The sequence below is a fragment of the Malus sylvestris genome, chromosome 6, assembly GCF_916048215.2.
Source record: "Malus sylvestris chromosome 6, drMalSylv7.2, whole genome shotgun sequence".
Taxonomy (NCBI): Eukaryota; Viridiplantae; Streptophyta; class Magnoliopsida; order Rosales; family Rosaceae; genus Malus; species Malus sylvestris.
In genome coordinates, this window is record NC_062265.1 from 6716546 (window position 1) to 6788634 (window position 72089).

General features: G+C 38.8%; 3 protein-coding genes and 1 non-coding gene across 4 annotated transcripts; 1 reads left to right on the forward strand and 3 right to left on the reverse strand.

The window, feature by feature from the left end:
• The first annotated feature begins 12481 nt into the window (after positions 1-12481).
• On the forward strand, positions 12482-14742 carry LOC126625782 (ras-related protein RABD2c). The gene is made up of 8 exons (XM_050294853.1): positions 12482-12724; positions 13061-13133; positions 13253-13300; positions 13382-13429; positions 13636-13707; positions 13804-13959; positions 14080-14183; positions 14366-14742. Exons 1-8 carry the CDS (start codon positions 12711-12713, stop codon positions 14457-14459), a joined length of 609 nt encoding a protein of 202 aa, XP_050150810.1. The 5' UTR covers positions 12482-12710; the 3' UTR covers positions 14460-14742.
• Positions 14743-14946: 204 nt separating this feature from the next.
• Positions 14947-17618, reverse strand: LOC126625780 (pentatricopeptide repeat-containing protein At4g16835, mitochondrial). The gene has a single exon (XM_050294851.1). It carries the CDS (start codon positions 17376-17378, stop codon positions 15351-15353), a length of 2028 nt encoding a protein of 675 aa, XP_050150808.1. The 5' UTR covers positions 17379-17618; the 3' UTR covers positions 14947-15350.
• TRNAE-CUC (transfer RNA glutamic acid (anticodon CUC)) lies at positions 17515-17587 on the reverse strand. Its single transcript has one exon. It is a non-coding gene; the product is annotated as a tRNA-Glu (tRNA).
• A 1245-nt stretch (positions 17619-18863) lies between the features above and the next one.
• On the reverse strand, positions 18864-21894 carry LOC126625781 (RGG repeats nuclear RNA binding protein A-like). The gene is made up of 7 exons (XM_050294852.1): positions 21480-21894; positions 20367-20688; positions 20204-20269; positions 19951-20086; positions 19669-19827; positions 19535-19591; positions 18864-19271 (listed from the first exon to the last, which is right to left on the reverse strand). The coding sequence occupies exons 1-7, from the start codon at positions 21652-21654 to the stop codon at positions 19089-19091; spliced, it is 1098 nt and encodes a 365-aa protein (XP_050150809.1). The 5' UTR covers positions 21655-21894; the 3' UTR covers positions 18864-19088.
• Positions 21895-72089: the final 50195 nt, after the last annotated feature.

The window sequence follows — 72089 nt, forward strand, 5'->3', positions numbered from 1 at the left end:
CTTTGTTTACCATTGCCATTCTTCTTGTTAGATATGGAAAGCATAGTCATGCTCTCATTGTTGATGGTTGAATTGGAAGCAATCTGACGTTGTCTTTCTTCCTATAAAATAAGGCTATATGCCTTTTGGGTAGTTGGCAAGGGCGACATGAGTAGTATATGCCCTCGAATCGTCTCATAGGACTCATGGAGCCCCATGAGAAACTACACTAAATGTCGCTACTCCTCTCTAGCCAAGATGGATTTCAATGCACCACAAGAACAAGCCTCTAAAGCATTGACGGAGGACAACTCGTCCCACTAGCCCTTCAATTTGGAGTAGTATGCAGATACAAACATTTGATCTTGCGTGAGTGTGGCAATATCTCTCTTGATTTGAAAGGTCCTAGGCATGTTGCTCTACGCAAATATTTCCTCCAAATCAACCCAAATTTTGGCTGCAACGTTTATGAATAAGACTCTATCTGAGAGATCTCTCTTCAATGTGTTTACAATCTAAGATAAGACCATATCGTTGCAACATTTCCACCAAGTGAACTCGATAGGTTTGGCTGTTGGGGATGGTTGTTTGATCGAGCCATCAATGAAGCCCATTTTGTTTTGGCACTTAAAGTGATTTGCATTGAACAACTCCAAGTTCCATAATTTTCAGTGGTTAATTTTGTCGTGACCAAGGCCAGACCAGGATGGTCAGAGTGGTGAATGTAGAATGGATGATCGAGGTAGGAAGAATCCATATTTGAAGTTGGATTCTAGCCCCCTTTTATTTTGGTGTCGGTGTCGCTGCTCGGCACCGTGTCTTCTCTGTTGTTGCCCATGCTGTTGCCAGCCATGATTGAACACTTTAATAGTGTTTTGATGAAGGCCTTGGATGGGCTTTGATACCATGAGAAATTTGGTGTGAATTGTAGTATATTGGATAATTTACAGAATAGTACAAATGTCCTTATAAGGAAGACTCAGTAATGAGAATACAATGTCAAATATCCTAGAAATCTACTATTAACCAAATATGGTCCCTAAACTATAGCTATTCAATCTTTGATAGAGATAATCACAATATCAATTACAATGAATAACATCAAACCAAATAACAAACTATCTCGACAAGAGTAGGCTGCGAGGCCCACCGTTGACAACACACCCTCTCAATGCCCAGACCAGCAGCTTCATGTGCTACTTTGTTTACTTATCTATGAATCCAATTCCACCAAACTTTGGAATCCCTTTCAATAACCATGTTTCGTAGACCATGTCTTTAGCTAATACTAGTCCTGCAAGTGTAAGTGCAGCCTTTGCCTTAGTTTCCTCGACAAACAATCTTGAATGACACAGCCAAGCCAACCTTGAACGATGATTTTTATGCGCCATCTATATTTATTTTAGGGTAAATATCAGTTTACTACCCTCAAGTTTCGTGGTTTTCAACATTTGGTACATGAAGTTTTTTTCGTCCCTGAGTCATACCTAAAATGTTAATTTTGGGATAGTCTCATACATTCGTTAGTCTGCCTATTAAATCAACGTTAACTGATGACGTGGTGCCCATGTGGATATAACTGGGCACCACATGTCAATATGGGCCCACGTGAATATTAAAAAATAAAAATAATTAAAATTTTAAATTTTAAAAAATTAAATTTTTTTAAAAGAAAAAAGAAGAAAGTTCTGGCCTTTCACCCCTCCCGACCCCCTCCCTCATTCTCTCCCTCTTATCATCCCTACACCCATCCTCCCCGTATACCCACCCATTCCGCTCTTTATCCCACACTCACCCACCCACATTCATACTAACCTTCTTCCCACCCTGATGGTGAAGTGCTCCTGCATCACACCTCTTGGTCTTGGGTTTGAGGATGTGTCGTCTTGGGTTCGAAGGTTTGTGTGCTTCTACTGCTCTACTGTTACCTTTCTCTAGAAAAACAACCTTTTTCTAGGAAACAAAAAAGAAATGAGTTTTCTCGCGGGAAGACTAGCCAGGAAAGAGGGAGCCTATTTTCTCTAGGAATCAAAACAGGAAGTGGGCCGTCTCGTATCCCAAAAGAAAAAGCATCATTGCCGTCCAAAGCTTCCTCCACCACGACAGAGCATGAATTACAAGCTGATATGCTTCCAGAAGTCCTGAGGCACTCTCTGCCCTCGAAGATCTTCCACCAATCTTCCGAAACGACGCCGTCTTCGGACATGACCTCCAAATGGGTTCTTGAATCCAATTCCAAGAACGGCCATTTCTTGTCCGCCGAGGCTCTTAACCCTATGAGGGTTTACTTGTTGCTGCCCCAGGTCATTTTTGGCCCCAAAAGGTTTGCCCTTTTTGTTTTAAGTTCTCAATTGTTCAATTTTTCTTTTGTTTTCTAGGAAAATATGGGAAATTGAAGATTCTTGGACTTGTTTGGTGGATTTGGCTTCATGGGGTTGTTACAAAATGCTCAAAATTTGTTTAATTTTGTTATGACCTTGCAAAATTTGGAAGCTTTATTGTGCATATTCATCGAAGCTTGTTTTTTGAAGGTTTGTGTGCTTCTGCTGCTTTACTGTTTCCTGGAGAAAATAGGCTCAAACAAGAGCTTATGCCAAATCAGATTTTTCGATCCGGGTTCGCATTCTGAGTGGTTGCCATGAAGAGAGAATGAATTGAGGGTTGGGTGGCGGGAGGGATGGAATTTTGGGGGTTTTAGGGAAAGGGCTAGGTTCTTGGGATGGGGAATTGGCTTGGTGGTGGGCGTAGGTATCAAGGAAGGGGAAGGGTAAGTGCAGATGAGAATGAGGGAGAAAGAGGAAGAAGGAGGGGAATGGGTGGGTGTACGAGGAGGATGGGTGCAGGGAAGGGAAGGGATGGAGAATGAGGGAGGGGTCAGGAGGGGTGAATGCCCATATTTTTTTTTAATTTTTTAATTTTTTTAATATTCATGTGGGCCCATATTGACACGTGGCGCCTAGTTATTGTGCACGTGGACGTCATGTCATCAGTTAACGGCTGATTTAATAGTCAGACTAACGGATGTATGAGACTTTCCCAAAATTAACACTTTAGGTATGACTTTAGGATGAAAAAAACTTCATGTACCAAATGTTGAAAACCACGAAATTTAAAGGTAGTAAACTGAGATTTACCCTTTATTTTAACAAAAGAGTAGGACATTTGCCTTCGTGTATTTATTACATCGGGTCCTTAAAAAAAGCATTGCACATTTCCTTCCCTATCTCTCAACAAATAACACCCACCATGTTAATTAGTACAGGTTGGATATGTACAGTTAAAACTGAAATGAACTCGAACCTTTATATGATGTAATTTGAGAGTTCTCATAGCTTTTATTGAAGTTAAGACACTAATTATTGTTTCATGAAAAACAATCATTAAAATGATTAAGCCACTAAACGCATTTTTAATGGTGTCATGCAACTATTGTGTTAAAGCCTTCATTAAAAAGCAGAAAAAAATGGTAGCATGGTATTTAGACTTTGGCTAGTTAGAGCTTTGGTTATTTGAATTAAACATGTGTGTTTCGAATAAAAATGGGATGAAAGTTTAAAAAACAAATATGAGATAGAAATTCTACGGTGTGATTAATATCGCGTTTTTTTTTTTTTTTTGTAGTTTTTTAAGTTATTGTCATCAATTTTAAAATGCTTTCTAGGGTTTCCTAGGTTTTCTCTCTAGGGTTCTCTAGGAAAGCGACGGCAGGGTGATTACGACGGACAGAGCCGAAGTGTGTTTTTCTTGGGGATCAGCGTTCTCTGAGGGTGTGGTCAGTCCACGATTTGGGTTTGAATGTGGAGTTTTTTCCTTTAGTTAGGGGGATAAATGTTGGGGATTGATTAAACGAGGTTTGCAGTTTGTGCAGAGGAGAATGGAAGATATGATGGAAAAGTTTGCTGCCAGGCTGACACTTACTACTGAAGAGCAGAAAGTGGTAGTGATCGATGACCGGGAAGGTTTATCTCTCAAAACATCCAAAGTGTTCCTAGTTGGGAAGCTTTTGTCCTATAAGCCTGTTGTGAAGGATAGGTTTAAACGACACATGATGCACCTGTGGCGTCCAAAAGCTAGGGTATCAGTGGTAGAATTGGATAAACGTGGCCCCTGGCTGTACGATGGGGCATTGCTGCTTTTGGCAGAGGTTGATACGTTGGCTAACCTACAAAGATTCCGCTCTATGCCCAAGAGATTTGGTTAAGGGTTTGCCTCTTGCATATATGACGCGTCATGTGGGTCAATTTATCAGAAATCAGATAGGTAAGCACATTCTCACGGATCAAAGTAGAAAGAGAGAAATTGAGGGCATGTTGTTGCGCATACGGGTGGAGTTGGATATCACGCAACCTTTTCGCATGAGTATGCTACTTTCTAGTAAGGGTTCTTTGGTGAGTCTTGACCTACGTTATGAGAAGCTTCCAATCACATGTTTCTTGTGCGGGATTGTTGGTCATATAGAAGATCAATGTGAGAAGTTTATAGTGAAGAATGATGATGATTTCACGAAACCCTATGGTCGATGGTTCCAGAACAATGTTCTTGACACCAATTACCATCGACCACAGGGTACTCATTTTGGACTGGAGTTTTCACAGGGGTGGTCGATGAAGGTTCCTCTGGACTTGGATGAGGAGGAGTGTAACATCTCTTCGGTGGTTAGACCCCTAGGGATGAAGATGCATGGGCTGGGGGTGACTAATGGGGATGGAACGGGATAGTATAAACAATAATGGCAGTTTTCATATGCCTGATTTGAATGAAGGTGTTAACTCGGAAGCGATGTTAATTGACGATTTAGCTATTGTCCCTTTTTAGGAACCTCCAGTTGATTTAACGTTAACGGTGGTTAACCAAAAAGACAAATCAGATGCCTCGTATGATTTGAGGCTTTTTGGGTTTGATTTGAATGTCCCACATGCCGATGATTACGAGGTTTTGAATACTACAGGTTTGAAGTTTACTGGTGGGACAAGTGAAACATCCATTGGGGATAAGGTGGGTTGGAGTGGACCTGTGCTCAATAATAATAAGATTGACTTGCAGCTGGTACCGGTTCATTAGGGGTTGGCTCCACATGGCAGTCAAATTGTGGAAGATTCTTGTGCTCCGAGGTTTGGCAAGTTCGACATGGGGTCTGACCCGTTCAACCTTATACCAATCATTGAATAGATGCAGGCAAAGAGGATGAGGAAATCAAAATGAGTTAGGAGAATGAGAGGTACTGCTCAACGGGGTCCCATTTTTCCACCTCATAAGTACACAGGTATGAGATTACCTGAGCTAGGGAAAGGTGTCGAACATGAAGGAGATGATATTTTGGCACTTTTTGGTGGTCGTAGAAGGATTATGGTTAATGAGTTTGATTCAAGTTTATCGGCGGAGGTTGATAGTGGTCTTCTTCGTCGGTTTTAATGAGTTGCTTGAGTTGGAACTGTCGGGGGCTTAGGAACCTCTATGCAGTTCATGTGCTTCAATGCTTGATTATACATAAAGATCTCACTGTGGTGTTTCTATGTGAGACGAAGAGCAATGTTCGTCACATGGAACGCCTACAGATGAAGTTGAATTTTGATAAAAGTTTCACAGTTGCTAGTGATGGAAATTTAAGAGGATTATGTGTGTTATGGAAGGAAAAGATTGATTTAAGATTGCGTTCTTATTCGAAGCACCATGTTGATTTTGACGTGAAGGAGCCTGGGGATAGTAGCTATTGGAGACTGATCGGGTTCTATGGTTATCCGACGATTAGTGATCGGTCTAAGTCTTGGCAGTTATTGGATTCACTCTGTGGTGAAGAGGCTCTTCCTTGGATGTGTATTGGCAATTTTAATGAAATTCTGCAAGCCCACGAACAGGAGAAGGGTAATATACGGAGTGAGAATCAAATGAAGAGTTTTAGGAACATTGTGGAGGCTTGTCGATTTAAAGACTTGGGTTATTCAGGGAACATCTACATGTGTCTTACGACACTAAGGGGTGGTATCAAAGTGCGTCTTGATCGTGCTCTGGGTAATCAAGCTTGGATTGATCTTTTTCCGAGTTTCAGGATGCAACATCTAAATAAAACCTCATCTGATCATGTCCCAATCCTGCTTACTTGGAATGTGAGGCGTATCAGGCGTGGGAAGAAACAATTTTGTTATGATGAGGCCTGGAATATGCAAGAAGGGTGTGATAAGGTGGTACAGCAAGGTTAGGAATTTAGTGTAGAGGGTTCACCTATTTTTCATGTAACTAAAAAGATCAAAGCAATGAGAATGTTGTTGAATAATTGGGCTCGAAGTAATATACGATTGGGCCCGCAAGAAATTAAGGAAATCGAGGATAATCTCATAAATTTATTAGGACAACCGTTTACCATTGAGTCTATTGAGCAAAAGAAAGATTTAGTTCGATGGTTAAATCACCTACTTGACCAGGAGGAATTTTTTTGGCGTTAAAGAGCAAAGGAACACTGGGTGAGATTTGGGGATCGGAATACGAAGTATTTTCACCAGAAAGCTAACCGAAGGAATAAAAGGAATTGGTTGCAGGGCCTTACGCATGACGGTGGTGTGTGGCATGAGGATCGTTAGGGAATGCAGAATGTTGTAATTTCTTATTTCACTAGCTTGTTTACTTCAAATAATGGTACCAGCTTAAATGAAGTTTTGAGTAACATAACGCCCCTGGTAACGGAAGATATGAACAATGAGCTTGGGCGACCTATATCAGATGATGAAGTGAAGTATACTATTTTCCAAATGCATCCTACTAAGGTTCCTGGGCTTGATGGTATGACTCTAGGTTACCAAAAGCACTGAGGGATTGTGGGCTCAGATGTGTGTAAAGGAGTTCGTGAAATGGTGTTATCTAGCCATATTCTACGGAAGATCAGTTATACTCGTGTCATTTTCATTCCCAAAGTGAAAGAGGCTACAAAGATGTCTCAGCTACAGCCTATCAGTTTATGGACCTTGATCTATAAAATTATGGCGAAGGTGTTAACAAATCGTTTCAAGTCTATTCTTCTTCGTATCATTTCTCCCACTCAGAGTGCATTTATCCTTGGGAGGTTGATTTCAGACAATTATTTGGTGGCTATGGAGGTTGCCTATTATATGCATAAAAGATCTTCGGGGATGAATGGTTTAATGGCTTTGAAGCTTGATGTAAGTAAGGCTTACGACCGCTTAAAGTGGAATTTTTTGGAGGCAATTATGATCAGGATGGGATTTTCAACAAGTTGGGTTCGTATGATTATGCTATGTGTAACTACTCTGACATACTCCTTCAAGGTAAATGGTGAACCAGTGGGATATGTTCAGTTAAGAAGGGGTATTAGGCAAGGAGATCCCCTCTCCCCGTATTTATTTGTCATGTGTGCTGAGGGTCTTTTGACTTTACTCATTAGGGCTGAATCTATAGGTGCTTTGCACGGAATCAAGGTGGGTCGTAGTGCCCCGAGCATCCATCATCTATTCTTTGCATATGATAGTTTCCTGTTTGCAAGGGGTACGCTGGAAGAATGAATAAGTATTAAGCAGGTGCTGAATGTGTATGAAGCAGTTTCGTGACAAACGGTGAATTTAGAAAAGAGTTGTGTCTCGTTTAGTTCTAATCTCACAGATCATGATCAACAGCTCCTGGCCAATTGTCTTGGTATGAGGCGTGTGGAGTTCCATGATAAATATCTTGGATTATCGGTACTTATCCAGAAATCGAAGAAAGAATCTTTCGTGTATGTGAAGGATCATCTTTGGAAAAAGTTGCATAGTTGGAGTGGTGGCTAGTTGAGCAGTGCGGGTCGAGAATTGTTGGTCAAAACGGTGGCACAAGCTTTGCCTATGCATTCTATGCAATGCTTTCTTCTTCTCGGGTCTTTTTGTGAAAAATTAAATTTAATGATTGCCAAGTTTTGGTGGAGTGGTGATTCGAGCAAGAGGAATATTCATTGGCTCAATTGGCGCCAATTGTGTAAGGCTAAACAGGAGGCTGGGTTTCAGAGACTTATATGATTTTAATCTTGCTCTTTTGGCTAAGCAAGCTTGGCATTTTATTCAACAACCTGAGTCACTAGCTTTTAGAGTGTTTAAAGCCCGTTATTTTCCAAATGTTGATTTTCTAAGTGCTTGCGTAAAGTCCAATTGTTCGTATGTATGGAGGAGTATCGCGGCAGCTCAATCAGTAATTCTTAAAGGTTGTCATTGGCAAGTGGGAGATGGGTCATCTATCAAGATTTGGAGGGATAATTGGCTTCCCAAGGACATTTTTTTCCATGTGTTGAGCCATCCAGCGGTTGATTGGAGTATGGATTCCATAATGGACAACCTGTTTGTTACAGGTTTACCCCAATGGCATGTGGCTTTGGTTAAGAAGTTATTTTCTCAAGAGGAAACGTATCTCATTTTGAGTATTCTATTAAGTTTTCGTTCGACCCTGGATCGTAGAATCTGGCACTTTGAATGGAGTGGGAAGTTCATAGTACAAAGTGCGTATCATGTGGCTAAGTCTCTTGTGTCTTCCACAAGAGCAGGTGCTAGTGGGTCTAATTCAAAGCCTGATGACGGATGAAGTAAGTTGTTGAGGAAAATTTGGAATGCTTGTGTGCCTAGGAAATTTAGAATTTGTGCCTGGCGAGCATGTATGAATGTTTTGCCCATGCAGACCAATCTTGTTAGGCGACGGGTGGATGTGGAGAATGTGTGCAATATTTGTGGATGCTATGGCGAGTCAACTGAGCATGTATTCAGGGATTGCAACTTAGCTAAAATCGTTTGGTTTGGAGGTCTAGGGATTAGGGTCGAGGAGGACGACCAATCTCAATTTAGTTAATGTTGCAATGCAGTCCTCTACAATGGCATTTGATCTTTGTTTGATGCTTTTATGGAGATTATGGAAGAATAGGAACGATGTGGTTTGGGAGGGAAAACGGGTTAGGGCACAGATTCTGGTGATCGAGTCTGATGGTTGGCTGCGACAATATCAGTAGTGGTATAAAAGGAGTTGGTCAATACCCAATAACCCTCCGCAATGTTGGCAAAAACCAGATGGTTGTTGGGTGAAGTGTAATTTCAACTGAGCATAGATTCAGCAAGGTTTGAGGGGTGGTTTTGGTGTCATCTTGCGAAATCATTGGGAAGGTTTTATCGCTAGAGCTGCAGGTTTAATTGGCAAGACTAGATCTACGTTCCATACAGAGCTCTTTGCTGCTCGTCAAACACTTTTATTGGCTCAAACGTTTTGTCCTGTTGGTGCAAGGATGGTGTTTGAAGGTGATGCGAGCATGGTTTTGACCGCCATGCAGAGGCAAGAGGAAGATTGCTCAGTCTTATAACCTATTATTAATGATCTGCGCTTCTTACTTCAGTTGTTCCCTCAGGTGAAATTGAATTATGTGCAGCGGAGCGGTAATAGGGAAGCACATCGGTTGGCTCGTTTTGGAGTTCGAGGTATTCAACAATTCTTGTGGTTTGAAGCCCCCCTAATTTTATTAGGGATGTTCTCTTTGATGAAAGTTTGTAGGTTGGATTGGTTTTGTATTGTCATGTAAGGATAGGTTTTGTTGTGCGGGACGCTCTTTTCCTTCGACTGGTTGAAAGCCCCTACAAGGTTTTTATCGAGGCCCAACAAGCACACTATCCTTAGTATGTATGTGATCTCTGCTTTGCAATAAAGATCGTATTTTACTAAACAAAATATATATATCGCGTTTTTTATTTTTTATTTTTTTATTATTAGCACATCACTCTACATACTGTTAAATACATTCCATATAAAAATTTATTAGTAACTTACTATGCATACAATATTATTGAAAGTGATGAAGGAAAGCTTTCTTCTTTGAGCTCAAAACCTCATCTCTTCCAACTAAAATCTATCGTCTACAAATGTGTCAAAGGCCATCATGGTTGCATATGAGAAAGAGAAGCCAAGGTCTAAAAGATTTGGCATGGGGCTCATAAGGAGCTAGGGAAATTTCTAACTGACAAAATCCTAAAATTGATAGACAACTGTAACCTGGAATGAACAAAAAATTAGACTTTTAGGATAATGCTAGGAATATCAAAATTTTAAACTAAATTTATAAACCAAATGATGTGGATGTTGATAATTAAGTTATTACTTAAATATTGATTAACGTGCTTATTTCCTATTTGTAACACATCATTTGATTTACAAATTTAATTTTCTCAACATTATCATTTTGTGTTTGATTTTAATTAATAATTTTTCGATTCGAAATTAAAATCAAACATAAAAGGACAATGCTATGGGGATCAAATTTATAAACCAAATAATGTGTCATCAATATGAAATAAGTACGTTAAGCGACACTTAATTAATAATTCAAGGCTTATTATATTAACATCCCACAAATTGTTGAATAAACCCTACATACTTAATACACCCTACATTAGCCCTTTCACTTAAAATTATCTTAATACACCCCACATACTTTCCCATAATACCTCCACACCCCACATTCTCAATATACACCTTATATTGTGTACATACACCCCACATTCTCAATATACACCTTATATTGTGTAGATACACCTTATATTGTGTACATACACCTAGGGCTGGAAAAAAATACCGAAAATCCCAAACCATACCGAAACCAAATCGAAAAAATATCGAACCAAAAATCCCGAAAATTTTAGTACCGAAACCAAACCGATCCCAAATTGTTCGGTATGGGATTCAGTCTCACACTTTGAAAATTTCGGTATTCCCGAACCGAACTATAATATATATACATATATATGTATACATACATACATACATACATACATACATACATACATACATGTGTATATGTGTGTGTGTCAATGTGTGTGTTGGAATGTGTAATGTTTTATTATTATATTATTAAAATAACTAAAGTGCGGTGTGGTGGTGTTGACAAAAGTTGCATTAAGCACATGGGAATGGGATGGGTTGCGTGCTTGCTTTCTAAAAGACAAAGCCCTGTCTTTCCTCCCCCTTATTTTTTGTCTCAATGTCATCAGTCATCTCTCTCTCGTATTATCTCCCTCTCTAGACTACATCCCATAAATCTCTCTCTTTCTCTCTCTACAACCTAGAAACCACTTAACCTTTTCTTCCACCCAATCCAAAACCTTCGCCTCTCATCCCTACTCACTCGCTCTCATTTCATTTCACCTTTCATCTGCCTTCACTCAGTCTCAGGCTCTCTCTTTCTCGGATTCGAAGCTTAGCAGCCACCCACCGTCTAACAATCTGACTCCAACGAACTATCTCCACTCCGGCCACCACCACACCTCACGGCTTCATCCCCACCTCCGGTTCTCTTCAGTGATTCACTGTGTGTGTGGGATTTTGAATTAAGGTTAGGGTTTCGAATTGGGGCTTAGGGTTTCGAATTGGGGGCTCAGGTCAGGAGGATGACATAGGTCTTTCTCTTCACTCTATTTCTCTCTCGACCATAAATCTTTCACTAATTCATTGTCACTATGTCTTTGATTTCAATTTGGATTTTTAATGCAGGTTTGGATGATTTCAATTTTAATCTAGATGATTTGGATTCTGATGATGTTCGGTTTCGGGAAATTCCGAAATACCGAAAACATTTCTAGAATCCCAAAATTTAAGAATCCTGAAATTTCGGTTCGGAATCGGTCATGAGATTGTCGTCCTGAAAATTTTCGATTCGGGATTTGAAATGCCATTTTTGGTTCGGTATCACATACCAAACAGCCCTACATACACCCCACATTTCTTTTATCTTATAACACTCGTTTTTTATTTTCAGGGATTGATCTAACCATTTGAACATTTAGTTTGCCGAAAGATCTCAAATCATTTGAGCGTTTAGTTTACCAAATGATTTCAAAATGATGATTTGAAATCATCTTAGTATAGTTTGTATCGACAGATGTCTACCTCCGTTAAGTAGGGTAACATCAGCAATGGCTTATTAATAAGTTCATGAACTTCAATTATGCAGTGTGGGAATTTTATTTTGATTATTGCGTGGCTAGTTTTAAGACGTTTACTCTTGGAAATATTTGAAATATTTGAAGCTGCACTTCCAAACGAATTTGAGATATTTGAAGCTGCATCTTTACATTGATGGACATAAATGGAGGTGGTTAGTTGTGCGATTTCACATTTTGATAGTTGAGAAGATAAATAATACATTAAGAGTGATTTGGAGTGTATTTAGAATTTTTTTTAAAAAAAAAAACCTAATAAGATCAAAATTGTCATTGCATAATAAGGTAAATAAGTCATTTAATATTAAATTTTAATCTGGAAGCATTCAACATTTTATGGGGTACTAATATAAAAGCCTAATCCAATCATTAGCAACCACATATATGATTTACACAATTTGATTTAAAAATTTAATCTCTTTACCGTTATCTGACATAAAATTATTTCAATGCACCATTTTGGTAAATTCATTCATCAAAGAGATTACACGTGGCGGAATCAGGTCCCTGTTACTACGTCACAGGCACGATACACAAAATTCCGACATTTTAGGGTGCCCTTTTATGATGCACAAACACGATACGCACCAAAGGGCACCATCGTCTCTGTTCTTCGTTCCCTCCCTCCCTCCTCCTTGGTTTCTCCTTCTTCACAATCCTCTTCGTCTTCCTCTTCCACTTCCCTTCTCTCTCTCCGTCTCTCCGGCGAAGATCTCAGGCATCGCGGCAACTGCTCGTTGGGACTAGAATTTCTCCCCAATTTCTCGCGACTCGTTCTAAGTCCAAGCCATGAATCCCGAATAGTGAGTTCAATCCGACGATTCTTCTAATTTTTTAAAATTTTGTATTTGAATTTTATGCCAAAGATCGAATTCGATTTTGTATGCGATGATTTTAGAACCTCAATTTTATTGGAAAAATTAGTTTAATTTAAATTTCTGAATTTTAGTCTGCATAATTGAGGGTTTTGGAGTGTAGATCCAGACAGCTGACGATCAGATCCGTTGAACTTTCCTGTTAGATTCGTAATTCATGTAAAATTGTGGGGTTGAGTTGCTGTTCTTGATAATTTTGATTGTTGTATACAGTTTAGGGATTGCGAATTGTGATGAGTAACTTGAGTTTTGAATTATGTGCAGTGACTATTTGTTTAAGCTTTTGCTGATTGGAGATTCCGGTGTCGGCAAGTCATGTCTACTTCTGCGGTTTGCTGTAAGTTGTAGTCGATTAGTCATCGAATTTCTTAATTTTATTTTCCGTCATTGCGATTGGCTTTACGGTGATTGAGAATTTTTCTTTCGGATTGATGAATTTCGTTTTTCGCAAACCAGGATGACTCATACTTGGATAGCTACATCAGCACAATTGGAGTTGACTTTGTAAGTATTTCTTGAGTTTTACATCACCGATTTCTTTGATTAACTCTTGCTAATCGATGTGTTATCTATTGTGTTGTTTAGAAAATTCGCACTGTTGAGCAGGATGGGAAGACTATCAAACTTCAAATTGTAAGGTTTTATTGTGTTATTGTTTAATGCGCCACAGATTGAGATTTGTTCTGTTGAAGTTTTCTATCTTGATTAAATTGGCAACTGTTTTGGATATGTTCAAATGAAAATCTGGTTTTGTTAAGTTTAACCAGTTATGTAAACAATGTCTCATCTCGCTTTTTCTGTGGTTGATTTCTAATTACTGGTTCTTTTGGGGCGTGCAGTGGGATACTGCTGGCCAAGAACGTTTTAGGACAATTACTAGCAGCTACTACCGTGGTGCTCATGGTATCATTGTAAGTGTGTTGTCGCCTCATAATTTGTTATTTTTTCCTTCTTTGCTCGTGGTGTAAGATGGATATTCGTCTTATGCTGTTGGGTTTTTCTTGCAGGTTGTTTACGATGTCACAGACCAAGAGAGCTTCAACAATGTTAAGCAATGGCTGAATGAAATTGACCGATATGCAAGTGAAAATGTGAACAAGCTTCTAGTTGGAAACAAGTGCGATCTAACAGCAAATAAAGTTGTATCCTATGAGACAGCCAAGGTAAATATTAACTAGGAGATTCTAAGTTTTACGTATTGTATACTGTTGATGGACTTCTTTTACCCACTCATGGAGATGTGAAGTACAATGATTTTATTTTCTTCTGTTTCCTTTCTCTAGGCATTTGCAGATGAAATTGGAATCCCGTTCATGGAAACAAGTGCTAAGAATTCCACTAATGTTGAGCAGGCCTTCATGGCTATGGCTGCTGAGATCAAGAACAGGTACTTTTAATGCATGTTTTTTTTTTTTTTTAGTCGTCTTTGTATAGCTCAGTAGGAACCCGTCTTCTCATAATTTTGCTCATTGGCAACATAAAGTTCAGATCTGTCTGTAAAATTTGAGTCTGCTATAGTTACGATTGCGTAGTTCTAGCCGCCTGACTTCTAAAACATTCTACCTGCAGGATGGCAAGCCAACCGATGAACAACGCCAGGCCTCCAACGGTGCAGATTAGGGGACAGCCTGTGAACCAAAAGTCTGGTTGCTGCTCTTCTTAGAGGGGGGGAAAAGTAATTGGTGGAGCGGGGGAAATGATGATTATCCGGTGTTCCTCGTGGCATGTAAAACTAGTTGTTTCATCATAACGTTTTGATAAGAAGATTATTCGTCATGATTCTGTTCTTGTCAGTTGTCAGCACTTTGTTAAAGATTCCATTCTTTTCAATGTATTTGTTTTCAAAAACTTTGTACAAAAATTAGGAATATTGGTGAATAGCAGTATTTGCCTTGTTCTGTTCCCCAAAATGTGAAAGATGCATGATTTTATTTTCCATTGTTTCAGCAACCGCGTTGTGATCGATATGAGTTTAGTACGTCACAGAATGTATGAAAATATCTCCATTTTTAACGAATATTGTTCTCCAGTGCCAAGTGTAATGACTCAACAAACATCTTCCTTGTCCATGTTCGGTTGAATACCGCTATTTTTTTGATCTAGCGGTATCTCTCTCCAATAGTCAAGTTGTAGGGAAGATGAATTCAAAATGAAGAAGAAAAGAGAGAATATATTCTTGTGAATTTAATTTGCATTCTCATTCCAGAGTACAAAGAAGGTTAGCATGGAGTTCGTAAGTTCTCAGAAAATCCTTCCTAAGCTCGAGTGAGCGTCACAGGCTTCCCTTCAAACAGCAGTGTAAGCTCAGACGGTGTTACTGCGGCATCGGGTTCAGAAAGAACTCCGAGCAGAGGTCGCAAGACCGTCTATTACGTGTAGATTTGTGGTGTTATGCCTGAAGTATGTGTACTGGTTTCGTTGAGCAGATTGTTATGACTCTTACTATCCCTTTGCGACATCCATGGGAGTACTGCTTTGCTTGCCCCCCAAGTACCGCCAGTCAACTGGAACACTGCAGGGAAAATAACCATTGCAGCTACGGACTTCTGTACATTTACCAGTAATCTCCACAAGAACAAACCCCATTTCTGAAATGATGAAACCTTGTGGTATCTCTAACTATTATTTCCCTTTCTTCAATTGCTGATATGTACTTGGTGGCACGATGGCAATCCCCGCATACTCTCAAGTTTTTGAAGATGCGAATCGGGCTTCCTAACGGCACTTTTATAAGCCCGAATGCAATTGCTAGTTTTTCGCTGTGCCATAACAGAAGCTGCTGTTTCTGCTCTTCCCCAACGTCATGTAATGCAAATTCAAGATCTGGAACATAGCCTGCCAACTTCATTTTGCGGTCGAGCTCAAACAGTTTTTCATGTATAGATGGCAACTCTGGGTGTGCCCGATCACTTGATCTGAACTCATGCACTACACTCTGCACCTCAATCCAACTATACCCAGGTGTCTTCACTACCCCATTTTCTTTCATCGATCGCCTGACCTTCGCAACATGGTCCCATCTGTTTGTTGCAGCATAAACATTAGCAAGTTGAACATATCCAGCTGCACTCGCTGGATCAAGATCGAGCAATTTCTTGGCAGCAAACTCAGCTAGCTCCAAGTTCTTGTGGATCCGACAAGCACCCAAAAGAGTTCCAAAAATGGCGGAATGTGGTTCAAATGGCATTTTCTTAATCAGATCCACAGCTTCAACTAGCCTACCAGCTCGACCAAGAAGGTCTACCATACACGTATAGTGGTCTGGCTTTGCTTCAACTCCATAATCCCTTGCCATCGAATCAAAATACCGAACCCCAAGATCTACTAGTCCTGCATGGTTGCAAGCCATTAACACAGCAACAAACGTTATCCAATCTGGCTCTGTTCCCTCATTCCTCATCTGATCAAACAACTGGAGTGCTTTAAGACCTGCTCCGTGCTGAGCATAACCAGCAACCATTGCATTCCAAGTAACAACGTCCTTTCGTTCCATGTCAGTGAACAATTTCCGAGCATCCTCCAAATTACCACACTTACAATACATGCTAACCAAAGAGGTTACTGCAGTTGTATCATTATATAACTGAAATTTGTAGACCAGTTGATGCACTTGCTTACCCATCTTCAATGCTGATAGGTTACTGCAACCCAGTAGAACACTACTCAAACTAGACGGGTTTGGCCAAACCCCATCTCCGATCATTGACCTAAAAACTTTCAAACCCTCTTCAGCTCGACAATTTTCAACATAACCCGATATTATAGCATTCCAAGATACTAAATTTTTTACTGGCATATCTCTAAACAATTTCTCGGCCAATTCAATCTTCCCAAACTTCATATACCCTGTAACCATAGCAGTCCACGCCACAACACTCTTAACCGCTGCCACCTCAAACAACTCCACAGCCATGTCCAAATCCCCACATTTGACATACCCCGAAATCATTGCACTCCATGAGACACTGTTCTTCTCTGGCATCACCGAAAACAACTCATGAGCTTCCCTCATCTTCCCGTTTTCAGCAAAACCCGATATCATAGTATTCCAAGATGCCGTGTCCTTAACCGGCATCTTATGAAAGAATTTCAAAGCAGCATCAACATCCAAATTGTGCAAATGACAACCCAACATAATATTATACGAACAAGAGTCTGGTTCAGGACATTTCTCAAACACCTCACAGGCTTCTTTCATTTTCCCGGGCGTTTTCGCGTACCCGGATAAAATCGAATTCCAAGTAACTGTCGTCCTAAACGTCATCTTCTCAAACACCCCAAGAGCAGAATCTAAATCCCCAGCTCGAACGTAGCTGGTAATCATCTTGTTTGACCTAATGACATCACCAAACTCAGGTTGATCAAACGGTGTAGATTGATTGCAGAAACTGTAACTGGTCGACACCAAGTGGGTTTGTTGTGGTGGGCGGGAAGGGAAGTTGGCGGGAAGAGCTTCTTTGTTGGGATTGGAATGAGGGTTTTGGATTGTGAAGGTGGAGAGGGGGGAGGTTTGGTGTTTGGTTGGTGGGAAAATTTTGGACACCAACCACGGTTGTGCTTTTGTGTTTCTAAGATTTGCCATGGTTGGCAACTTGGCAGTGAGAAAACAAAAAGATTGAGTTTACTACAGCTCTTGCTCAAACATTTAAGTAATATGAATTCAATTCAATTCCACAGAGTCGATTGATGCCCTGATAAAATAAAAACGGTAAAATGATTTCCGTTGCCGGGACTTGAACCCGGGTCTTTCGGGTGAGAGCCGAATATCCTGACCAACTAGACTACAACGGACTCGTTTATTCAAAGACGGACCTTGTGCGTACCCTTCCTCACCCCACGGTGGTTTGACCACAACAAAATTTTTTTATCCTACCAAGTAGAATGGGCTGTATGAATCATAAAACGCAACTGCACTCGGTTTGCCCTAAATCTTCCATTAGCTACACGTACTTCATGCATTTTCTCACTTTTCAAGTCTTCCTAGGCTTTTCTCTACCTTTTTTGCCATGAGCTTTTGTTTCATAATCACATATTCTAACCGGACTATCTATAGGTCTTCGTTTTACATTTGTGGTTTAACCATGGTTAACAAATTAAAAATAAATTATAAAAAATGAGAGAAGAATGCTTGGACATTCTTGTAATGGTTTGAAACTGATATTAAAATTATTTTGATTTCTCACTGCCACTTTATTTGCTAAAGCATAGGTAGTAAAATTGTTCTAATAATGACTTCTCCTACGTTTTTAATACATTTAATCGAAAAATACGTAGATCCCCTTTACACTCTGTAGTCCAATATTTCAAAAATCATAAATTATATTGATCGAGGAGGAATGGTTGATTCCATTCTCATTCATTCTTTTGTTTTGTTTAGGTTTTTACTTGCATGACTCGTGACTCTCTTCAAACTGTGTAAGCATGTCATTACTCTCTATCTTCAAAGTGTGTAGGCATGCCATTACTCTATATAGAACATACTATAACACTATCATATTTCCGAATTGTAATGCGAATCAAATTTAAAAAAACAAGGGTAGACTAACTTTTTAGACTAAATTTGTAAATCATACGATATGTCGCCAATAAAAAATAAGGAAAACTAATAAAAAGGATTTGAAAACTTCGAGTTTTAATGATAAGGACAAAATAAAGGGTAAAGTGAATAGTACCAGGATTGACTTTTTAGTGTAAAAATATGGTTTTTCGTTAAAGTGAACAGTACCGGATGTTTTTCGTTAAAATTCCCTAAAAAATAAGCACGTTAACAGAAGTTGACTGAAATGGTAAGACATTCTGGTTAAGATTAGGCACTTGATGGAGTCCCGCATCAACCGATGGAGTCTCAATCAACGGATAAGTAAACAAGCCAACTGTTTCTCAAATAGTCCGTTGCAGATTAATTATACCGCTCTCTCCCTCTCATAACGTAACACAGAACACGATATGAGAGATCGAGAGAGCGTATAAAACCCGATTCATGCGTGGTTTTATCTCATCGGACTATTAGAGAAAAGCGAGGTTGTAAAGGTCGTTAACGCCAGACGGATTATAATTAGCACAACCCTTTGAAGCAAGAAAGATTATAACTAATGCATGACGCCAAACAGACTCGGTCCTTAACCTATTCCAACTCAAAACTGATGCATGACGACTAGTCTGCCACTCAAAAAAGTGCATAGATAATTAAAATAGTTCTTAATATTCTCCTGTGAGTAGTCTGCCACTCTAATGGTATCACATAAACACCCAAATGCATTCAAAGCATAGAGCTGGAAGAACCGGGAACCTCTCACTTCCCACCGAGGGAGGGGAACTGCCCGGGGTCCTCAATGGAGGGAGCTGCCACATTGCTTGAATAACCTCCAGGTCCTCCACTGTATCCACCTCTTGGCCCACGACCACGGCCTCGACCGCGACCACCATAGTACCTCTCGCCCTCAGCGGGCTTCAGAAACTGATTAATGCTAACAGACTGCACACAAATATGGATAACAGTCAGTCATCTGATCATTTCAACAATTGGAAACCAATCCTATCCTCCAAGTTTAACCCTGATGTACCCGTTTTGATAACCAATGGTGACTAAGCACTAGAGGTTTCGGGTACAGGAGAACTAATGTCCAATTTCTCAACACAAAATCTTCCGCAACATAGCAATGAAAGGAATAATCACTCGAGAAACAGAATAGAACCACAGAATAAAAAGACCAATCAGGTATAAAAAGAAAAGGCAACCTTCTTGGCTCTCTCTTCTTTCTCAGCAGCCTCTTTGCGCTTATCCTTCTCAGAACCCTGACAAACAATAGCAAAGTAAATATGATAGCCATATCGCATAAAAGAGTAGTACATCTAGGGTATCCATCACCTACCAGCTTGATAAAGATTTCATCATTTTCCTTCTTGTTTGAAAGCAGCTGCATGGCCTTCAAGTCTTTGTCTACATCAACCTTTCTTTCCTCGGTCTTCAATGCAAGCAGAGCCTTCCTCTTCTCTTCAAGCACCTTCTCGTACTCTTCCAATGTCATTTCCTATAACAATGTGAAACAATGTAAGAGTTTAATACAAGGATACGATCAGAAAATCCAATTGCAGCCATTATATCTATGGTATCCAGAAAAGTAACATCAACAATGTGAAAAAATATAATTTACCTTCTCCTCCTCAGACTCCTTCTCTTCCGTCTCATTCACAGTGCTATCCTTGTTGGCATCTGCAGCCTCATTCTCTCCCGACTGCTTCTCAGCACCAAAATTCTTCTCAGTTTCAGTGCCAGGCTCCTCAATCTCCCTAATATATAGCAAAAATGTGTATGCAAGTAAGGTACATACCAAACAAATGTGAAACAATTTGTTTTGTAAAGTTCTAGTTTGAAATTCATCTTGAAATCAGAATATAAATACTTACGGAGCAATGTCATCGGAGGGTGTTCCCCAATTCCCCCGTCCAGACCCTTCACGCTTAATATCACTCCTGATATTCCAAATATATTCAATATCAAAATGAAGAAAGCAGAAAGATCCACACATGAAAAGTTAAATATATAAAGAACTGATTGTAAAATACTAACCCACGTCCTGTACCACTGTGACGATCAAAAACCCTCCGAGGGCGTTCCCCTTCACCATCCTCACCATTCTTGTAACCACCACGACGCCCACCACGGAAGGAGCCACGAGGAGCACCATAGCCACCACGTCTTTCAGAGGCTTTCCCATCTCCCTCTTCAGATGGTCTGTAGCCACCAGAAAAACCATTGGTGTTCTCATTGCTGATTGGATCTCGATTAAATTCACCACCACCACCTCCTCCACCACGCCCACGACTGAACCCACGTCCACCGCCACTACCACGGCCACCTCCACGGCCACCTTCATACTTTCCATCCCTCACTGCATATGTTACACACGGTTATTTGATATGCATAATAATTAAAACATTATATGTATAAAATATAACCATATCCATATGTGATTCAAGAGAGGACCATAAAAAATCTTTCCAGTACCTCGACGAAAAGCACATGTTATTGAGCAGAAAAACTTCACTACTAATGTGTAATAAAATATTAATGATACCTCTGCTAAACCAACAGAAATTCGACAATTTATTTTTAAATTTGAGCCACACGAACTATAAGAATAAGGGTTTACCATCTCAAAGTACTTAAAAACAAAATACTTTCCGTTAACTGGCATCCCCTGACCGTACCTCTTAATAAGATAATAATCAATCAGATGTCAAAGTATAAAAATTGGGACATTAAAAGCACGATCGTGCCACGATTCATTAGATTTCAATTTACCAGTTCTAATGGTTCAATCTCAATTTGGAGATGGAAAACTTACCACAATAAAAACCGAATACAGTCTTTGTTAATTACCCTAGAAAACCAAACTCTATGAACATCCACTGCCACACATACAGAAAACTTTACACCACATCACATCAGATATGTACAATATCAATGAAGAATCCCCCAAATATCAATAACTTATCAAAACAACCACTTTTCACTTCAACAAAAAACATTTTCTCAATGGAATCCAACAAGTGAGAATAAGATAACAAATAGGTTAAAACGCAAAATTTAATCTCCATTTCCAAGCAAACCCAACAATGTTTTCAGCAAACAAAACCCAGAAATGAAGTTAAGCAGCAAAGAAATGAATAGAAAAGAGACCAGATTGTGCAGGGGGGAGTGGCTTGGAGGGAAGCTTAGCAGGCTGAGCAGGCTGGGTCTGCTGGGGTTTCTTGGGCTGCGCCGCTGGCAGCTTCTGCTGCTGAGCAGCGAGAAGTTGACTTGGGTCCTCATTGTCGTCATCCCCCAAGAGATCGAAAGGGTTCGCGGTTGCCATTTCTGCAGCTCCGAAAAGTCCGATTCAATACCCTACAAAATTCCCACCGACTTTGAAAAGCAACCACGAAACCCTTCACTGATTATTCGAATCCATGTATCGGAGATTGGCTGCTGGGAGTTTTAGGGTTTAGAGTTTGCTGTTTGGGAGCAAAGAAAGTTGGAGTGAAAACTTGCTGCTGTTGGTGGCGTTGCGGCTGCTGAAAACCCAAACCAATGCGGCACAGAGAAATATAAGTCACAAAACCTGATCTTAAAAACCCTAATGGATATTACTAGTCTGCGGCCGGGTTTATGTTAAGCTTTAGGTGCACTGTGCATAACTTGATGGGTAAGTTGTCTTGATGGGGTGCATGGACCAATTGGACATGTGAAGAAAAGGGCCCTGTGACCAACTTCCACTTTCTCTGTCATTGTAGAACTTTCAAGGATTTTTTTTTTATTTTTTATTTTTTATTTTTGAGTTGGAACTTGGGAGTGGTGGTGATCGGTTGATTCAATACAACATCATGTTTTGAGATTGGTAAATGCTAGGGAGACTATGCTTTTAGGTTATATTTTATTAGGTTACATGATGTAATCGTTGATGGTTGGATACCTTGTTTAATGATTTAAACAAAAAAGTCAACCATCAATTGTCAACATCATATGGTCTACAAAATATGGTTCAAGTAAATGATCTCTCTAGCATCCAAGTTCGAACTTCCACCAATGCATTTTTAGGGACGTCGCCTCTGCTTTGACTCACACGCTAAAAATACGTTGCCACTTCATGTGGTATTTGGGTTGGATAAGGGGGAAGATTAGTCTACTATTAATGTATGATGAGAGCCTCCTATATTCAAAAAACAAAGATAATAGGAAAAAATAAAACCACTTTCCTTGTTGAGGTGAGGGAATTTGCGAGGTGTATTGCAGTCGGGGTGTTTTGGTGTAAAGACATCTTCTTTTTTAGTACGTTGGAGGGTTAATTTTAAATGGTACATGAAATTGAAGTTATGTAGAGAGTGGATGCAAATTTTTGTACAAGCAATTGACTAGAAAACATGTGAAAAACATATTAATGAAAGTCAATTGATTAACACCGGTGTGGTGTTTGCCAAATGACTTTCAATGCCCAAGTCAAAGAAACTGAAGAGTTTGTAAAGAGTTATAAATTATCCGATTCCATAAATGACTTGACTATTTATAAAGGTGAAGTCCATCAGTCGCGTTCTATGTAAGGTGACCTGTGGCGCAGTCTCCTCTCCTATGGCGGGAGAAATTGTGGAGGTCTTCTACTTTATCATGAACTTTACATTTAAGATGTGGGCATTAATATGGAATTGTGTAAAGAATGTTGGAACCTAATTGGACTTAAACTCATTTTGATAAGGTCAAATGACATTGAAATTTGAAACAATTAAAGTTAATATATGACAAAACTACATCCCCTTGAAGTATGACGTTGAGGATAACATGCCATACGCTTGAAATCTTGGATGTACTAATTGTCAACTGCTTCTTTAATAGGAGGAAGCAATTACGATTTAGCATCTGTAAAAAGGATTGGTCCTTGCTCATGAGAAAACATGTTCTTTACATTAACTAGCCCAATTCTAATAAGAGCATAAGGTTCCAAGCGAGCAAAAGCTTCTTCCTTGGTGATCATTCAATGGCTTACTCAAGTTACACACATATCTTCTCTCATTACTACTATGACATTTACATGCTTTATATAGTTCATCATCAATTTATAATATTACAATAATGCTAAAGGTAACTCAGTACGAAGGTCATTGAAAACTAACAGTTTTCTTGCAGGAACCACAATCTCAATAGAATTCTTGAACTGATGTTCATATAAGTTTTTCTTGTAGTCGTAGTCGGCAAATTGGCACCAAACAACAATATATCTCCTTAACAAGGTCCAATTTTTCACCACTGCAGCGGAGATGGATGCTCTGCGAAGCCAAACAACTTTTCCGCTAAGTAACCACCGTCATCGTAGATGATTTGATGATTTTACACTTGGTTGTGCATTTTGTCCAACATCAAACACATTTTGGCTGTTAGAAATCTATCCTCGTGGGTCTATTTTAAAATTACACAATGTTAGAACCTCCTCCACATCTTTCTTGCTCGCACCATAAGTATAACAAAACAACAATACAATTTCACGTGTTAGCATCTTATTAAGCCACTTGGCAGTTACCTATCAATACCCCCCCTAAAACTAATCTTACAAAGTAAGATTACACTCATATTTGTCATCCAACTAATACCAAGCCAAGTATATAATCATAATATTCGAACAATCAACATGTGTGGACGGTCAAAGGTTTTCAATCTCAGGAAACTTCAACTTCAGTTCATGGTATATTTCCCAGGTGGCATCATCCTTGGAATGGTGTTGCCATTGGACTAAAACCTCTGTGACTGCAGCATAGCCCTCTTGATCATTCTCCGATCTAGGATTGCAACTAGTACATCTTGCAAAATTCCAGTATCCGTAATCACTGGTAGGGTTACTGTTGCTTGTACTTGGGGTCCTAAATGTTTCTTCAAGCAAGAGACATGGAAAACAGGATGCAACTTGGTGCTCTCTGGAAGTTGCATCTTATAAGCCACTGGTCTGATCTTGGATATTATCTGATAAGGACCATAAAACCTAGGTTGTAATTTATGAAATGCATACAATGCCAAGGATTTGAGTTGATAGGGAATCAACCTCAAGTAAACCCAATCTCCTAGAACAAATTGTCTTTCCGTTCGACATTTATCTACTTGAACCTTCATTCGACATTGAGCTGCTTCGAGGTTAGACTTGAGAATAGATAGCATTCTATTCCGCTCTTGTAGGGCTTGATCCAGTGATTCCACCTTGGTAGTACCACTCTCATATGCGGTGATTGCTGGAGGTGCTTGTCCATATAAAACCTCATAAGGAGTCAACTTAGTCGAGGAGTGGAAGCTTGTTTTATAACTGTACTCTGCATATGACAGCCACAATGCCCATTTTTAAGGCTACAAGCTACAAAAGCACCAGAGGTAAGTTTCCAAGCATCTGTTGAGGACTTCGATTTGACCATCAGTTTGTGGATGGTAACCTAAACTAAAACACAATGTAGAACCTTGTAGTCAAAGAAACTCCTTCCAAAATTTGCTCATGAAGATTAGATCTCTATCACTTATTATCGATTGAGGCATGCCATGCAACTTAAAAATATGATAGACAAAAAACTAAGCCACTATAGACGCTGTGTATGGGTGAGCTAATGCTACAAATTGAGCATATTTTGAAAATAGATTGACCACTACCCATATTACTGTCTTACCCTTGCTGTTAGGCAGTCCCATAATAAAATCCATTGATATATCAACCCATACCTTTGTTGGAAGTGGTAAGGGTTAGAGCAAACCTGGTGGAGATAGTGTCTCATATTTATTGACCTGACACACTGAGCAAGAAGCAACTCTGTCCTTGATTTCTTTCTTCATTCCTTCCCAGTAAAAAGACCAAAGTATTCTCTTGTATGTCTTTAAGAACCCTTCATGACCTGCCAAAGGGCTCGCATGAAGCTCATTGAATATTTTGTCTCTCCAAGGGCTAGAATGACTAATCATAATTCGTCCTTTATACTTGAGGAACCCATTATCAAATTGAAATTGCTAAGTGGCAAGAGGTGTAGCATCAGGGTCTATTCCCGTAACCAAGTTTTTCTTTTGAAGCACCCAAGGGTTAGTTTCCATGGCTCTGCAAAAATCATCAATCCAACTTGAATAGGGGTAAAATATTGCAACTAAGTGAGCCCTTTCTTCCAATTGTGGGGATAAAAAGTCAATGTTGAGTGGAGACCTAGACAATGTGTCTGCAGCTTGGTTATCTTTGCCTTGTTTGAACTGAATTTCGTAATCGAATCCCATCAATTTAGTTACCCATTTCTATTGGAAAGGAGTGTGTGCTCTCCCTTGAAGGAAATACTTCAAACTATGGTGATCTGTTAGGATGATGAAGTGATTTCCTACAAGATAGGACTACCATTTATGGATGGCATGGATAATAGCAAGCATTTATCTTTCATAGGCTGACAAGGTTTGATTTCGTGGACATAAGGCCTTGCTAGTGAAGGCAATTGGCCTCCCATCTTGTTGAAGTACAACATCAATACCAATACCCGAAGCATCAGTCTCAATGGTAAAGGGCTAATTAAAATTGGGCAATGCAAGCACTTAAGGTGAAAGCATAACTTGTTTCAATGTTTTGAATGCTAAAATTGTCTCATCTGACCAAGAGAAACTATCTTTCTTAGTTAATGCAGTTAATGGTCCCATGATTTTTCCAAAATTAGGTATAAACTTTTTGTAGTATCATGTTAACCCCAAGAAACCTCTCAAGGCTTTGACAGTGGATGGAATTAGCCATTTGGAGATTGCATCCAATTTGCTAGGATCTGCATCAACCCTATTTTCAGAAACAATATGACCTAGATACTTCACCTGAGATTTCCCAAATACACACTTAGATTGCTTCACAAATAAACTATGCTGTTGCAATGTTTCAAAAACTGTTTGCAACTGTGACAAATGTAAAAACCAAGATGAGCTATACACCAAGATGTCATCAAAGAAAACTAAGATGAACTTCTTGAGATAAGGACGAAAAATCTCATTCATAAGACATTGGAAGGTAGCTGGAGCATTGGTTAAACCAAATGGCATTACTAAGAACTCGTAATGTCCATTGTGGGTTAGAAATGCAGTCTTTTCGATGTCATCAGGATGCATACGAATCTGATGATATCCAGCCCTCAAATCCAACTTCGAAAAATATTTTGCACCAAACAATTCAGCTAGTAGCTCATCTATAAGAGGAATAGGAAAACGATCCTTCACAGTGATGTCATTGAGGCCTCTATAGTCTATATACATATGCCATGTGCCTTCTTTCTTCCTCACCAAAATCACTGGAGACGAGTAGGGACTATTACTAACCCTAATAAATCCAGACTGCATTAACTCCTTCACGCACTTCTCAATTTCACTCTTCTGCACCGGACCATCTGTAAGGTCTGTTGTTGGGAGGTTTACTTCCTTGCAATAATGGAATCCTATGGTTATGGGGTCTGGGAGGTGGTAAACTGGTTGGTGTAGCAAAAACAGTTTCAAATCTAGTTAAAAGTTGCTGCAGTTGATGAGCTTGAGTTGTTGAGAGATTATCTGAACTAGCCCTCACAGATTTAGGTTCCAAACTACACAAACTTCCCTTATTCGTCTCCAATTAGCATAAGACTGCCCCTATAGTAGTATCTTGTTGCAGCAACTTACTCATTTGTAAAGTTGAAATGTTATCCAATTGGTTAGTAAGTGCTTTCGGGCTCGTAATGCAATAAGTGATCATCCCTTATTCGAACTTCATATACAACTTATCGAAATCCCAAAGAATTGTTCTAAGGGCTCTCAGCCATTGAACCCCAAAAACAACATCACAACCTCCAAGGTGGATAGCATATAAATCTGCAATGCAACTATAATTCTGAATTTTCACAGGTGTTTGAACCAAGGTACCTTGAGTGAATACCTTACCTTCATCAGCTATTTTCACATTAAAAGTGTGCCCAGTGTCAAAGGTACCCTTAATTCTCTTCACCAACCCATAATTCACAAAATTATGTGAACTTCTTGAGTCAATTAAGATGGTGACAGGACAGTTTTTCACAAATCCAATGACCTTTATAGTTTTAATAGAGGGTGGTGCAGGAGTGCCAAACAATGCACATGTTGTGATTTCTAATTCTTCATTGTTAATCTTCTCACAGAAGGATTTCGAGTTAAAATTTCAGGCAAGATATTGGAATTAAAACTTTGCAGTGGTGATCGAAAAGTAGACTGAGGTGCAGAAGTCTTGGAAAAAGATCTCACCTTTAAATCAGACAACTTGGTATCGAGTTTTTCGGTGATTACTGAAGCTTCCAATACATCTTTGGGATGCAACAGTTTCACATCATGCCTGAGCTCCGATTTCAGATCTCCAATGAAGCACAATTTGAGAAAAATGGGTTGATTTTCGTCATATGATTAGCCAAACGTTGAAACTCCATGATGTAGTCACGCAAAGAACCTGTTTGCCTCAGTTTCACTAAACTTTCTACAGAATCCTCTAACTCCGATGGACCAAATTCTTGGCACAAAACCTTTGAGAATTCTTCCCAAGATAGAAAGTTCTCCAAGCAATGTGCCCATTGAAACCATTGCAAAGCCTCGATTTCCATATGGAACGATGCGAGTTTCACCTTCTTGGAGTCTTCAATGTTGAAGAACTCGAAATAGTGTTCCACCCTGTAAATCCACCCCATTGGGTTGTCTCCTTCAGTAAATCTTGGGAAATCCATCTTCAAGAATGGCTGCCATGCTTGCAAGTTGTTATTTTGGCCAGAATCTTGGCAATTGTAGTTCGGACCCATTTGATCACGAAATTGATGATCGCCCAATATGGCTTCAGATGATTCTCCTATCGAAGTGCCATTGAGACGAGTGAGAATGGACTGTAATTGTTGAAGAATCACACCCTGAGTCGACTCGAGTTTGCCGTGCAACGCCTTCAATTGCTCATGTGACACCTTAATTTCCTTCTCCGACTCCTTAAACTCCTCATGCGACGCTTGGAATTCCTTGATCTTAGATTCCAAAGAAGAAACCCTAGACTCCATATTCCTTCGCGAAGCTTGCCAAGACATGCAATAGAAAGGATTGAGGGAAAACAACCGCTAGCTCGATACCAATTGTTAGAACCTCATCATCTTTCTTGCTCGCATCGTAAGTATAACAAAACAACAATACAATTTCATTGACTGTTTTCTCATCTCTTACAACCTACTATTTATCCTCTCATTTCTAACTAACTATTAACAACATGCACACGTGTTAGCATCACTTTAATAACATTCTTTTATTAAAAATGTTACTAAAATAATGTTTGATTCTTGTATTGATTTACAATTGGGTATTTTATAGTTTTGAAGGTTGAGACCAAGAAGAAGATGTTAATTCTTCACGGTAGGAAGAATACGAGCAATGTGATTAATTCTATGTCATTGAACCTTTACCGTTTGAAGAAGTACAGTGCTGTGAAATTCAGCTGCATGAATGAAGATATTAGCCCTTTTGAAAGTAGAGGTGATACTTCACTTGAGTTTTTCTCTCATAAAGCCGTTTGCAGCATTTTCATCGTAACTATAAAACTGCCTCAACATTTTGTTCCTCCAAATAATTTGATTTCATGTGACCTTGGTATATATGTGTGGTTGTCTCTTCCTTGTCAAGTATTTTATCAATACATAAAACAGAAAAAAAGAAAATAGTTAGAATGTGGGATAACTTCCTCGTAATTCCATGTACAACTTCATTCTTTATGTTTTCTGAAGAAACAATGGCAGCCTACCACTCCATATTCTCTCTTCTTCCTTTTCTTTCCTTTCTGTACTCTTTCTCCACAGGTTTTCTACACTACTATAAAAAAACACTTTGCGCAACAAAATTTTGCGCGACGAAACACACATCGTCGCACAAAGTCACTTTGCACGACAAAACACATATCGTCGTGCAAAGTTTTTACAAAAATAAATAAAATAAAATAATTATTTTTTTTAAATCTTTGCGTGACGTAATCCAAATATTTCGTCGCCTAAACCAATTTATTTTTCATTTTTTAATTTAATTTTACATTATAAATTTTAAAATATGGTTATTTTCATAAGTTTTTATTATGAAGTTTTGGTTTGGCGCAAGAAAATTGTGAGACGGACCAACCGAGTTGAGCAAATGGCCTTTGCACGACGTTTTGGCTCACCGTTGAAGACTTTTTGAATGGTATATATATTTATTAAGTAGTGAGGATAGCGATAGTTATTATTGTAGCTCAGATGAGGATTAATATAAACTTGCAAAATTGAATGGTATATATATTTATTAAGTAGCTTTAAATTTAAGGTAAATTACATAGTAGCCCCTCAGGTTTGAGGTCTATTACAACTGACACACCTCAACCTAGATCGAGGCATGCTGGGCATCACGTGAGAGTGACGTAACCATGTGCACAGTGTGGAAGCAATAGGGATATAATGAAATACGAGTAAACAAAAACCAATTCAACTAGAGTACTAGAAAAGATAGGGTGCAAGTGCGAGATTAAGTGTGAAATGCACCATCAGAGCATAAATAGCCTAAGTGCAGTCCATCTGGACAAGTACTAGATATAAAACACCCGAAGGTGATCCTACATTTGGGATGTTCTGTCAGAACCACCATCGAAATCCACGTGAGCCACCAAAGCACTTCTACCTAAAACCTGGAGGGGCGCAAAAATAGAAAGTGTGAGTGGGCAAAAGCAAAGCTTTTCAAAATCATTTCATTTCTCAAAAGTTCTAACCCATTGCCGTAAAACTTGTATAATTTCCCAGAAAATAATATAAGCTATAACAGAAATCATGCTCAGGATGAAATCCATGAAAAATATACCATGCCAAAGTATCTCAAAAAAAAAAAAAACCATAACTAATTCAATTAAAATGTATTAATGCCAGATATCATATCAGCCGGATCCACCTAACGTCACATGCGTGGCTGAGTATAGCTCATAGCCAATCTCAATCATATCAAATTCTGCACACGAGTCGGAACCACCTAAAGTGGTCTATATGACAAGACTAGGTGTAAAATAAATATGCTCTGGTGCTACGATCACGTGAAGACAGTGCGAGTGATCGCGGGTCACCTACGAGTCGGAACCACTTAAAGTGGTTTGTACGACAAGCCTGTGCACCTAACTTGGATCCAAGGTGAGCATATGGTGCGGGAGGTGAACATCACGTGAAGGACCGTGCCCTAACTCTGGGCAGGAGCACTAACACCAGGGTGCAGGTTTATAAGCTCTCAATACATCACATCACATCTCATATAACTGAAATAATCTCATATCTTTAATTCATGAACTTACCTGATACTTACCTGGCACTTACCTGTGCGTCCGCAGCACCAATTATAAATATATGTAACTACCAATGCATAAATAAAATAGACAGATACTTTGCATGGCATTTCAAAACGTATAATCATTAAATTTCAATTTCCGGGAAGTAAATCTCAAATATATAGGTATATACAGAAAATCAAAAGCCCACTCACTGATATGTCGAAGGGTCGTAGCCCCCGAGCCTCGATTGATGGCGCTCGTCCTCTGGATAGGTCTCACCTATATGCGAAATAACTGAATAAACGTTATTTAAAGCACATATACAAAACTAGGAATTAACTTCTCAAACATTGCTCAAATGGGGTATTTGAATATACCACCATGATCTACTCAACCTTAGGAACATCCCCATATTTTTAGAAAAAATTTCTGACCACCTATGCGCCTTCACGTGCGGCCAAACCCTAACTGAGCCTAACGGCGGTTAGGAATATTCCGTTAAAACCTTAACAGAATTGAACGGCGTTACCTAATGTAGTTAGAATATTTCGTCAGACTTGACGGAATATTCCACTTCGTCTTCCTTGGTTCACCGGAGATCGTCGTCGGTGCCGCTGTTATTGCTGGTTTCTGGAAAAATATAGAAACCTTCATATCTTCTTCATTTCTTAACCAAATTTCATGAAATTGTACCAAAATGAAGCTTAGAGTGTGTAGAACACAATCTTACCACTTTCAAGTCTTGAAACCCACATAATCTTGCCAGAGAACCCTCGATAATCTGGCCAAAACTTGAAACTCACGAACTGGGACTTCCTGACATCTAAAACACTCCAACTTTCTTCCCCGAGCTTTGTGAAAATGTTTTAAGGCTTCCTATAACCTTAAAACTCCTTGAAAATTTCAAAATCACGAGTGCATGTACAATACTCAAAATCGGGGTTCTTGAGTTCTAGGGTTTTCGAAGGATTCACGTCCAACCACCACCACCATTTGACTCATGAGCTTGCAAAGAGTCCAAAAACACCAATCACGAACTCGATCCGTGATGTTTGAAAGGGTTTGAGGGTTGTCCGTACAAGTTGTACGGAAATAACAGAAAATCCGAGAGGGAGGAAAGAGAGAGAGGGTCATTTTGTTCTAATTAGGTCCAATTAATTAGGAATAGAACCTATTGGTCCAAAACCATAGTTTATACACACACACAACTCAATAATAAAAAGGGTATAGTAGAAATTTCCACGCTCTCGAGTATAAATAATATATACGCTCGGGACGGGCTGTCACAACAACCCCATACAACATCTTTAAAACATTTCACTTTCCTACCTCACGTACTATTTTATTTCAAAATAATACATCCATTACATTTTCTATCCATTGATCCGTTAAGCGCTGATGTGGCAGCTACATTTGTGCCACATGGTTGCCAAATGTGTGCCACGTGGCAAAAAAAATTAATTTAAAAAAAAAAACCTAAATCTTCAACAAAAAAAAAAAACTTAGAAAACCCAGATCCCATCGCCCCACCCCTTCCCCCCACTTGCCAAAACCCCATCCCCTTCATCATCTTCCCCATCCGTCGTCTTTCCCTGCAACCCAAATCCAAAACCACGTCCACCCATCCTCCACATCCTCCTCTGCACCCATCCTCCACCTCCTCCGTGCACCCATCTTCCCATCTCCCCTTCCCTACCCGAGCCCAACCTGCAACCTAAAGAAAAAAAAAAAAAAACCCCATCTTCATCTTCCCCGAACCCCTTCCCTGCAACCCACCCTTTTCTTCTCCCTCCCGTCTTCCCCAAACCCATTGTGCACCCATCCTCCACCTCCTCATTCTCACCCACTACCTGCAACCTAGAAAGGAAAAAAAAACAAAAAACCCATCTCCTTTTCCCTGCAACCCAGATCCCGTCTTCCCTAATGGGTGTGGATTTGAGGAGTGGGGTGTGTAGAGGAGGGAAGAGGGTGGGTGCGGAGGGTAGGTGTGCAGGTGGGTGCAGAGGAGGACATGGAGGATGGGTGCGATGGGTTTGGGGATGACAGAAGGGGGAAAAAGGGGGTAGGTTCCGAGGAAGGGGGGTCGGGGAAGATGAAGATGAGTTTCTTCTTCTTCTTCTTCGTCTTCTGGGTTGCAGGTTGGGTGGGGAAGGGAGGGAGGGAAGACGAAGTGGGGGTTGCTGGGGGGGGGGAGGTGTGTTTCAGCTTTTGTTTTTGGTTTTTTTTAAATTAATTAATTAATTTAGAAGATTCAGGTTTTAAACACGTGGCACACATTTGGCAGCCATGTGACATAAATGTGGCAGCCATGTTAGCGCTTAACGGATCAATGCATGGAAAATGTAACGGAGGTATTATTTTGAAATAAAATAATACATGAGGTATGAAAGTGAAATGTTTTAAAGATGTTGTATGGAGTTATAATAGACCTCAAACTTGATGAGCTACTATGTAATTTACCCTTAAATTTATTATTGTAGTTCGGATCGGGTTTTTGTTAGAAAAATATATTTTAAATTGATGATCGAATTAGTTCATTGTATACATATAGGGTCAAGGAGTGTAGTTGTAAAAAATCATCAAAATCAGAGTTAAAATAACTGTTAAATCATGATTTTTCATTTATAACCGTCGAAAAGTTTTGTCCCGTTACTTGATAACTAAATGTTTATTTTTTGTGATTTTTAGCGTCTGCGATCTCAAAGTATATACAAAAAAGTTTGATGATTGGATCGTTGAAACTTGTTTTGTAGAATGCGTATCCCATCAAAACAATATATTCACTAACACTTGGAGTTTATTTATACTTTCATTAAGTATAACTTAAGATTTTGTGGTATCCACTAGTGTAAATATTTTAAATTGAAGATCGAATTCAATCATTGTATTCATATAAGGTCAAGGAGTGTAGCTGTAAAAAATCATCAAAATTGGAGTTAAATAATTGTTAAATCGTAATTTTTTGTTTATAACAATCGAAAAGTTTTGTCCCGTTACTTAATCTTTGAATGTTTGTTTTTTGCGATTTTTGGTGTATGCGATCTCGAAATATATACAAACAAGTTTGACGGTTGGATCGTTGAAACTAGTTTTGTAGAATGTGTATCGCATCAAAACAATAGATTCACTAACACTTAGTTTATTTATACTTTCATTAAGTATAACATAAGATTTTGTGGTATCCACTAGTGTAAATATTTTAAATTGAAGATCGAATTCATTCATTGTATTCATATAAGGTCAAGGAGTGTAGCTGTAAAAAATCATCAAAATCAGAGTTAAAATAACCGTTAAATCGTGATTTTTCATTTATAACCATAAAAAAGTTTTGTCCCGTTACTTGATCTCTAAATGTTTTTTTTTTTTGCGATATTTGGCGTATGGAATCTCGAAGTATATACAAACAAGTTTGACGGTTGCATCGTTGAAACTAGTTTCGTAGAATGTGTATCCCATCAAAACAATAAATTCACTAACACTTATACTTTCATTAATTATAACATAAGATTTTGTGGTATCTACTATTGTAAATATTTTAAATTGAACATCGAATTCATTCATTGTATTCATATAGGGTCAAGGAGTGTAGTTGTAAAAAATCATCAAAATCGGAACTGTTAAATCGTGATTTTTTGTTTATAACCGTCAAAAAGTTTTGTCCCGTTACTTGATCTCTGAATGTTTGTTTTTTGCGATTTTTGGGGTATATGATCTCAAAGTATATACAAACAAATTTGAAGGTTGGATCATTGAATGGTATGTGTGTGTGTGTGTGTGTGTGTGTGTGTGTGTATGTTAAGTAGCTTTAAATTTATTTATTTTGTACGTATAACACTTAAGAAATTGAATGGTATATATATTTATTAAGTAGCTTTAAATTTATTATTGTAGTTCGGATCCGGTTTTTGTTAGAAAAATATATTATTGTGGGTTTTATGTAAAAAAAAAAATATTGAATTTGAAGGGAGTAAAGTCACATTTTCAGTAAACTTTATAATAATATATATTTTTTTAAATATAACTTGTACAACGCCACAATGGGGTTGTTGCGCAAAAACCAATAGAGCGACGTCATAATGTATACATGCATCGCACAAACCAATTTATTTTTGTTTTTTTATTTAATTTTATATTATAAATTTTAAAATATAGTTGTTTTCATAAGTTTTTATTATTTTTTTAAAACTTTGCGTGACGAATTTCAATATTTCGTCACCTAACCCTTATTTACTTATTTTTTATTTATTTTTATATTTTATATTGTTAAACTAAATTATTTTTTTTATTTTTTATTATTTTCTTTGCTCGACGAATACACATTTGGTCGCATAAACCTTATTTATTTTAATTTATTTATATTTTAAATTCTAAAATAAAATTATTTTCTTTTTTATTATTTGTATAAATTTTGTGCAACGAACCAATATTTTGTCGCGCAAAATTCTTAAATTTGGATGGGAGCTAAAAATAGGACATAGGAATTTTTTTTAAGACTTTGTGCGACCAACACTTTGTTGTGCAAAACTGTACAAATTTGGGCGGGCACAAAAAGTGGGACGCGGGAAATATTTTTTAAGGCTTTGCATGACCAATATTTCGTCCCGCAAAATCCTTCAATTTGGACAGGAGCCAAAAATGGGATGCTGGAATTAAAATTTTTTTTTTAAAGTCTTTGTGCCACCAAATTTTTGTCACGCAAAACTTTGCATGACCAACACTTTGTCGCACAAAACTTTGCCAACCAACACTTCATCACGCAAAACTCTAAAAATTTGGGTTGGCACCAAAAATGGGACGCGAGAATTTTTTTAATTTTTTTTAAGACTTTGCGCGACCAATATTTTGTTGCTCAAAGTGATACGGTTTTTAAAACCAAAATAACTCCTCCACCATTTTCTCAATGTCTTTCTCTACTCTTACCTCTCCTCTCTCTTTCCCTCTCCCCAAATCTAACCCTCTCTCTCACACTCACTCCTCTCACTTAATCTATCTTCTCTCTCTTCACTATCTCTCACTCTCACTCACTCTCCCATCTCTCTCTCTCTCTCTCTCTCTCTCTCTCTCTCTCTCTCTCTCTCACTATCTCCTCTAATTCTCTCACACTCACCCCTCCCTCTCATTCTCACTCACTCTCAATCTTGCCAAAAGGTACATTCTCCCCAATTTTACTATTTTTCATTAATATGTGTTTTTGGAGTTAGGTTTGAGTTTGGTGTGGGGTTTGTGGTTGAGTATAGGATGAGGAGTGGAGTTTGGGGTCGGATTTGGGGTATACCAATTTTAGGGGAGATTATGCCAATTTTTTGTTATTTGACCATATTTTTTTTTGTAGGGAATCGTCGAGACTTTGACGGCTAAAGTTGAGGATTAGGACGCTATCGAAACATATCCCCCACCACTACCACCACAATAGACTTGTATTATGATTTATTATTGTACTTTGTTAATTTATGTGTACATTTTGTGACACACTCCGACCCGGAAAGTCCACTAGGATTCTGAATCAAGCTGTGCTGGCCGATACCTGGAAGGTGACGAAGCCATAAAGTGTGATGATGTGTAAATGTGAATACATTTAAACCTGAAAGTGCCTAAGTGCATAAGTGCGCGGTGAGCGGGTATGGACCCATTTCACACGCGATGTCAAAGTATAAGTAAAGTACAGTAAGGTAAGATAAGGATTATACCATCATAGGAAGCCACCAGTACTGGGATATGCCACTAATCCTCGTTGATACCGAAACTTTGCTACTAGAACCTGGAAGGGCGCAAAACAAGAAAACCTGAGTGGGCAAAAACAAAACTTTTCAAAAACCATTTCTCTTTTCAAAAATAATTTTCCCAGAAAATAGTAATACATATGTATATCAAAACCATACTCGAAATACCAAAATCCACATGTATGCCATGTCAAATATCTCAGCATAATGAATAAGTAAATCAGGTGAAGTAAATCAATGAAAAGTGATATGTCAGCCGGATTCACCTACTGTGGCCTATACAGCTGAACCTATAGTTCATCAAGTATGCCTGCACACGAGTCGAAACCACCTAATGTGGTTTGTACGACAAGACTAGGTGTAATAAGTACGCTCAAGTGCTACGATCACGTGAAGATAGTGTGAATAATCGCGAGTCACCTACGAGTCAGAACCACCTATAGTGGTCTGTATCGAGGCGTCACGAACGATCGACGCCTAGAACAATTATCAGACAATATCTCAGAATTCTTGTCAATAAAACACTTAACTTACATATCCTATTTGGGAAGAACCGTATGTCGGATTCTCGATCCGTAAGTTTCTAAAATCCTCAAATATTACGTACTACAACGCATCAAAGTTTAGTGACGATCCAACGGTTAGATCGTCAACTACTATAATAATCGGGTGGCGGACCTTAATGAAACTAGGTTCAAATGATGAGATTTCACCAATCTAACTTTACTTATGCAATTGGGGTATCAAACTTAGCTTAGGAAGGTCAGGGGATGCCTCGGCCCACGCGCCGCCACACGTGCCACCGCAGGTGGCGGTCGGCCGCCCCGACTTGCCAGAAAATCAACTATTTTTTAAAATTACCAAATTTCACAGAATTGAAGATCTCAGTGAGTATAGCAACTTTCATACCTATGACTAAGGCCAATTTGGCCAAAAAACACCTCAAATCACCACGAACCCGTCAGAACCCTTAATACTGGGTATATTTGATTCGACTTCCAAACTCACTCCAACACTCCAACTAATGCATGGGCTTTGCTCCTGAGATTGAGAGGAACCCATTGGTGGTGGTGGTTGACGGAGTTAGCCTCACGATCGTAGGATTTCCGTCGTGCACCCCTGGAACCCACGGGTTCCATTCCTCCAGAAATCAAGGCTAAATCTAGTGAAATTTGATGGGAAATGGAAGATGAGAGGTCATGGAAGGTTTCTCAGGTGGTGGGTGGCGACGATTGGACGTAAAACCCAACGGAAACCACGGAAGAAAATGGCGGAACCCCATTGGGTCGAGAAAAGGGAAACAGGTTGGTGATCCCGTGCTTCACCTCTCCATCCTTTCCCCCTCCTTGCTCTTACTTCTCATTGGTCTTTTCCTTCTCTCATATTTCCTGATTGGGCAGTGCCCACTCGCCTTTAACTTCTTTCCTTTGCATCTCCACTATCCATTTCATCATTTCCTTCAATCTGGGCCACACAAGTGGCTTTCCAGATTAAGCTCCAAAAATCTAGAGTTTTCTAGAAAATATTAATTTACAATTTTGCCCTTGACTTTAAACGTTAGTATCTCCTTTGTTATAACTCCAAATCACAATCCGTTTGCGCCCACGCATTCATAGCAACGAGTACTACGAGGAAACGTCAAGAAAATGAACTTACATGACACAACATGACAGTCAACAAAAGTCAACACTTTGCCTCGAAGGGCATTTTTGTAAACTCATTTTAAATATATTATATATATTGGATAATTTGATCACTATTTTTCATATGTAATTTTATTTTGAATATGTCAATTTAAATTAAAGTAATTAAAAAATAAAATCATACAATTAAATTAAATTAAAAAAAAATCGAAAAATCTTGAGCTACCAAATATTTCGTTGCGTAAACAATTAATATAATTAAATTAATATAAGAGAAATAATAAAACAAAAGGTCAAAAACCTTGCGTGACAAAATATTTCGTCGTGCAAAATATTAAGTTAATTTATTTTAATTAAAAAAATTAAAAAACTGCTTTGTCGTGCAAAGCTTTGCACAACGAGGATTAATTTTCGTCGCACAAACCTTATCTTCACGAGCTTTGTGCGACAAAATTGTACTTTGCGCAACAAACTTATTTCATCGCGAAAAGTGTTTTTTGTAGTAGGGTTAGGATTTTGTTTTTGCTATTGAATGCACCGAAACATAATTGATCATTTTTGGTTTTTTATTTTGTTGTAAAATATAAATTCTGGTTTTGGGTGTTTGAAATTCTTGCAGGTAGAAAGAGCTGGTGTGAAATTCTTTAGTTTTGACAAAAGTAAGTAATTTTTTTTTTTTTTTGAGATATTAGTATCTGTCAGCATAGATTGATGATTGTTTTGAAGTTAAAAGTTACAGTAGTTTGGTTTTCTGTTTTCTTATAGTTTTCTTTTTCACTATTTTTCTGTAACGGGATTTGCAACTTCTCTGTGGGGATTGTTTAACCTGTTTACTCAACGTTTAAAGCCATTGAGAAGAAGAATAAAGAGGAGCATCAAAGAATGCTCCTTTATTTGGCAGGTTTGAAGTTAACATCGCCAATTTTATCTTCTTTCCAAATACATTGAGGAGCATCAAAGAATGCTCCTTTATTTGGCAGGTTTGAAGTTGCAATTTCATGATCCGTAGAAAATCGCTCATTACAGTATTGGGATCTATGGATGATGCATTCCCCTTGCAAAGGTATAAAATTTTGGACTGTCTCATTGCCTACTGTATACATTCGCATGATTTTTTTTCCCTTCATCAACCATTATTTCTATAACAAATCTTGCCCAATGATTGTAGAGGATAAGTAGCTCTGAAAAAGAAACAACCAAAAGCAAGTATCATCTGGAATAGTTTGGTATCATTTGGATTAAGAATTGAGTGAGCTGAGTATGTTGATGACTTCATCCAATAGATGAAACACTAGGCTAGGTAGTTTGTGAAATTTTAAATTAAGTGAACTTATAGTTTTATTTTAGTAGGAAAGCTCTACATATTTTTTTAAATGTGTTGACTGTGAGATTGTCTTTTGTAATACTTTGGAGGTGGACGAATTACAAATTTATGAAGTAATACTGGTTTATTTGAGGTAAATATCTTGTTTTTATTTATTTATTTATGAATTATGTAGGTCTTGTTTTCAAATTAAAAATACATTATATATGTCATCGAATATATTTCAGGACATGTATTGAACGGTTTATGACACGCTTTGTGTGTCATTGTTAATATTCAATGATGTTGCAAATGGCTTCGGTTCTATAGTACATGATGTTATACATATGTCATGTTTAGTATACCATGACGCTCATTCCTCTGTTTATGACACATATTCCATGTCTCATATTGAAATAGATGATTTTTTTTTTTTAAATTCAGTGACGCTTGTTAGGTGTCTCTAGAAGCTATACATGACACTGTGCACATGTCATGCTTAGACCATCTCCAACCCTGGGCTAAAAGCCAAATTACCCCCCAAATTACCCCCCCAAACACTCTCCAATCCATGCTAAAATTTTAGGCTAAATGCCAAATGCTATTTCTGGGCCAAATACCCCCCAGCTTTCCCCCCGGGCTAAATGCGAAATGTTTACCGGAATTTAAATTTTTTTAGATTAAAATGTTCATAAAATTAATTTACAATAATCTACATATTTATTTTTTAAAAAAAATTTGATTTAAGAAAAAAATTTAGGCTAATTTCATTCTTTAATAATTCCGGGCTAAAATTTTAGGGTAGAAGGGTTGGAGCAGAAAAGATGTTTCTGGGCTAAAAGCTAAATTTTCCGGGCTAAAAAATTTGGCTTTTAGCCCAAGGGTTGGAGATGGTCTTAATATACCATGACACTCGTTCCTCTGTTTATGACATTTATTCCGTGTCTTGAATGGTAATAGATGACACAAGTTCTTAATTCAATGACGCTTGTTAGGCTTCCTTAGAAGTAATATTTGACACTCTTTCAACATCATAAAAAAATATCTTTAATGACGCCCATCAAGATGATGTGAAACCCTTGCATCATTAAATTTTTAACATGACATAAATTGCGTCATGTATGTAAAAACTTGCAGTAGTGATTCGACATTTTATGTTTCTTACCCGAAGGTGTAGCTGTGTTTAATATTTGAAGTTGTTTCATATCTAGGGTTTCAGAGTTGAAGCTATTCTTTGGTTTTCATCCATGACTTCTTTAGGTAGATAATCATTCATCTCTACACTTCCAATGTGTTGTTTGTTGCTTCACGCTTTGCACACAGGTAATGTCTTCTAGACTACACTATAATACATATTGATATATATATTGATATATATATATATATATATATATATATATAGGGATACTTTGTATGCGGTCCCTAATTCTTAACATTCTTTGATTAAAACCTTAATAGTATTCAAAGTTTGATCAAAGTCCCTTGACTTTGTACACCTCATTATATTACTATTAATATTTTTATTTTTATAGTTTTTACATTAATTGTTTGATATTTTATGAGATTTATAATCCTATAAATTTAAAATCACTCATTATAATACTATTAGAAACAGTTACAATAAAAAAGTTCAAAAATTTTGATTTAATAAATGGATAAAAACTATGTAAAAATGAGAAATAATAAATGGCAAAAGAATGTATCCATAGTATTAAAAAAATAGGTACATTTTACAAAAAAAAAAAAAAAAAAAAAAGGTACATTTCACATATAACAAAGTGGTACATTAATAAAGAAGAATGGGTACATTATAAATAAATTAGGGCATAGATAAAAGATTAAAAAATTATGAGTACAAATAAATTTTTAAAATATATATATATTGGCACATAGACTTGGTGTAATGCAATTGTAACTTAATAATTAAATCGTTGTCCACATGATATTTTATTCTCCGTACTTATCAATATATAATGTGATCGTTTTCAAGCATGCTGACAAATTTCTTAAGATTAATTAAATATCAAAGTAAGTCATTAAAGAGATTAATATATGGATTCCTTTTGTTTGGCAAGACTTGAAGGTTGAAGAGGGTTATCCTAATTTGTCACTTACAACTAATCAATCAATCTCATTGTTTTTGTGTCATTTCAGGTTGAATTTGATCAAAGTCATTACGTACTTGCATCGACTAAGCAAAGTGTAACGACTTAGTTGATATTAAGACCAATGATTTCAAGGTTCTTTGTTCAAGGTTGCATCTTAGCTATAACAAATGGATGATCTTCCTGCCAAAGATGTAGATCATTATTTTTGGTCCAGCTAGGATGGCATAGTATGAATTCTATTTCATAAGAGTTTGTGAAAGCTTCATCTTGCCTAAAGGTATTGAAAGTTTTTCATGAAGGTAACTCATGGAGTCTGTGATCAAGAGATAAAGTTCTATGTGTTCGTTTACGAATGCTTCTACTATGAACCCTATTATAGTTATGTAAGGGACCGATTTTAATTGAAGCATGACATAGAAATTGTTTTAGTATGATACTAATTTTTTTGACCGAACCGATTATTCATATTATGCATTGAATAATTTTAGTAAAATGAGTCATGTGGAGACAAAAATAATTAAGAGGCGACACATGAATTTGTGGGTGAAAATGACAAAACTATCATCGAGGCACACCAGAATTCCTACGCGCAAGCAGTGGACAATCATCCCACAATCAAGTCAAAAGTGCCCAAATAGGTATTTATTTACAACTTATTTCATCCATCCTCATCATATTATCTCCACAAGGTAACCCCCAAATCCTTCCTCTTTTATTATATTAATTAGCAATTAATCAAATAATTATTCCATCAATTAGCTAATTAAACACAAATCATGAACCTAGCACACAAATCCATCCAAGTGGTTGGTCCATGTCCTCCCAAGGTGGCCGCCCACTCCTCTATATAAACCCCCTCATTCTCTCCAAAACTGAATTCCAATTCTCTTGCTAAACTCTCTAAATTCTCCAAACATTTTTCCCTCAAAATTATAACTTTGGCATTGGATGTTCTTCGTCCAAAGCCCCCCCATTCATCATAGGTGCGTGAGGCTCTTGGCCTTGACCTAAGGTGTTATTTGTTTTGTAGGTGCAATTTTGTCCAAGAGCAAGGAGGAAGAAATTTGCATCCACAAGTTGGTGCTTTCATTGAGAGTTGAGTCCCACACTCGCAGAAGACTCTTGCATCCAAGGTTTTTCTATTTTCTTGTCCATTTGTAGATTTTTCTTACGTTTTTATTTTTAGAATTTTTTATTTGCAAAAATTCTTTGATAAAACGTCAAAGAGAAGTACAATGGCTAGAAATTTAGAAACTTCAACAAGTGAAAATTCTAATATTCAAGAGATGGGATCGTGGCAATCCACGAGGCTAAATGTGACAATAAGTGGAGCGGCACCACCACCACGAGTTTCCACCACGGGAACCACCATGGCGGCTACCATGGTGGCTATCTGTGGCGAGGTCCATGGTGTCACCACCACGGCTCGAGCTATGCCATCCAAGGCCTACGACACCAAAGCCACGACCCAAGCCATGTCATTCCAAGCCCAACGCGAACCCAACGCGTTGCCAAGTCGAGCCCTAGCCTCGCACCCACGTGTGCCACACACCGAGCAGCCTACTCATGTGGCCCAGCCTGCTCCCGCCAAGCAGCCTACTCTCGTGGCCCAACCTCCTCCCATGGCCCAGCCTGCTCCAGCGGCCCAACTTGCTCTCGCGACCCAGTCTGCTCCCGTGGCCTTCCAAGCAGCCCAAATTGATCCAAGATCAGTTTAACCGTCTCAGATCTAAATTTTTGAACCGACGATCAAACCGGGAGCATTTTCACCACATTTTTCTACGGATTTGACATTTCCTAACTCAAATCTCGCGCCTGAAGTCTACCACATTTCCATTGCTCAAGAAGACGCATTATTTTTAAGATTTTCCAACCCAAATGGAAAACAACACTTGTCTCGACAAGTCATAGAGTTGACAAGTGCCCTCGCACAATAGACGACCTTGGTGAACTAACTCTTACAAAGCATCGAGATGCAACGTGCCCCAAATGAAGTGTCTCGAAGTAGGACAAAGGCAGACAAAGAACCTCTCCAGTAGCGTCCCGGTAAGCAACCACTCGACCAACCATGAACCGAGTGTTCGGGCAGTGTACATTCCCGATTGGGCTCCTAAGATAGCGTATACTCTCGTATTAGCGCGCGGAGGAGCGTGCACTCTCGACTAAGCCCACGGGCGAGCATACATTCACGGTTAGGGTCACACTCTGATAGTCAACATGAACAACCTTCCAGGCGAATTGTTCATTTGCGGCTAAGCTCGCAAGGAGCATCCTCCACCTCACATCGAAGTAGGCAGCACGACGGACAGAGAGAAACAGTCACTCAATCCGGCCCAAGTTCAACCGATAACCTGTGAAGAACTCGCTCGCTTGCTAGGAACGCACCACATGCACTGTAAAGACGAGCCAAACACATGGAAGAGCAACCTAGACCAGCAAGTCACGATTGGGGGCAGTAGAGAGCTCTGCTACCCTAACAAAGGCAAATTCAGGAAAAAGTAGAAATACTCTTGACCAAGGGATTGCATAATTTCCAACGCAACGAGGTCACCGACGAGGTATTACGATGGAACATAACTAACATAAATAGCTTACCCCTCACGAACGAGATCGAGCAGGCAGAGCCTCCATGCGAGGTCAGCATGCCACATTTCACATCTTTCAAATAGGATGAAGACTCGAAGAAACACTTAAACCACTACCGAAGTGCAATGATCATCTACCAAAACAACGACGATCTCATGTGCAAGATATTCGCCACCACTCTACAAGGCGAGGCGCAAGATTGGTTCTACACCCTGTCACCACAATCCATCCGGAGTTTCAACGAACTTTCTTTGGTTTTCACCAAAGAATATTCATCATATTGCTCGATCAAAAAGAAGTCCGACCATTTGTTTAACGTCAAAAAGAACCTAAATGAGTCGTTTCACGACTATATGAAGAGGTTCAAAGTAGAGAAGGCAAGGATAGTCGGATGCAATGACTCGATAGCTAGAGTAGCCTTCCAAAAAGGACTTCCAGCAGACCACCCGCTATTTAGAAAATTGATCATGAAAGAAGATCTAACTCTGGCAGACTCTTTCGCTCTGGCAGAGAAGCATGCAATTTGGGACGAGGTTCACCAATGCATATTCAAGGACTTAAAGAAGTACACGACATCACTTTCCTGTTATCCAAACCAGAAGCAGCGGATGATGTATTTGCATGTTTGACGATATCTAAAGTAGCAATAAGCTCTAACATCATGCGAGAAGAGCTGGGGGCCCGACTACCTGTATTCCACAGTTCAAAAGCTCTCATTAATGTTATCAGAAATTCAAAAGCTAACCTTGGCGATAGTTGTTGCATCCTAAAAGCTCAAGTTTTACCTTCAAACACATGCAATCATCCTCATGATGCACTATTCCACCCAATCCAGATGCGTGACGATAAAGGCATAGACCCTGCGGATGCAAAGTTTTCTGACGAATGCAACAACTTGGTTCAAAAGACACACTAATGGTAGACGAACACTGGAAGGACACACCCGAAAGCAAATTTTATCCTTGTCGCCCCAAAAGATTCTACATATGAGCAACATGTACCAGCAATTAAGCATCACCTCCTGCTGCACGTCACAAGACCCTAGCTGACCCTTACTCCATAACTCAGCTCTAGAGTGGCCTAATATCGGCAGCTGAGTATCTCCTGTTACGTGTAACATAGCTCCAGCTTCATGGCTCTCTACCGCGTATTCATGCCTTGCTAAGGCAACGGAACAAAGTAGCCTAACGACGCCTCGGAGGTAGCGGATCACATCTTAGCCGTACTTGCTCCCTTAATGGAGACTTTGGGCATTTACATATTGATGATGCATCAAACTACAAAAGCTCGGGAGCAGGCATGGTCATTGTCACACCAGATGGCTTAATGCTTGAGCAGACTATCACTCTAGGCTTCAAAGCATCTAACAACGAAGCAGAGTTTAAGACTTTACTAGCAGGCCTCCGAATGGTAAAAACCTTGGTGGTGAAAAAGCTCACAATTCATTATGATTCCCAGATAACCACTAGTCAGACTACTTGAGGCATTTCAGACTTACACCCTCACTTAAGTTCCATTAGTAGACAACGCTCACGTGGAAGCACTAACCGGCCTAGGTTCCGCCGTCGACCACCAACTCAAACACTCTATTCCGATGAAGTATCTAGGCGAGCCAAGCATAGAGGCGAAGCTAACAGCCGAGGTGTCACAGGTTAGTACAACTCTAAACTGACAAGATTCCATTGTAGACTACCTGGTCAATGGCATATTCTCCAAGGAAAGATTGGAGTTTAGGAAGCTTCAAATCAAGGCAGCACGGTACTATATGTGGAACGACATTCTTATCCAAAAATCCTACATTGGACCACATCTCCGCTGCCTAGCATTTCCTGATGACTTAAAGGTTCTAAGCTCAATCCAAAAATGCGTTTGTGGAAATCACTCCGGAGGTCAATCCTTAGCACAGATGACTTTTAACGCAGGCTACCGTTGGCCTACCATGCACCCAGATGCTAAGGAGTTAGTACAAAAGTGCGACCGTTGCCAACACTACAAGCCGGTACCATCATTATTTACCAGCGAGCTACACTCGCAGAAGAATCCTTGGCCGTTCATGCAGTGGGCAATCGACTTGGTAGGACCTATGCCGCTGCTACTGGGGGCAGAGGCATGATGATCGTGGTAACCAATTACTTCACCAAATGGGTAGAAGTAGAGCCCAAGATGACCACGACTCAGACAGACATAGAGCACTTCATATGGAGGAACATAATTTGCCGATTTGGCATCCCTCAATCCATCATCACTGACAATGGCCCGCAATTCATGGGCAAAATGTGGCGAAGTTCTTCCAAAAGTATGGCATCAAGCAACACATGTCCACTTCGAGATATCTTCAAAGCAATAGGCGGGTCGAAGCATCCAACAAGATGATCATCGACTGCCTTAAGAAATCCCTCGCTAACAAGAAAGGAAAATGGCCAGACGAACTTCTCGGATGTCTATGGGCAAAAGATGAGCAACCAGTGAAGCTCCTTTCTCTTTGGCATTTAGCTCAGAAAAAATCATTCATCCCAATGTCATCAAGCCAAGTATCATCGTTCTACTGCCAAGCATTGAGCAGAACAGTAAAGGGATGACCACAAGCTTAGATCTGGCAGAGAAGAAGCACGAACAGACCATCACCAACATCGCAACCTACCAGCAGTAGCTCTTCTTCAGCTACAACAAAAGGGACAGGATCCGGCAGTTCCAGCCTGAAGATCTAGTCCTAAAAAAAACCTTCATCATTGCCCGTAGAGAAGGCTCTAAAACGATGGATCTCATATGGGAAGGTCCGTACAAGATCAACAAAGTAAGCGGCAAGAGTAATTACACCCTCGCCACTAAGAAACGATAAAAAGATTGAAAAATAGTAAAGTGCCTACAATATGAGGAAGTACCATGTGTGACCTCCTACTACATCAAGCCCGAAGACTCAAGCAGCTCAATGGGCACCACCTCACAAGCCGATTACTATCCAGTTGTTATGCAATTTCTACCGTACAGCTAAGTTCTTGTTCATTTCCCTTGTTTTTCAATAAGGAATTCAGAAGTAATTACAACTTGGCTCGGCTGCATGCTTACAACAACTAATCACTCATGCACTTAAAAAAAATGCGCACTTCTTAGGGACTCATTGCAGGAATTGTGCCCCTCGAGGGACCAACCATGCTCTCCAGTACGAGAGGGTAAACTAATTGCTCTCCAGTGCGAGAGGGCAAACCAATTCCTTGACACCCACATGGGTCAGCTCTCCAAGACGGGAGGATAAACTCTACACTTTAAATATCCAGACGTGGATGAACCTGGCTGCCTTAGTATAACTAGATGACAATAGCTTGCGTTGGGATTCCTAGAAGTAGCCACAATGGTCTTTTTCAAGGCTTAGCTAACTGAAGGATTTTGGGTCTCTTGGTCTAATCCGCGGGGAACCGGTCCCTAGAGATGGAAGGGGCACATTACGCAGTACGCCCTACAGACGGCTACCCTATAACTCTAAAGCTGCTACTGAGTGCACTAAGGTAGCTTACGATTTCCGGAAGACTGCCTATGGCTTGCCCTTCGAGCAGTAAAGATGCGTTAGACTTATACAACCACACATTCTTGTGAAAGGTTAAACAAGCTAGTGTGCATATATGAAGCTGTATCCACTGCCGACATGCTACGTAGTCGATAAGCTTCACCTCTGCCAAGCGCGAAACAACTTACACCAAGTCTTAAAGTGTTGTGATATTTGTTACGCAACCTACAGAATTGGAGAAAGCCAAGGTTAATAGTCTAGTGGTTACGCAGACTTGTCTGCTTCTATAAGTAAGGCATCCGGCTGCCAACCTTATGGCTAACAACTTTACAAAGTTCTACACCAACACTTATGGCTGCATTGGCTACGCAGGCCTGTCTAGGGTTTAGGGCATGAATGAAATAAAGTCTAAGGGTTAGGGCATGAATGAAATAAGCGAAGATGGAGAAAAGTGAAGGAAGCAAGTTTATTAAAATTTCTAGGAAAATTGATAAACAACTAGCAAATACCAAAGGAGTTCAAGCAAAGTAAAAAGCAACGAGGGAAACAAAGAAAATCTTAAAGACTACTTAGAAGACTAGTCTTCAGAAGCTTGGACACTTCACAACTAATCGGTCGCCACACCTTCAATAGCCGCGACATTCTCAGCAGCGGCACCATCTGGACCTTCACCCTTGGTTCCTCCAACATGGGCACCAATATCTCCGACTACTTCACCAATGGAGGTCTCAAAAGTAAAGGAAAGCAAGTCTTCTGAAGAAATAGAGAAAGTTTCGAAGTCTTTCCCAGCAAACTTGAAGCCAGACGGTCTACCAAAGAGATGATCTACATAACCTAGCTTATAGAATCAGCCTCTGAATAAGCGGAGCCTCGAGCCCAACCTTCTCACCTTTCAGTTGCCCAATCTCCTCTAGCAGACCAACATGGACACGTTGTAGCTCATCCACTTCTTTATTCAAACTTTCGTTAATCCTCAGTGCACCTTGGAGTTCCAACACTTGGGGTTCAAGCCTATCAATGACCTTCTTGAAATGGATCACTTGGTTATAAGCAACAATCAACTCTTTATCCTTTGTATAAGAAGCGGAATGAAGCTCAGAAACGGCACACTCAAGATCTTGAATCTGAGGTATGTGACATCTGATATCATTCTCTACACTTTCATACTTAAGTTGGATCGCATCAAGCCTAGTCTTCAAGTCGACGATCCCTTAGTGAGTGGTCTCAAGTTGCAGAGAAGCTGGGGTAGAGATATTAGACCCCTTCAAAGAGACAAGCTCAGATTCCAACCTCTTGATCTTCTCGGCTGAAGAATAAGCTTCAGCTGCCACAGCCCTTGCCACTTCTTTGGTAGTTTTAGTATCCTTTTAGTCAATGAGCATAGACTCGGTTGCCATGATAGTCGTTTTCTGCATCATTACAATTAGAGCAGTCTTTCTATACTCAGCCGTATGCTTTGCAAAGGAACTTGGGCAAACAACCCCTATAATGCCAATGACAAACTTGGCATAAACGTCCATACCTTTAAGCAAATCTGGTTTCAAAACCGCATAGATCTTAATAGCCTCCCCAAAAATAGGCTTAGTGGATTTCTCACAACTGCCCACACGAGCAGTCTCCTCCTTCCCACCAGGCGAATCAGTCTCAGCAGTAAGGAGAGTGGGCTTTGGCGCCACTTTAGCAGTAGAATCCACCTTATCGCTCTTCATAATAGCAAGCCTTTCCAAAGGTGAACCGGACTTAGCTCCCAACGAGTATCTTGGTACAAACTTTGGCACTAGGGGCATGACAAAACCTCTACGCTGAGCAATCTTGTCAACAATCATACTAGCCATTCTCGACATGGCAGGCACCACATGCTTAGATCTAACAACCTTATTTTTCTTCATATTGGAAGAAGTTATGCCAATCATAGGCCTCTCGGCAGCAGACGGATCCTCATGACCAGCGGAGGAAGTCTTCAATTTTTTCTCAATCGCATCTCTTAAGCAGGTGGGGAAGATCTTTTTTTTCCACCTTCATTCATAGTAAGCTCCACGACAGCGATCAGACGAGCCAATGCATACGCCTTGATCCTCTTTACCTCATTTTTCGGGAACAGCCCACATTTCTCCCGGCGAAGAAAACTAAGCAGCCAACGACATTCATGGTACTTAGCAGAGGAGCTCAACCCAGCATTCCAGCAGGCAGGAGGCCTGCATGCCCAACATTCTAGCAGCCCATGAGGCCCCCGACCTCATAATTTATCTCAGTTGCAGGCCTGGCCCACGTCAAGTCCAAGAAACCAAAGAACATGAGCCATGCGGCTCGCCTAGCACTACACTCTAACGCCTCAATCCGCGGCCCCAGCCGCACAAGTTGCCATTAGCTCTAGCCAAGCCTAGTAGCCCAAACAGTGGTCCCTGCCATAACACCTTATCGACCCATGCTGAGTCGACTCTTGGCCCTTACCAGCCGAGGTGCTGCACCATCTCGACGGCTGCCCTGCCCCATGATAGCACTATCCAAGAAGAAGAAAGGAAAATTAAATTTTTTCTTACCTCGGTGAGGTCCGGAGAAGACGAAGAAACCAACGAAAGACGATCCTTTGCACGGGCAAGTGTAGAAGATTGCTAGGGGAGGGGGAACAAATATCCTATAGTTTTCTCTCTCTTGTAGGGTAGAATAAATTGCTCTCCAAAGTTGATTTAATAACCCACTTAAGGTGGGCTTAAATAGGGTTTGAGAGAAATTTTTATCTCTTTCCTAGAAGGACCTAATTTCCAATTAAAGAGGGAATCTACATCAAAATAGGAAACAAGCCTATGTTTCCTAAAACAAGAAGATCTCTACACCTGCTGCTCTTTCATGTGAACATCCCAACAAGTGTGGGGGCATTTGTGGAGCAAAAAATAATCAAGAGGTGACATGTGGATTTTTGGGTAAAAATGACAAAACTACCCTCGAGGCACACCGGAATTCCTACGCGAGAGCCGTGGACAATCATCCCTCAATCAAGTCAAAGGTGCCCAAATAGGTATTTATTTACAACCTATTTCATCCATCCTCATCATATCTTCTCCACAAGGTAACCCCCAAATCCTTCATCTTTAATTATATTAATTAGCCAATTAATCAAATAATTATTCCATCAATTAGCTAATTAAACACAAATCATGAACCTAGCAAACAAATCCATCCAAGTGGCTGGTCCATCTCCTCCCAAGGTGGCCGGCCACTCCCCTATATAAACCCCCTCATTCTCTCCAAAACAGAATTCTAATTCTCTTGCTAAATTCTCTAAATTCTCCAAACCCTTTTCCCTCAAAATTCTAACTTTTGCATCGGAGGTTCTTCGGCCAAAGCCCCCCCCCCCAATTCATCCTGGGCATATGAGGCTCTTGGCCTTGACCTAAGGTATTATTTGTTTTGTAGGTGCAATTTTGTCCAAGAGCAAGGAGGAAAAAATTTGCATCCACAAGTCACATGTTTAGGTTTGTGGGTTATGACATGAAAATCGGTTGCATCATGTTATATATTTTTATTTCTCCTCATGAGATTTATTGATGCACATATTTTGGACCCACAAAAGTTAATCAAGGACTAATCATGGTACACATTATTTAAAAATTTCATGCTTATTTGTCTCTTAAGTCTCGAACTTTGCTATTGCGGTTTCTGTGACCTTGTTGTGTTTAAATTTAATTCATGATAAAATTGGACAATAAAGTAGATTTCCTTATATTTCTCTAGGCACCATAAATTATGAAAATATGTTTAGAACTGAATTTTGTATTGTTTTATAAGATTTATGATAGATGCACAAAAATTTCTTCGGAGATTATTTGTCTTTAGTCAAGCTTGATGAATGACACATTTAATCCACGAAATGACTTTATTTTTTGATATGTTGTATGTATATGTGTCTTCTCTTACAATGCAAATTTTCGTGGTCATTGGTTATGTATTTTATTTGTTACAAATTTTTTAAGTAACATATGCTCAGAACAAAGTCTCTGCTGTAAGTTTTTGGTTGATTTACTTTGCTTGCTATTTTGAATGTTAATAGGACATAAAATGTTTTCATAATTTTTACTATGAATACTAAGTCCTTTTCGTTATTGTTTTACCTTGGGTTAGTCAATCTTATAAATTAATTATATTAAATCCCAGAGTAAGAGAGACTTAGTGCTAGAATCTTGTTTTATGAGTAATTTTGGTCAAACAATAATTAATGAGGGTTTTTCCAAGTGGGAGAATAAAAGTAAAAAGTTTTGAGCTTCACACGCATTAACCTTATTCTATAGGTGTTGTGTTCTAAAAGTTTGTGGGTGTTGTTATTGTATTGTCCTAGTCCCGTTGAAAGCGAATTAAAGTTTTTGAAAGCATATGTATTATTTAGTTTCCTTTTGTATGTTGAATGCAATTTTTAATGTAGTTGAAACTGGTTCTTGAAGAAGTTGGGGGTTAAATCATGACCTTAGAGACGATAACATAATTAAAAATATACTTGTATGATTACATGTTGATCTTTATAATGATTTTGGGCCCTAATTTGGATTTAAACACATTTTGATAAGATAAAATGACGTTGAAACTTGAAAGCAGTTAGAGTCAATATATGATAAAACATCCCTTTGAAGTATGACATTGAGGTTGGCATGCCAGTGTGGTGGATAACCCATACGTTTGAAATCTTGGATGTACTGATTGCCAACTGCTTCCTTAATAGGTGGAAACAATTAGGATTTAGCATCTGCTAAAAGGATTAGTCTTTGCTTACGAGAAAACACATTCTTTACAGTAATTTGCCCTATTCTATTAAGAGCAGAATGTTCTAAGAATGCGAAAGATTCTTCCTTGATGATCCTTCAATGGCTTCCCTCAGGCTTACACATATATCCTATTAGGATTGAGATTGCGGTATGCTCATGTTGTCAAGGGTAACTTCGTTATTAATGAGATTATGATTTACTTGACATACTTTGACTGAGTGTGATTATTTATTCTTCCTCTGAGGATGTTTCTGATGAGGTACCCTTATTAGAAAATACTCTCTTGCTAATATAATAGAAGACTAACGAGACTGGCTAGCAATACATCTACGTACTTAGTACAATCACTTATTGACGGTCATTTATGATCGTTGGATGTTATTACAACATATCTAATTGTTTTAATGGGTAATTGTACTAAGTATTGTATGAAGCTTACATGTGCATGATAGGACAAATTCAATGTTTGATAGTACTTCAAATTCGATGTTCTCAAGAAAGACGCCTTGTCCTTCGTAAACTCTATAAAGTTGTTTTGCCATGTTTGTTTGAGCAAATTCTCTCCTATCGACAGTTGCTATTCTGATGTTCTCTAGATTGTTGGAACTTGTGAGGGACCATTGTCCCACATCGACCATAAACTCTCCCTAATTACTCTTTATAAGTGAGTTCACTCACTTATTTGTTTGAAAGGAATTGGGTCAAAACCATGGACCTTTGGGCCTTCGACCTGGAAGGTTTGGGTGTATATATTAGATATCAAAGATGGGCCTTTGGGCTTGGAAGGACGAAAAACACCAATTACGATTTTTATGCTTTTGATTTTAGGATTCAGTTTTTTCCAAAAGGATAAGATTATTTACAAAAAATAGTTACATCCTTTCTAAAAGGATAAGAATGAACAACCATAACTGTTGCAAAAATGCCATTAAATATATGGCTGTGATATCAGAAATGAAGAACAAAATTCCATCGTTCTCTCTTTGATCCTTCATAGAGAAACACATAGAAAATTTGCCAAGAATCCAATTTTAAGTGCAAGAACTTGGGTTAGATAGTTGTATCATGCAAGATAGATGCCCATGAATTATTGCACTAGTGTAGGGGCGTATTTATGTCTTAGGAGATTGCTACTGCTAGACCTGGCATTTTGGACCCAACCTGTTAATATTAGTATTTGGGTGGATGCTTAATGGGTCGGATCACTAACGGGTGAACCCGTTAAATAATAGGTCACTTTGAGTCAACCCGTTAGCACCCATTAGTTGAGGATGTTTGAGTAATTTAAGTAAAGCCTTAACAACAAAAAATAAACTCTTAGCTTTTTCTGATGAGCACAGTTATCACCACATTGCACAGAAAAGCTTCCGTAGCAGCAGCAGCAAGGTAGCTTCAATGGCGGCTCCGTTGACCACCTGGTAAAAACACATCTCCAAACTTGTTGACAAACACCTGTATCTGCATTATACTGTGCTCATCAGAAAAAGCTCATTCTCTGCGTTTGTTCGTGTTTATTGCCAATGTGGCTCGCCATTGTTAACTCTCTCTTGTAAATTCTTATGAAGGCATTCATGGCCTTCTTGATGTGAAAATTATGTTGACACACAAATTAAACCCTATTGATGACAATTGTAGTATTAAGCAAGTAGGGATCGTTCTAAACCGGGGATTAACTAGGGATGCTAATCAACACAAATAAGACTCAAAAACACTAAACTAGATTCTATAGACTCAAAACTAACTCAAAACACTCAAAACAGAAAGAAACAATCCACAAAGACTCAATTCTAGACCTAACAAGTGATTTGGACGAAAATAGAACTTAAAAGACTCAAACAACTAAAAGAAAACAGATTTTGACTCTAAAAACAAGACTTAATGAATGGGGATTTTGTTTTGAAGAAATTGAAAGTTAAAACAGAAACTTTAAAAAAAATCTTAACAAAAACGATTTTGGATGAAAAAGAATGGTGAAAAGCTAGTTAGAGGGATCCTTCTCCACACATGACATATGCATACGAATCGATTTCCAATTATTCTTTCGACCAACCATGAATGACAATGCCCCAAATTAATTGTATTGAACTAATTAATTCTCAGATTTCCCTAGATTCATTGAATTGAATGGATAAAGCATCACAACCAAGTTATTCTTTATCAAGTTCCCTAACTATGGAATACGCATGATAGAAACACTCAACAAAGATCATTAAGTTCAATGGAAACCATAAGCATTGACGAGACATTCATAACTATGAAAAGCATGTTACTCTTGCCTAGGATTTACTTAACACAATCGTGACTAACGACTTTTACTACTCATAAATATAAGTTCATAACAATTAGGTGAAATTCCCTTATACTCTAGCATCAAATTCATGCATGCAAACTAAGTATGCATCCTTAATTAACACACAAGAACACATTCTTAATAAAACAGATAAGTAAACCACATCCATAATTCATGAAACAATAATTGGATGAAATCAATTCATATAAAACATATAATCATGGCTTCAAATTCACCTCTAACTATAAAGAAATTAGTTCCTCATGTTCGCAAATAAACAAAGATAACTTGAATTAAACATTGAAACAAAAGATGGAAAACACCTAGAAACGCTCCAACACTCCCAAAGGCTTGGGCATAGGCATGGCACCAAGTAGCTCTTCCTTTCTCCTTCCTTGCAATCTGCGGCACAATGAGGGTGAATGTGTTTGAGGGATGTATGAATGTAGAATTGTATGGTAGAGAGTGGTGAATGATTTGTGTGGCAAGGGTTGGTATTTATAGGCTGGAATTCATGTCAAAATCCCTAAGGATTTGGATAGGTTTTTGAAATTAAAATGGGATAAGGATTGTGAAACCAAAACCCAAGTGGAATGGGTTAAATCAATCAGAAAACTAAAGGGGATTAGGTCAATAAGGTGCGGCACTAATTCCTACAAGGAAAGGGATACATTTGGCCTAAATCAAGAGGGAAAAGGATTGAGATTTTAGGTTCTAGAGCTTCTAGAAAAGGGGAAAAACGCCAGATTTTTAGATGCTTCTAGAAAAGATGTTTTAGCACCAATTTAGGGGTTAAGGGTTCTAGAATCTGAAATATATAGTTTAAATACATAATTATCCCTTAGAAATAGCTGGAATCAAGGAACAAATTGATTTGGATAAGTTAGGATAAGATAAGGTTAGGTTAGGCAAGGATAAGATAAGGTTGGATAAGGTTTTGGATAATGTTCCTTCTTTTGAGTTGATTTCTTATCTTCCTTGACTTGGATTTATTTCTTCACCCTTTTCAGCACATTCCTAGCCTCTTGAACTTCAAATTCATCCATCCATCTTGCTCCATTCATAAGTTATCCATTTGGTGCCCAAAATTGCCTCAAAATGCTCCAAATTGCACTTTCTTTCCAACTTTGTCATATGGACCTACAAACACACGAAAATAGCTTAAAACACAATAATAAACATAAACAAACTATGAAAATGCAAGAAAACAACCTAACTAAGTCGCATAAATATGCTCCTATCAAATTCCTGAAGGAAATTTTGTGAAAAACATGTTCATTGAAGCAACATCTATAGCATGCAATTAACAATTAAAAGGCGGAATCATGCTTGTATGCACTTAAAAACAAAACATTAACCATGAAATTCAAAGCCTAGTAGATTGGTGAACCTTGACTCAACTTAAAACAACATTTGTTAGTTGAGAAATTATACCTTTGTAGATTACTCTTTGCATAAGCAAAGGCTAATCACCCAAAGAGAGGGCCTTCATTCCTTGCATCTTAGATCTATGGATTTGGATGGATGAAATGGTTCTCCAAGTTCCCAAAATTGAGAACCTCTAAGTCTCTTCACCAAGGTTAGATTGGAGAAGAAATGAGTGACCTTGGAGTAGTAGGATTGCTAGCTAAACCCTCCAAGGAGGCCGGCCACTTTAGAGAGAAAGGAGAGCTTATGTTCTCATCCTTTCTCCAAAAGAAAACCCTAAAAGAATTTTGGCTATAAAGTCATATTTATACCTTAATTCATTGGAGTGGCAAACTTGTAAATAAGTCCAAAACTCACTCCATCTCTAAATGGCCGGCCTTAGGGTATTATTGGGCTAATTGGGCCTTTGTGAATCATTATCCATTAAGTTCTCATACAACTTAAGTCAATGGGCTTGACGTTCGAAGCCCATTGGGCCTTAAGGTCCAAAACTATCCCGAGGTCTTTAACGAACTTATTCGTTTGATTAATTAACATATTAATTAATCCTTGCCATAAATAATTAAACCATTTAATTATTCTTACTTATCTCCATTGTTTCTTCAATCTCCACCTTACACGGTGTACGATCCAGTAGGTTCCTTTTAGTGAGGCAGTGGGCGATTAAAACCATTTCAAATCAATTGTGAATTGAAACTTACTTTCAATTCTCCCTTTAGTGATTATACACGTTTAGGGCTTCCACAAAGCATAAGTGACACCTAGCAGCATATCATGGTTACCCAAGCTAATCAAAAGAGGTGGAGAACCTATTCAGTTTAGGATTACAAATGCAATACGGTCTTTCTCTAATACAATACTCTTGACCACATTGTTTGGTTTGATAGTTTATTCATGTCTACTATCCAATGTGATTCGTGTGCTTATATGATTACCTTGAATGTGATTTGGAACGACTTCCTAAATCTCATTCATACTCTGGCTAGAGATTCTTAATCATATCATAGGGTATTCTCCCCCAAATGGTTTGAAGGTTAGAGATCCCTTGTTACGCATTCACTTGCCTCCATGGATAAGTGGCTTAACCCCGACGATGCCGTGGACACCCGCGGATGGGGTGACTTTGACATAATCAAAGATCAAGTACCTAACCACAAGACAACCATGATGCCTCAAGTCAAAGGACTACTTTGCATTATCCCAACCATGAGTTCTCATGTGACATGAGTATGAGAACTCTTCGTTGACCGTGTTCAGTGAACTCATTCGCTATTGAGCACTTACATGCTTGTCTTGGTGTCAATCACACCAATGACTCGAGACTAGTCACTCTCCCTAAGAGAAGACATAGCATGTACTGATCTTAACGGATTGTCAATGCCCAATTGGCAATCCTATGATCAGGAACGTTTAGGATATGTATACGAAAGAGAATGGTCTCATAAATCTAACTTACTTAAATTACATTCTCCTAATTACATATTCCTTGGACTTATCGTTTAAGCATATAACATTTATATGAGACGGCTTAAAACAATAATCTTTGCCCTTGATATTAAACTAGATTAGTTTAACATGTGAAATGTACGTAAAGTATCATCATATGATTGGTTTTAGGGCACATTTCCAACAATTCCCCCACACTTAGCGTTTGCTAGTCCTCGAGCAAAACAAAACAACCAAAATATAACCTAAACCTTCCAACGTTTGTCTCAAGGATTTCCAATGAAACATGACACATTAAAAATCACTACTTACATAGATTTTAGTTATCCTCACCCTCGAGCACATACTTAATCATAGTCACCATTCACTAGCTCACATTTAATCAATTAAAACAACATTTTGAATGTAGTAACATGCCTTAGAGAATTCCCTCAATTCCTTACTAGATAGGCACTCAATTTTCACTCAAATTTTCTGACTACACACCCTATACTAGGTATATGTGAGAAGATTGATGTAATTATGAAAAACTAGCACTCACATATATGTATAACAAAGAAAGCATTTTCTGGAGTTATTAAGCATGCTAGATATGATCTCATGAATGGAATGCTACTACTTAGACGCGAGAACCAGGGATACCATATGCTCATACCAATCCCAAACTCCACATATTGAAATACACAACAACCAAGATTAAAGTCTAAGGGTTGTAATGGGGCTAAGGGTATTGGCTAACAAAGAAAGGTTAAGGATAAACAAATGTTCTTAAAGCAATAGTAAGCAAAGCAATGAAATCAACTTAGAATTCACTTTAGAATGCAGAAATCAACTTTTAAACACAAGGAAAGATTCATGCATATTCAAGGCCAAATTCAACTTTTTAGACCCTTTCTTCAACAACCAACACTTTAGAGCTCTTTTTCACATATTTTTCAGCTCTTCTTTATTCTTTTCACAACTTTTCTTTTTTTTTCTTTCTATTTTCCACGAATTTTTTTTTCTTTTTCTTTTCTACCCGTGCCTCTTTTAAGACTTTGGCACACACACACAAAAATCCCTTCCCCCACACTTGTTTTTCTGCAAATGTTTGATCTAAAGGAATTCCCTCTAAGTCATGCTCCACTATACTTTAAGAACAAGGGTATGGATAGTTCTATTCTAGGCTAGGTTGGTGTAATGTGGCTAACAACAAAAATAGGCTAAATAAGGCTCAAAAGGGGTTAACCTACAAAACAAATGCATGGGATGAGGGCTTTTTGGCTCTGGTGGTAACTACTAAACAACTTCATCTTGTTATATGTTATGCACTCAATTTCAAGTTTTGAATGAAATGGGCATGAGTTCTAGTATTTGGAACTAAAATGATGAAACGCATTCTAAGTAGCAACCAAGCAAAGAATAATGAGATCATGCAACGACTTTAGAAAACAACAAATCACAGATTATTAACTCTCCAAATAAACGTTTAGGCTCAAGTCTCTCAGGGTTGTAGCGTTAGTTTGAGTTCCTTCCTTCAAGCATGTTACAAAAACTGATTTTTTTTCCTTTTGTGATTACATGTGAATTTGTAAACTATAACTATAACCAAGCATAAACCAAAGAGTATATCAAACTTCCATCCATGTTTGTAACTTTCTTTAACAGTCATACAATTAAAAACCAAATCCTCATCATTGTGTTGGAAGGTACCCTAAGACACAAACACACAAAAACAATTGTAAAACGACTCTTTTTTTTAATTTTTTTCAAAACTTTTTCTCATTTTTTCTTGAATTTTCGTATTTCCTTTTAAAGCCACATAAAGACACATCAAAACACACTAAAAACACTCAAAACATTGAAAAACAACCTTTGAAATGTTAGGTGGTAAAATCCTACGAATTTTGCAACAAAAACACTTTGTTTACCCCCCCAAGAAGCGCTTGCTTTAACGTCTTCCAGCCGGACGATACCTCCAGTTAAGCTTGAATAGGCCCCACGGCATGTAGGGGTACATTCTCCACGACATGCTCCTCAAACGCTTCGTAATAAGGCTTCAAACGATGCCCATTCACCTTGAATTCTTGTTATGTCTTCAAACTTTGTATTTGGACTGCACCATGAGGAAAAACATTAGTAACAACAAACGGACCAATCCATTTGGAACGCAACTTACCCGAAAACAAACGAAGACGGGAATTGAATAGTAACACTTTCTGCCCTATAAAGAACGTCTTGCTACAAATCATCTTGTCATGGAATGCCTTCGTCCGCTCCTTGTAAATACGAGCATTCTCATAAGCTTCATTCCTAATTTCCTCAAGCTCATTCAATTGAAGCTTTCTATGAAGACCTGCGGCATCAATGTCCATATTGAAAGTTTTGACGGCCCAATGGGCACGATGCTCTAACTCAACGGGACGATGACATGGTTTCCCATAGATAAGCCGAAATGGTGACATCCCAATTGGTGTTTTGTAGGCGGTACGATATGCCCACAATGCATCATTCAAACGCAAGCTCCAATCCTTCCTCGTTGGCCCAACGGTCTTCTCTAAAATCTGCTTGATTTCCCGATTCGAAACCTTGGCTTGCTTACTTGTTTGAGGATGATAAGGGGTTGAAACCTTATGCATGACATTATACTTCTTGAGCAACGCCTTAATGGTTCGATTGCAGAAATGAGACCCTCCATCACTAATGAGTACTCTTGGCATTCCAAACCTTGCAAATATGTTAGTTCTAATAAAATTTGCAACCACTTTAGAATCATTAGTACGGGTGGCTTTTGCTTCCACCCATTTCGACGCATAATCAACCGCAAGTAAAATATAATTGAAACCATGAGATGAAGGAAAAGGTCCCATAAAATCAATGCCCCAAACATAAAAAATTTCGACACTAAAGATGGGAGTTTGCGGCATTTGTTCTTTGGGACCTATATTGCCCAATCTTTGACATCTATCACAAGTCATGCAAAACGTTCTAGCATCTTTAAAGATTGTAGGCCAATAAAAACCACATTCTAACACCTTGAATGTTGTCCTTTGGGTGCCAAAATGTCCCCCACATGCATAAGTGTGACAAAAGGTTAAAATTGAATTAAACTCAGAATGATGCACACACCTACGTAAAATCTGATTAGGGAAATATTTCCACAAATAAGGATCATCCCAAACATAAAAACGTGCATCCTTTTTCAATTTATCACCTTAGTGCTTGTTTAGGGTGCTTGGAACTTGTTTAGTAACCAAATAATTAACTAAATCGGCATACCATGGCACACTTACCTCAATGGTCAACAACTGCTCATCCAGGAATGTCTCTGGGATAGGCACGGCATCCTCCTCATGCACCAAACGGCTCAAATGGTCAGCCACCACATTTTCACTTCCTTTCTTGTCCCGGATTTCCACGTCAAACTCTTGGAGAAGTAACATCCACCGAATAAGCCTTGGCTTGGCCTCCTTTTTTGTGAGCAAATACTTCAAAGCTGCATGTTCAGTGTAAATAATAACTTTAGTACCAAGTAAATATGAACGAAATTTATCTAAAGCAAATACAACAGTAAGAAGTTCTTTTTCAGTGGTGGAATAATTCAATTGTACATCATTCAAGGTCCGGGATGCATAGTAGATAACGTGTGGCTGCTTGTCCTTCCTTTGTCCCAAAACAGCTCCTAATGCATAATCGGAAGCATCACACATAAGCTCGAAAGGTTGGCTCCAATCTGGTGGCATAATGATGGGGGCCGAAGTTAGCATCTCTTTGAGGTGTTTGAATGCTTTCTCACACTCCTCGTTGAACTCAAAGGGCACATCCTTTTGGAGAAGTCGGCATAGGGGTGTGGAAATCTTTGAAAAATCCTTGATAAATTGCCTATAAAATCCTGCATGTCCAAGAAAAGAACGAACCTCTCTAACTGAAGTAGGAGAGGGTAAGTAGCGTACAAGATCTATTTTTGATTTATCAACCTCAATTCCCCTTTCAGAAATGATATGCCCTAAAACTATGCCTTGTTTTACCATAAAGTGACACTTTTCCCAATTTAAAACAAGGTTAGTTTCAACGCATCGTTCTAAGATTAATGTGAGATTTTCCAAACAACCATCAAACGAATCACCAAAGATGCTAAAATCATCCATGAATACCTCAATAATCTTCTCTACAAAATCTGAAAAGATACTTACCATGTATCTTTGAAAAGTGGCAGGGGCATTGCATAAACCGAATGGCATGCGACGATAAGCAAAAGTACCAAAAGGGCATGTGAAAGTGGTATTTTCTTGGTCTTCCGAAGCTATGACAATCTGATTATATCCTGAATAACCATCAAGAAAACAATAAAAAGCATGACCGGCTAACCTTTTAAGCATTTGATCAATGAACGGCAACAAGAACTGGTCCTTCCTTGTGGTGTTGTTTAGCTTCCTATAATCAATGCATACTCTCCAACCTGTTTGGATACGGGTAGGCACAAGCTCATTCTCAGCATTCTTCACCACAGTGACTCCGGACTTCTTTGGAACAACTTGAACCGGTGAAACCCAACGGCTATCCGAAATTGGATAAATCACTCCACAATCGAGAAGTTTGATAATCTCCTTCACTACTTCCATCATTGGAGAGTTGAGTCGGCGCTGAGCCTCTCGAGTTGGTTTAGCCCCCTCCTCAAGAAATATGCGATGCATGCATGTTGTAGGACTAATCCCCTTAATATTGGCTAATGTAAATCCAATGGCTGTTTTGTGCTCTTTCAACACCCGAATCAATTTTTCCTCCTTTATTGCCGTGAGTGATGAAGAGATAATGACAGGCAACGTCTCCTCATCTCCCAAAAATACGTACTTTAAATGATCTGGCAACGGTTTAAGCTCAAGAACAGGGGCCTGAATCACAGAAGGTAACAAAGTATTAGTTGAAACGGAAATTGGAATTGGGTTAGAGGGCTTACCACGATGTTGTGGCAATGATTCAAAGGCTGCCACAATCTCGGCCTGTGCTACATTGGGTACGGCCAGATTGGGTTTCAACCCAATTCCTTGTGCAATTGTTATTTCAAGGGGATCGTCTTCCAACAAGTCAAGAAATTCCTGTGCCAATGCATCAAATGCATCAATAGAAAAACAAGAATGATCATCTTTAGGAAATTTAATAGCTTCAGAAATGTTAAAATTAATAATCTCCCCATCAAATTCCATTGTTAAAGTCCCCTTGAACACATCGATCTTGGTGCGTGCTGTTTTCATGAAGGGCCTCCCAAGTAGGATCGGCAATGGAGTGACATTGGGTGAATCCTCCATCTCTAACACATAGAAATCTGCTGGGAATATCAAGTTATCCACCTGCACCAAGACATTTTCCAAAACACCTTTCGAATATGCCTTAGAACGATCGGCTAATTGAATTATAACACCATCGTTTTTAAGCTCGCCTAAGTTCATAGATGCATAAATTGAATAAGGCATGACATTAATTGAAGCTCTTAAGTCTAACATAGCATGTTCAAACTTAGTTTTGCCAATAACACAAGGAATTGTAAAACTACCCCGATCTTTGCATTTAGGGGGTAATTTCCTTTGCAAAACAGTGGATACATTCTCACTTACTTGGACAACCTCTTTGTTCGAAATTCTTCTCCTTGTGGTACAAAGTTCTTTAAAAAACTTAGCATACCTTGGAACTTGCTTAATTGCATCAAGAAGAGGTATATTGACTTACACTTTCCGAAACGTCTCTAGAATGTCTTTCTCGTTCTCTTCCTTCTTTGATTGCTTAAACCTGCTAGGAAAGGGTGCATTTAATGGAATAGAACTAGAACATTTTGAATTAGGACTTACCTTGGCTGAATTTGATGGTTTAGGGGTGGAAGATGGCTGCGGCAAGGGTTGCTCCACCCTTGCCGTGGGTGTAGCTTGTGTTTCCTCTTCAAACAGCAACCTTTCATCCTCTTTTTGACTTGATTTGGATGCTTGGGGGTCGGTTCCAACTTGCTTCCCACTCCTTAATATAATTGTTTTGGCAGTTTCGAATCCTCCATTCGGGTTTGCAATGGTTGAACTAGGGAGTCTACCTTGGTCTCGAAACTGTCATACAAACTCTGCAATCTGCCCAATTTGCTTCTCCAAGTGATCCACCCTTTTGTCTTGGTTTTGCATTGCTTTGGTTTGATTATCTTGCCCCTGAGACAAAGTGGTGAGTAATTTAAGAATTGTATCATTCTCTAAGGACATACCTGAGCTTGTTTGGGCAGGTTGTGTTTGGTATTGATTTGGTATGAATGGCTTTTGAAACACCCCAGGTGGTGTTTGCCGAAATCCCCTTTGTTGGGCATGTTGTTGTGCTTCTCTCCATTTGAAATTTGGACGATCTCTCCAACCCGGATTGTATGTGTTGGAGTATGGATCGTTGCGTGGCTGATTTTGGCTCCCAAAACCCACGACATTTGCAGATTCCCACCCTCCATTCTCAATCAATTGAAAGCATTGGTCATTAAGATGTCCTTGCATAGAACACACACCACAAACACTTGGTCCTTGTAGCTTCATCCCTTCGTCCATCTGAGACACAATGGAAGTGAGGTTAGTTAATTGTGATTGAATGTCGGACATATAACTTACCTCATTAACTTGCTACTGTGGAAGGTCTCTTTGTCCAAGGCCTTCGTATTGTTGTGCATTCAATGCTCGATTGGCAATTAGGGTCTTTGCGGCAATTGGTGTTTTGTCAACCAATGCACCTCCCGCCAAAGCATCAAGCATTTGTCGCTCAATTGGAAGAAGTCCTTCGTAAAAGTATTAAAGTAGAAGTTCTTCTTTCATTTGATGTTGAGGGCACGAGGCGACAAGAGGCTTTTGAAACACCCAAGGTGGTGTTTGCCGAAATCCCCCTTATTGGGAATGTTGTTGTGGTTCTCTCCATTTGAAATTTGGATGATTTCTCCAACCCGGATTGTATGTGTTGGAGTATGGATCGTTACGTGGCTAATTTTGGCTCCCAAAACCCACGACATTTGCAGATTCCCACCCTCCATTCTCAATCAATTGAGGGCATTGGTCATTAAGATGTCCTTGCATAGAACACACACCACAAACATTTGGTCCTTATAGCTTCATCCCTTCGGCCACCTGAGACACAATGGAAGTGAGGTTAGTTAATTGTGATTGAATGTCGGACGTAGAACTTACCTCATTAATTTGATGTCGTGGAAGGTCTCTTTGTCTAATGCCTTCGTATTGTTGTGTATTCAATGCTCGATTGGCAATTAGGGTCTTTGTGGCAATTGGTGTTTTGTCAACCAATGCATCTCTCGCCAAAGCATCAAGCATTTGTCGCTCAATTGGAAGAAGTCCTTCGTAAAAGTATTGAAGTAGAAGTTCTTCTTTCATTTGATGTTGAGGGCACGAGGCGACAAGAGGCTTTTGAAACACCCCAGGTGGTGTTTGACGAAATCCCCCTTGTTGGGCATGTTGTTGTGGTTCTCTCCATTTGAAATTTGGATGATCTCTCCAACCCGGATTGTATGTGTTGGAGTATGGATCGTTGTGTGGCTGATTTTGGCTCCCAAAACCCACGGCATTTGCAGATTCCCACCCTCCATTCTCAATCAATTGAGGGCATTGGTCATTAAGATGTCCTTGCATAGAACACACACCATAAACACTTGGTCCTAGTAGCTTCATCCCTTCGGCCATCTGAGACACAATGGAAGTGAGGTTAGTTAATTGTGATTGAATGTCGGACGTAGAACTTACCTCATTAACTTGCTGCCGTGGAAGGTCTCTTTGTCCAAGGCCTTCGTATTGTTGTGCATTCAATGCTCGATTGGCAATTAGGGTCTTTGCGACAATTGGTGTTTTGTCAACCAATGCACCTTTCGCCGAAGCATCAAGCATTTGTCGCTCAATTGGAAGAAGTCCTTCATAAAAGTATTGAAGTAGAAGTTCTATGTTGATGGCACGAGGCGACAAGAGCCTTAAAACGCTCACAGTATGCGAGAAAGGATTCTCTTTGGCTTTGTTGAATGCCACTAATCTTCTTCCTCAAGAGAATGACTCTCGAAGTGGGGAAGAACTTTTCTAAAAACGCCATATTCATGCTTTCCTAAGACGTGACCGTTCCGGGTGCCAATTCATATAGCCAATCCTTAGCCTTTTCCAAAAGAGAGAATGGAAAGGCTTTCATCTTTAGAATGTTCCCATCGACATTAATGGGTGTCATGCTCGAACCAACCACCTCGAACTCCTTAAGATGCTTGTTTGGATCTTCCATAGACAGCCCATGGTATTTAGGAATGTGATGCAACAAGCTTGACTTCAATTCAAACTCATCGGTCTTACCTTGGGCAGCCCTGGGGTATTGAATGCAAAGGGGTGTGGCATTGGCTAACCCCGAGGCCGAGAGCTCCTTTATTGTACGGTTGTCCACTGCCATCACTTCTTCTTCTTCTTCTTCTTCAAATTCAGATTCGGCCTCTGAACTTGAACTAGGTTCGCTAGGATCTGGATGCCTCCTCTTTCTTCTTCTCAAATCTCGTTCAAAATCATCGTTAAAGTCCAAGATATGTTCACGAACCAGTTGAGAACTCCGAGTCATAAACTAGTACCTAAACAAAGAAAACAAAACAAAATCAGAAACTAGAAAAACACACAGCAAACACAAGGGATTAGCAAGTTTGCTAATCCCCGGCAACGGCGCCAAAATTTGATGTGAAAATTATGTTGACACACAAATTAAACTCTATTGATGACAATTGTAGTATTAAGCAAGTAAGGATCGTTCTAAATCAGAGATTAACTAGGGATGCTAATCAGCACAAATAAGACTCAAAAACACTAAACTAGATTCTATAGACTCAAAACTAACTCAAAACACTCAAAACAACAAGAAACAATCCACAAAGACTCAATTCTAGACATAACAAGTGATTTGGATGAAAATAGAACTTAAAAGACTCAAACAACTAAAAGAAAACAGATTTTGACTCTAAAAACAAGACTTAATGAATGGGGATTTTGTTTTGACGAAATTGAAAGTTAAAAAAGAAACTTTAAAAACAAACTTAACAAAAACGATTTTGGATGAAAAAGAATGGTGAAAAGCTAGTTAGAGGGATCCTTCTCCACACATGATATATGCATATGAATCGATTTCCAATTATTCTTTCGACCAACCATGGATGACAATGTCCCAAATTAATTGTATTGAACTAATTAATTCTCAGATTTCCCTAGATTCATTGAATTGAATGGATAACGCATCACAACCAAGTTATTCTTTATCAAGTTCCCTAACTATGGAATACGCATGATAGAAACACTCAACAAAGATCATTAAGTTCAATGGAAACTATAAACATTGACGAGGCATTGATAACTATGAAAAGCATGTTACTCAAGCCTAGGATTTACTTAACACAATCGTGACTAACGACTTTTACTACTCATGAATATAAGTTCATAACGATTAGGTGAAATTCCCTTATACTCTAGCATCAAATTCATGCATGCAAACTAAGTATGCATCCTCAATTAACACACAAGAACACATTCTTAATAAAACAGATAAGTAAACCACATCCACGATTCATGAAACAATAATTGGATGAAATCAATTCATATAAAACATATAATCATGGCTTCGAATTTACCTCTAACTATAAAGAAATTAGTTCCTTATGTTCGCAAATAAACAAAGATAACTTGAATTAAACATTGAAACAAAAGATGGAAAACACCTAGAAATGCTCCAACACTCCCAAAGGCTTGGGCATAGGCATGGTACCAAGTAGCTCTTCCTTTCTCCTTCCTTGCAATCTGCAGCACAATGAGGGTGAATGTGTTTGAGGGATGTATGAATGTAGAATTGTATGGTAGAGAGTGGTGAATGATTTGTGCGGCAAGGGTTGGTATTTATAGGCTGGAATTCATGTCAAAATCCCTAAGGATTTGGATAGGTTTTTGAAATTAAAATGGGATAAGGATTGTGAAACCAAAACCCAAGTGGAATGGGTTAAATCAATCAGAAAACCAAAAGGGATTAGGTCAATAAGGTGCGGCACTAATTCCTACAAGGAAAGGGATACATTTGGCCTAAATCAAGAGGGAAAAGGATTGAGATTTTAGGTTCTAGAGCTTCTAGAAAAGGGGAAAAAGGCCAGATTTTTAGATGCTTCTAAAAAAGATGTTTTAGCACCAATTTAGGGGTTAAGGGTTCTAGAATCTGAAATATATAGTTTAAATACATAATTATCCCTTAGAAATAGCTAGAATCAAGGCACAAATTGATTTGGATAAGATAGGATAAGATAAGGTTAGGTTAGGCAAGGATAAGATAAGGTTGGATAAGGTTTTGGATAATGTTCCTTCTTTTGAGCTGATTTCTTATCTTCCTTGACTTGGATTTATTTCTTCACTCTTTTCAGCACATTCCTAGCCTCTTGAATTTCAAATTCGTCCATCTATCTTGCTCCATTCATAAGCTATCCATTTGGTGCCCAAAACTGCCTCAAAATGCTCCAAATTGCACTTTCTTTCCAACTTTGTCATATGGACCTATAAACACACAAAAATAGCTTAAAACACAATAATAAACATAAACAAACTATGAAAATGCAAGAAAACAAGCTAACTAAGTCGCATAAATATGCTCCTATCACTTCTGCAAATAAGGACTAGCACCTACTTGTCTAAAAGTTCATCATAACCGGATTTGGAAAGATTGCTGACAGAGTGTTCCTGACAGAGAAGCATCATGTTGAATTTTTAGAAGTATCGTGTTCTTGAAGGAGTGTTAAGTGTCATAAATGGATTTGGAAAGATTGCTGGTGTTGCCATCAGGTGAAGTTCATAATTTCCGTAGTTAATGTGTAAGTGTATTGGAATGCAAAAAAAAAATATTAAAGGGTGAAACGGCTGACCTATTAGATTAACGAGTTGAGTTCGGATGACCCGTTAGCTTAACGGATCGGATTGAACCCGACCCGTTTACAGGTCTAGCTACTGCACACACACACACACACACACATATATATATATATGCTACATGATTGATATTTGATTAGTTCTAACAATCTAGATGAGAGTTCAAGCATAGTTATTTGGATTTCAATTTCAGGCTGAATTTACTAGTCTAGATTATCTTTCTCGTCTTTTTCTAGTTCTGGTTTTAATCATGTTTTTTTTTTTATGGATTGCTCCCTTTCCAATGTTGGCACTTCTTTGTACTTGCGTCTAGGCGCCTTTTGCTTTTTGATGAAATGAATCTTGACAAAAAAAATAAAGGGAACTTTAATGAAAAGGGCTTGGGCCAACAAATATTTAACCAAAAACCATTCCAAAATGTTATTTAACCAAAAAGACTCAAAGTTTAATAAAAAAAATCATCCAAAACTATTGTCCACAAGTCAAATTTACAAGCCCAACCCACTACAAATCTACACTTCCGTTAATACCCCTAAATGATTTGATATTGTCTTGACTCTTCACCAACCTTAACCCAGCATGAAACCGCCATAATATCTCTCTGTCTTCCTATCAAATCGAATTCCCCGATTTCAAAAACAACCAAATCAAAGTTCAAATCAAAGTTGAAAAAAGAAACATTTATCGGAACAAAGTCATCGAAACAAGTTCAAAGAAGTTTAATGGCAGAAACTAGCGAAAAAGTGTCTGGAAAAAAAAAACCCAAAACATAAAACTATTTCTGGATAACCAAAACATAACACTGTTTCTGGAAAAAAAAATCAGATACAATGTTTGTTTTGTTTATGCACAAACAAACACTGTATCTGAAAAGAAAAGAACCAAAATCCAAAAATAGTGACTTAAATTCTAAACACAATGACTTAAATTTCAAAAACAGTGACTTAAATTCCAGAAACAGTGACTTAGTTTAAGAAACAATCTATGTTTTAACATTTGACTGTTTCTTTTCTTTCGTGCATCAGTTGATTATATTTAAGAAACATGGTACTTATTTTGCTTTGAATCCAAATACAATGAATTTCACTATTTCTTTTCTAGCTTACATTTAAGAAACAGTGTGTCTATTTCATTTGAATCCATAAACATTGACTTAGATTTCAGAAACAGTAACTTAGATTCCAGAAACAGTGACTTAGATTTCAGAAACAATGTTACTTAAAATCCAGAAACAATTTATTTTTACAGTTCAGAAACAGTGACCTGTCGTTTTTACTGAATAGCATGCAGATCTCAAATTTATTTTCTAGAGAAACAAACGATGAACTCTACTGACAATGAAAAATTGAAAAACAGTACCTCGAATACATTATGAATGATAACGACGATCACATTTCAACGAAATAATACAAAATATAAATTAAATAGTATGATGATCTATATTTTTGTTTCAAAGAAAAATGAGAAGGACTGCAAAACAACGATGAACTCCATTAACGACGAAAATTTGGAACTCATCCTAAAAAAGTTAGGGGTAAAATCGACAAATCATAATTTATTATAGTTGGGTCATTTTTAGTTAGACTACTTTAATATGGGCTTTGAACTAATCATTAAACAAAACTTATAACATGGTTTTTTATTATAACTAAAATTTTTCAAGCACTTTTCATTAGTTTTCCTAAAAATGAAACTTACTTTATGTGGAAATATGAAAAAAAAGAGGCAAAAGGAAGAAAACAATGAAAAACAAAATATGGTAAAATGAAATAAAATGTAAGTAGTTTGTTACTCAATTGATTAAGAGCATTCACCCAAGCAACCAAAGTCTATGTTCGAAATCTCTCTCATAATTTAATATAAATTATCCTTTTATTTGTCAACAAAAACAAAATAGAAAATGGCACAAGTAGCCCCCCATACTCAAAGAGTGACAAATGCGCACATCCCTAATAATGAAAGGGTATTTCAGAAATTTTGCTATATGTTTTGTTATTGTTTGGATTAAAACTTGAAACTTTGGGCTCAAGAAAGGAGCTAGCCCAAAAGGAGGCCCGAAGGGAAAGACAGCCGAAGCCCCAGTCAAAGCCCAGAAGGCAGAAAAGGCCTTTTCTGACTTGATACAGCTCATGAAGACCACTTGCTTACCTACCCAAAGGCCAAGTGGTATAGACTGACCAGCTACACAGCCCATAAAAGTACTTTATGATGGCAGTACATGTAAAAAAGCTGATGAGTCATCACCCTTCAAACCGCATTCGGGCAAGGTTGCTGCTACAGGAGACCAAGCCGAGTTGTCTATATAAGAAGAAAGAGAAACCAGGAATAAAGACACTCAAACAAACAAACAAAAGCACAAACTCTGCCCAAAGCCAGATTTTCCTTCAAAATGAAGCTGTAGTCAGCCCAAGCATTCATCCCTCGCGGGATAAACCTTTACTCGAACCCTTGTAATAGCTCTGCTACCTTGTTCAACCTTGCTGTAGTATCGATTCATCTTTTGTAAATCTCTCTCCCTCTCTGAAGCTTTCATACCCTTGATAAACCACAAAGATAGGAACCTGCAAGACGACCAAGCTTGCCTGACAAGCCTTGCCCGAAGAGTCTTGCCCGAAGAGTCTTGCCCGACGAGACTTGCCCGACAAAGCCCGATAGTGAAGCAGAAGCTCGACAGCAGCCCTCAACCGGCGCCAACCTCCCGGGGAGCTGTGTGCTCGTCGGCCAGGAAACATCCCCGACGGAAATTCCTGACGCGAACATAGTTTTGGCACGCCCAGTGGGACTCCCTATTTGATCAGAAGATATATGTCAAAATGCCAGAAGATTTGCAAACTACGTTACTACAAATGTTACAAAGATTGGAGAAAGCTTCCACATGCTCTAGAAAAGAAACCAACCTGGTTCATCCCGAGGGAAAGAGACTTAAAACCAGCCGCCTGAAGAGTTGGTGGTAGACAAACATGTGGTTCCCTTTTCAGAAGCCCCCGTAAATATGATCAATGTGGCATGGGTTGAAAAGGGAAAAGAAAGAATTACAAGGGAACCTGAGGAAGAAAGATTGACTGAAAAACCTACTGGAGGGGTGATTAAATGGCCCGAATATCCAAAAGCAGCCATAATCAAGGGGATGGTTATGTGTAGTAAGTGCCAATGCGAGTGTGAGCTCGAAATTCCCCCGGCTGGAGTCCTCATTGATCATGAACTGATCAGGAGGAAGGAAGAGGATGAAAGGAGGAAAGCCCATGAAAAGATCAAGCAGGCTACGAAAAAAGACACTTCCCGAAGCGTTTTTCAACGATTAGGAGGTGATTCCCAACCCAAAGCTTTGTCAGAAGTATTTTGAAACCATGAGGCTTCTGAAGAGGCAGAAGATATGGAGGCCAAAATACGGAGGGGTACAGATCATCTTCAATATGGCCAGATGGGAAGGGAAATCGAAATGATGGATGGGATAACAAATCCTGTCATAAAAGAAAAACCTGCCCACCTCGGGCGAAAATGGTATGTAGTCGGAAAGAACGGACAACCTACCAAACAAATGGGAGCCTCCATGGTCAGGAGAGTTCAAAGGCAGCACAAAGCCTACATGAACTCCCTGAAGACCCCTGCAACATCCGAAGCCTCCAAAAATAAAAAATTGGAGAAAACATCATCTGGGGGAAATAGTCAGCTCCACTGGAGAAGTAAAAAAGAGGTGGAAAAGGCCAATAGCAAGACAGAAGGCGAGGGGAATCACGTGCCGTAGAGCCAGCACCCTGGGAAGTATCAGATCTTGAGGAGAGCTCAAGAAGATCTGGTCATG

Excerpts from the sequence above, each read along its gene's own strand:
- LOC126625782 (XM_050294853.1), top strand. Across the intron at positions 13,134-13,252 it reads GTCTACTTCTGCGGTTTGCT|GATGACTCATACTTGGATAG; the intron begins GTAAGTTGTAGT and ends TTCGCAAACCAG. Across the intron at positions 13,960-14,079 it reads TATCCTATGAGACAGCCAAG|GCATTTGCAGATGAAATTGG; the intron begins GTAAATATTAAC and ends TCCTTTCTCTAG.
- LOC126625780 (XM_050294851.1), bottom strand. The coding sequence starts at position 17,378 with ATGGCAAATCTTAGAAACACAAAAGCACAACCGTGGTTGGTGTCCAAA.
- LOC126625781 (XM_050294852.1), bottom strand. The coding sequence starts at position 21,654 with ATGGCAACCGCGAACCCTTTCGATCTCTTGGGGGATGACGACAATGAG. Across the intron at positions 20,270-20,366 it reads CACAGTGGTACAGGACGTGG|GAGTGATATTAAGCGTGAAG; the intron begins GTTAGTATTTTA and ends TTGGAATATCAG. Across the intron at positions 20,087-20,203 it reads CCCTCCGATGACATTGCTCC|GGAGATTGAGGAGCCTGGCA; the intron begins GTAAGTATTTAT and ends GCTATATATTAG.